The sequence below is a fragment of the Triticum dicoccoides genome, chromosome 7A, assembly GCF_002162155.2.
Source record: "Triticum dicoccoides isolate Atlit2015 ecotype Zavitan chromosome 7A, WEW_v2.0, whole genome shotgun sequence".
Classification (NCBI taxonomy): domain Eukaryota; kingdom Viridiplantae; phylum Streptophyta; class Magnoliopsida; order Poales; family Poaceae; genus Triticum; species Triticum dicoccoides.
In genome coordinates, this window is record NC_041392.1 from 546932801 (window position 1) to 547004889 (window position 72089).

Sequence of the window (72089 nt, forward strand, 5' to 3'; positions counted from 1 at the left end):
CTTTGAACTAGTGCGCCCACTGCGCTAGCCGCTGCGATGAAACAACTGTTGTGCTAGAATTGAAGCGCAACACTTTAAGAAACAAACAACAGCGGCAAAACATAGGAGAAAATTGTCAAATACAAACCCTAGTGAGTGATCGAACCACGGAGCTGATGCTAGTGAACTCGAACGCTCGCCACTGTAATTCCTCGGAATTTGTGTCTAAAACAGAAGCCCGGTGTATATATGCCACAACAGATTTAAACTTTTTTTAAATTTCATATGTAACTTTATTTTTGAAAAAAGTAAATATATTTTCAAACGCGAGCCTTTTAAAAATTGTGGAAAAATTATTGAAACCATGAAAATTATGTGAAAACACGAACATTTTTTGAAAAAGGGAACAAAACTGAAAAGAAGAATATTTTCTGAAAATTACGAACAACGTTTTTAAAAATGCAAACATTTTCTGAAAACCTGCGACAAAATTTGAAAAATGCGGACATTTTGGAAGTTATGATTTTTTTTTGTCAAAATAAGAGCATTTTTTGAAATTCCCGATTTTTTTATTTTCGATCAAAATTTGAAATCGTGAACATTTCTTGAATATGCGAATAAATTTGGAAAGCTGAAACACTATTCGAAATTCTAGATGTTTTTTTTTGAATTTCTGTACAAAAAAGAAAAATGCGAACATTTTTTAACTTACCCAAACACTTGCTGAATTTTAGAACAAATTTACAAACATTAACATTTTTCTAAATTTGGGAAAAGAATTTGTATCCAGCAACATTTGATGAAAATCCGGGTTTTTATGAGTTTGCAAACAAATTTTAAAAACATGAATATTTTTTTAATTTCTGAACAAAATTTTGAAAGTGGGAACATTTTCTGAATTTCCGGAACATTTGCTAAGTTTGTGAACAGAAAATAAAAAATGCGAATATTTTTAGAGTTATAAATTCTATTTTTTTTTTAAATTTCGAACTTCTTTTTTTTAAGAATCAAACAAACATTTGAAATTCTAAACTATTTGGGAATTTCCAAACAAAATTCCAAAACTGGAACATTATATGAAAAAAAGAACAAAATCCATTTTTTGAAATTTTTAAATTTTGAACATTTCTTTGAAAAAGTAAACTTGAGAAAATAAAAGAAAGAAAAAGAAAAAGGAAAAAATAACACGAAAAGGAGAGAAAAGAAAAAAGAGACAGGAAAAGGAAAAACAAAAACAAAAAAACAGAAAAACAGAAGAAAAAACAGTTTAGGAACGTTCTAGAAGGTTCCCAAAACTGGGGAAAACCGGCTGGAACCTTCCTACAGGTTCCCAAAACCGAGATTGGTGGCTTCTAATGGGCCTGCCTGTCTCGGTCGTTCGCTTCCGCCGCGTGTGCGACACCCGGACAATTTGACGCAGAATGCGTCACATAGGATTTTTCTTATGGAAGTTTCTGGCAAACCTATTGATGTCAGACCTGGGCTTTGTCTCAGAAGGGTCCTTTCTCATCTTGGTTGGTCCATGACAATAATTGGCCTACAAGTTCTAAGGCCCAACTTTAACATCCTCTCGCTGCAGTATGCCACTTTTCCGAAAAACCTTTCGATTTATTAATCATGTATTTCCTAAAAAAGTATTAATCATGCCAGTATAATGAACACCGGAAATAATAAAAATTATATCCAGATCGGTAGACCACGTAGTGATGACTACACGCACTGAAGCGAGCCAAAGGTGCGTCGCCGTCATCGTCCCTCCCTCATCGGAGCCGGCAAAATTTGTTTTAGTAGATAGTCAGGAAATCGTCGTGCTAAGGACCCATAGGACCAACACACTAGAACTGGAACCTCTGCCGGTTGAAGAGTAGAGTGGATCGGAAGGATCAAAGCTGAAGACACGCGAACGTAGACGAACGACGACCAGAACTGAGGAAATTCACCAAAGAACGATCCGCCGGAGACACACCACTCGCCCACCGACAATAGTAGACGCATCATTAGGATGGGGGCTAGACGGGGAGAACCTTATTCCATCTCTAGGGAGCCGCCGTCGTCTCGCCTTCCTGAGTAAGACACAAACCCTAACAAAACTCAAGCAAACATCTAAAAATGACGCCCTCCTGCTAGCAAGGGTCAGGATCCACAGCGGCCCCATGGTCGGAAGGCCACCAGAGACGAGGCGTACCGGAGGCGGCGCCAGCGGGAGGCAGAGGAACACTAACCTTTTTGGGAGAAGGCAGATGATCACAACATATGGACCTACTGTATGCTTTCATCCTTCTTTACCTTTCTTTTCAAGAAACAGCAAATCTAGATCGTCTCAAAATAATCCGACACTCTTTCTAAAAATAAAATAAAACCCAACACTCTTGTTGATGGCAGAAGAAGACAATATCATACATGCTCCCCTTCTCCACACACACATTTTTTAGGAACTCTGATAAGTGCCATACGTGTGACATGAACACATGACAATTCCGAAATTTTTTATGACAAATTTCGTGACGCGAGGATGCAAACTTTAGTTGTCAAGCATGACAATTTTCTTTTCAAATGGCAAGTTTCGGTCTTTTTTGAGGGTTTATTTTTTTTAGATGACAACTTTCGTTGTAAAAAACGTCATGGCTGGAGTGCTTTGTGTCACATGTGTGAAACCTATCATTTGGGTTTTCATATGCTTCCGTAGCAACTAGCAAGTCTTGATCATTCAGAAAAAATACCGGCAAGAAATTGCCAAATCAGTCTGAACGCATGCCATAATAACAGTACGAGTACTGTTCACTGCTTCTTTGTTTCCTGGAAGCTACACTTTCCCAGAATGGCACACCACGTCTTCTCCTGGTCATCATGGTTCAACCCGCTTGATCTGTGTCGCTAGCGAAAAAGTAAAAGTTTTCCTGCTAAATTCTTCTGAAGATCTCGCGAATAATCCACGTTCAGACTTCAGACGATCGACCGGTGCTAATTGTTTCAGGGTAGACTAGTGCAGAAGGACAAGAACGTACACGCGCAGGTTCATATCTTAATTATTTTGTATATATATAGATGTTTTTCGTCAACTCGTTTGAACAATGTATGCCTTGCTGGTCCAATCAAATAGCTGAAGTGGGAAAGTCAGACGTGGTTAATCAGACATGGAACGTTCCTCCCTTCTTTTTTACAGCGTGGAACATTCTACTTCTTTTTACAGCATGGAACATTCCTACGTGGTTCATAGGGTAGACATATTATCGTTGGGAGAAAATAGACTGTGTAAAAAGGACTATATTATGATTTCTTTGGAGTTTTCCGTGATGTTGATTTGATTTCCAAAGTTTTTCACAAAGGAAGAGAGAAATATGTTGGAAAATTTGGGCCGTCCGGTGATACGGATGTCTCCAGGTCATATTTGTATATATACTTTTTGGGGTAAAAAGGAGTTCTATTTCATAGTAACAGGTTACAATCTGCTCATACAATATTATCAATGAAGGGGGCAGATTGTCGCAACCAACAAGCGGTGCTAACGTGACGTGCAAGTATAATTAGCGAGAGAATGTGAAACCGTATTATGTGATCTTAGAATTTTCACAACTTTAAAGCATGTAGTTCTGACTTCCTTAACCAATTGACCAAAAGACGATTTGTCGAGTGAGGCATCCATCATAGTAGAGAGGGCCACCACCGAGTCCGATTGCACTAGGACTGAAAAGTTAGTCCATTCGATAGCCAGAGACATTTCCGATCCTAATAGCTTGAATTTCCGCTTCAAGAGTATTGTTGCAGAAAAACATAATTGGCATGACGCAAAAATGACTAAGCCCAAGTTACCATGCAAGATCAATGCCCGCCCCAGCGTTTTGCTGCGGAATATTTTACAAAAATAAAATTAGAATAGATGATAATAGTATGGCACCACATTCAAGTTCAGTTATTTATTGTTGAAAAATAAACAAAATTGATGTGGATTGTTTGTGTGTGGTAGAAAGTGGAAAGTTGAATGGTTGCATGGACGCTTGATGATTGAAGGGCGTGCATGTGGGAGAAGTGCATGGATGAACCCGGGTACATATGAACCCATTTTGGAAAACACATTTTGCAATGTCAAATTTTTTTGAAAAAGGTGCGCGCGGACATCTCCATATTCTATGTGTGTGCAGAAAGTTTCACAGAAAAATAACTTTTTTATAGCCTGTGCAAAAAAGACAATTTTTTCTACCGTGAAACGCTATTTAGAAGCAGTAAAATTTGTCTTTTTTACTGAGACAAAACAAAAATACTTTTTCACACAAAACTTTGTGCCTTGGACATACCTTTGCCAATATGTATGCATAATTTTTTTTACAATGTTTGAAGATTACAAAATGCGTAAAAAGTACATTTTTGAAAAGCAGGTGCAGATGCCCCTGTGTGCAGATCGTCCACACTCGTGCATGTGGTGGAAAGTTGATTGATAACATGTGATTGATGATGTGGATGGCTTGCATGTGCATTTAAAATGGGAGGTGGCATGTGTGGGACATATGTGATGAGGTGTATATGTTGCATGTTAAGATAAATAATATAGTGGGATGAACTTCTTTTTTTTAGGGTGGGATGAACTTCTTAGTTATAAAGGATATGTATGCCTGATATGTGGTGTACTGGTGTTGCCAAATTCAGTAATATTTGATGGATGGTAATATTTGTGCCTGATATTCTTTTCCGTAATATGTGGTGTTACCAAATATTTGTTAATATTAATTAAAGATTGGTCATGATTTATTTTTATAAACCGGTTTAGATAGTAGATTGGTAGGGTATCGAAGTATGAAAAAAATGGTGGAATGATGGGGCATAGGTGGGAGGTTGGACGAAGGGGTGGTGGGAGAAAATTGAGTGAAGGAATCTTAGGTTCTTTTTAAGCGGTATATAGATAAATGAAGAACCAACCATTTATTTGACATCGTTTTCCCGAAAACCTAAACCTCTGGCTGCAACTAGGGCGACTAGGGCTTTGAGGAGACCCGCCTTCTCGTGCCGTCTTTCACGCGGTTCCCCCGGACCCCGCAGGTACGATTTGTGTAGGTTTATGGTTTAGGGCCCTGGTGGCTTAGGTTTTAGCCGTTCGATATCATGGCTAGCTTGGGGAATGGCGATGACATCGCTGAATAATAAAGCTTTCTACCCTTCCTTGACATGGTGTTCTGCTCGTTGCTGGATGATGGATCTGGTTGCTAGTATATCCGAGTGGGGATGGTGTGGTGGCGGCGGCATCCCTATGGTGGACTTGTGTCCTCAAGCTCTGTCTTTGCGATGGCGTTTGCTCAAGCATCGATGTGGAGCTAGGGAGGTACTACAAGAGCGGATACACATAATGGCATGCATCGACAGCAACCAGAAGACAGTGGATCATGTGTTGGGTTCGTGGCTGGCAACTAGCAAGTATGGTTTATTACTCTAATATCGACAACGAGCAGGCGTGCAAAGATCTGGAGTTCGATGGTATGTCGGGGGTGTTGCCCCGGCAAAATTCTTTCAACGATAATGGCTTCGCCTTTGATAAGCTTCTTTGAAGGTCACAAAAGCTGCATATCAGTTTGTAGTCGCGTCAAGCTTGGGTGAAGAGGTGATCCATCACATTTTCCTGCGATGGTTGATGCGGTAGCGCCGGAGGCGGGTGAAAGGACTTGGCATTAATCTAAAAGGATTCTTCAGTCTTGATTGTAATTTTTTTTATTGGTTGATGGTCCTTTGTGCAAAGACTAGAGTTTTGTTGTTTTTATAGTTTTGTCATATCAACGTTTATGTGGCTTGTAACTTGATCTTTATTATATGAATGAGACATGTATTACCATGTAAAAAAGAACCAATCATTTTTTAGGCATGGATCTCATGTTATTTATCTCGGCCTCAAAATTTTCGCGTGGGCAATGAGTCTAAACATATCTTGCTTTGAAGTTTCAAAAATGAGCCTTAAAACACAAAAAAATGTAGATTTGGTTTCCACCCATTCCAATTCAAGTAGCGAAAATAGTGCCAAGCGTATTATGATGAAGTACTGTTCCAGTGTGAGTGGACTATGACGTGAACTCCCACCTAGAATAAAAAGAGTTACCTTTCACAACTATTGAAAGAGAAGTTGCATTGAATTTGTAACTAGGTGTTCATATATTTCACTGAAGGATGTCTGCGAGCATGCAACTCCCGACGCAAGCATCCATGTTGTGAGTGGTTCCTTGTCAGTATCAGGCAGGGTGGCATCTACTTCTATTCACACATTGGTTGTTGGGTCAACGACCTCGAGAACGTGGTGGATACTCTAGGTCGGGCACATCAGTGTGGAGTGATTGCAGTTAGATCTGTGCCATGACTTGGTCGCCCCGCCCCCCCATGGCTGTGGTGGCGGTCTTAGGCCCGACATGGGGGATTCTTTAGAATTACGAGATCATACTAATGAGGATTGTGAGAATCTTGAGCTCACTAATCAAAAGGATATTGTTAGATGGACCTTAACCAAATGTGAAATTTACTCTGTTAAATCATATTATAGACACCTAATTGAGGATGGGACTAAATTTCCTCACAATTTTCTTTGGAAAGTCAAAATACCTCCTCGGATTAAAGTCTTTATGTGGTTGGTGCTTAGAAAAGGTGTCTTAATTAAAGAGAACCTAACCAGGAGAGGCTCGACTAGTAGTAAACATCGTCCTTTTTGAGGCAAGGACGAATATGTTGATCCTCTTTTCATGCAATGCTCTACCTCTAGAATGCTTTGGAACACTTCGAAATCTGCTTTAATTTGTTGGATTTGCCTCATACTATACATGCTTTGTTTGATGTTTGGATAACTAAATTTAATAAACATGAGAAACATCTTATGGTGGTTGGGGTGTCTGCGTCTTCTGGACTGTCTAGAAATTGATCAACAATATATTTTTATAACAACAAGTTTTCTGATCCTTCCGTGCTTGTTAAAACGCGATAGCATACAACATCAACTCTTTAGTGGTTATTTATGTGCCTATAGAAATTGTATGAAAATCCTTCACTCCCACTTTAAATCTAATTTCCTCCTGGAGTTAAGGTTTTCCACATCAATTTCAACCATTGGGCCAAGAGCAGACCCTATCTCACAGGCTCCAAGACAGTGTCTAAAGGAGTCAGTTACCCATGTCATTACAAAGCCAGATTGTAAGAAGGTTGCCCTTAGCCTTATTGCTAGGATTCCAAAAATCCACTTCAATCACAACACCAGTGCTCATGAAATAAAAAAGCTTGAAACTATTCAGCTCCACCAATTTTGTTTTGTTGGGAAATCTCACAAGAAAAGCATTATTCCCATGAAAGTTGGCTCTCCATGCTCAGTTCCAATAAAGCATTGCATGGAACCCGTAGGATAATGTGGTCTCATTCAACTGTCCAGAGCTCACACTAATAATGGCCATTGGGTTGGCATGTTTTGAAGAAAGAAACTTCTTTGGTGTTCTGAACCAGCATACATCCTAGTTCCTTAGCCCCATATCCTACATACTTAGGTCTTGGGCTGCTTGAGAATAGTGATAGTCTCTCTTACAAACTATAGAGTGCACATGGGCTTTGCCATCCATGTTTTTTGGCACTTGCCACAAGTCAACTCTCTAGTTCTACTTTTTGTAAAAATGACTTTGTTAATCACATTGATGCAGAGGTTGGCGGCCTCAACCTCTTTTTTGTAAACAAACATTTCACCTAAAATAGAGTGATGGTTGAAAGATCCTCAAACATAGTGAGAATGGCCTTGCTATAGCATCCTCTTATGGGCTATTATAGGCAAATACATTCCAACAGAATACAATAAGGGTCTCTTTGGTTCACAGGATTCTAATAGGAGTAGAAAGAAACACACAAATATGATATGAGTGCATGTGCAAGGTAGATGGTTGAAAGACACATAATTTTTGTGAAGTTTAGTTTTGGTTCATGGGGATAGAGAAACACATCAATCCTAATAAACTATAATTTTGCAACTAAGTCCCCACAATAGATGGAAAAATACATGAATCCTAATAAACATCGTCAAACCAAAGTTAAACAACATGAAAAGGTATAGCTAAAATGGTATTATGTCTCTAAGAACATTAGACATGTACTTCATATATAGGAATTCTGAAAAGAGGTATATGAAGATTGTAATTTTCGGGGTTTCCTTTGAAATTAAGATCAAATACTTTTTTCCCTCCAATTCTTTGGACCATACAAATGAATAATGTCACAAAAGGGAAAGTACTTTGGACCATACAAATATTTTTCTCCTCTTTTTTCCCTCCAATTCTTTGGACCATACAAATATTTTTCTCCACTTTTTTGGAAGGCCCTTAAGATTTGTGTGTTATTCTTCTGCGTAATTTTTACCTTCTTTGTACATAGTTACATGGCGCACACACATCTACTGCACAACTTAGATCGTGAATTATCCAATAAAATTTATTATATGCAACAAAAATTATACCCTTGAAATCATTTTGAAGAAAGTTTCTGGGGGTATATCTTTATGGCAGATTGCCATTTTTCAGTTGTATGGCAGATTACTTTGTCTTATTTGTTTTATTGATAGTCAAAGTTAAACTGTGAAAAAATAATGATGATATGCAAATAGGGACGAGGATGAAAACAGAGTGGAAAAAGACGAAACTGGGTGCTATCACATGCGTTTTCATATTTTTATGGAAGCGGAAACGAATAGAGAAACTAAAAAATGAATATGAAAACAAACACTACTAGAAACAAGCGGATAGTGAATACGAAGCGGACACAACAATGGGAGTGGGTATTGATTGGAACTTGAAAATCCTTTGAACCATAGAGGAAAACACAATCAAACCAACAAACTTAATCAATTTTAGCATGGTAAGAAAATAATATGATTAAGTCAGTGACTTGGCATAGTATTATAGTAGTACCGGACAATTGCTCCTGGAGTCTAGTTGAGTACGTGCGTGATATTAAAAAATGGGCCTCACATGGGCCATTCTGCTCACTGAGCCATTGTGTGTTGTTTGATAGTTGGGCCATAAAGCGGTCATAGGTCCACATTAAACATCCACGGAAATGAAAAAATTTATTTTCAAGTATGTTTCGTCAAAAGACACTATTATGTTTTTTCCGTTCCGTATAAAAAAAATCGTTTGCATTTTTGTTTTGGAAAGTTTCATTTCTGCTTTCACATTTCGGCTCCATTTTCGTTTTCCCTCCGAAAATGCGGAAGTTTTTACTCTGTTGTCATATTTGGACCCAACTCAGAGAAAGGGGGAGTACTTTGACGTGAATGCGATTAAGTTCTCCTAGTATTATTATACCCTGATAAAGAAAGGTAAATGTTTCCAAATTAGGCAAGCCGTGCTTACAACCGTAGGATAAATCCTCCCATCCCACATGCCTTTGAAAGTTTGAACGAGTCCACGTGCATTTTGTACTTTTCAAACGACCCGACCCTCTCACCAACTCCCGGCTGCCAGCCTGCCACATCGACTCGATTCTCTCCAGCCTCCACATACATACGCGCGCGCGCCCGCCCTCATGGCAGCGGTAGTACGCGCCGGTCAGAGACAGAGCGCAACGGCCATGGACCTTGGAGCCGGCGGCCTCCTAAGATGAGAGGGACGGCCCCCGCACGGTGGTTTCGGTGCCTATGGACTCCGTCTTCGCGCTCGCGGCCGTGCCCCGGGCGCTCGTCCTGGAGCGCGCGGCGGCGCGCGTCCCCGGCTGCCTCTACCTCTGCCTCTGGGCGCCGGTGACCGCCCAGCTCCCGTCCAGGTTCGTACGCCGCGCTGCGGCGCCGTTGGTCTTCTCGAGTCTTTCTGTCCTTTGCTCTTTATGGCGTATTTTGCTGCGGTGCTCGCCAGCCATTTGTTCTGCTTGGACGCGTGGATCGGCGGCGGCGGTGCTCGCGCACGGGCGAGCTTCGAGGCGTACCGGGGAGCGCTCTGCGCCGTCGTAAGCGGGTACGCATTGCAATGCACAGCTCGGTCCTCAGCTTCTTCGAGACCCATTCTCTCTGACGATGGCTGGTCGAGCATGCAGGTGCGTGCCGGGGTGGGCGTACAGGGAGGGCCGCGCGTACGTGGAGCTGCCGGAGCCGGACCTGACGGCGTCGGCGTCGCTGCAGGTGCAGCAGCAGTTCTACCATGTCAGTCAGCGTCTACGAAAACTTCTCTTCCATCTTGCAGTTGCAGACCATCGATTGCGATAGTTCGGTCTGCGTTTGAACTTTGAAGCTGATGGCTGACCTTTTGCTCGTTTCTCTCTGTTTGTCCCTGCAGGAAGCCGGCACGAAGGTACGTACATCAACGGCGACGCCTCATTGTTTTTACGCATTGCGTCAATGGCGCATATATTCATTTGTACATGGGTTGATCTGGTGATCACGGCAGATGGCGGTGTTCATGGGCTGCGAGAGCGGCGAGATCGAGATCGGGCTGTCGACTACATCGGTGGCAGCGGCGGCGGTGGCGGACCACGTGCACCAGTCCTTCCTGGAGGACCTCCTCCAGCTGCCGCCGACAGGGCTGTCGTCCTCGTCCTCCCCCGTGCCGTCACTCTCCATCGGGAGCCCGGAGTACTCCTCTCTCATTCGCGCAATGGCGACGCCGGTAGCAGCGGCGGGCGAGCCATCCACGCGGCCACCGATGATGCAGGCGTCGCCGCTGGCCGGCTTGCTCGCGCCGATGGCCGAAGCCGACGATTATGCCTTAATGGCGCAGGCAATGCTCGCGGTCACCCCCTCCTCCGGTCCGCCGAGCACCTCCACGCTGCCGCCTCCGCCGTGTCCGCCCTGGCTGGCCAGCCACCGCTCGTCGCCGCGGCGGACGACGGCGTTCAAGCCGTATCGCGCGGCGCTCTCGCCAAGGGCGCGGCCGCGGCCAGGCGCGCCGGGGCAGAGGATGATGAAGGCGTGCATCTCCCTCCTGGCGAGCGTGCACACGGCAACGCGCAACCGGACGGAGCTCGCCACGGCGCGCCACGAGGGCAGCAGCGCGCCGTCCACCACCAGCCAGCTGCACCACGTGATCTCGGAGCGGCGCCGGCGCGAGCGGCTCAACGACAGCTTCCAGACACTCAGAGCTCTGCTCCCTCCCGGTTCCAAGGTACGACTCCAAAGTCCAAACCCAAGATCATCTCGCCATGGATGCACGATTCACAGCAGCATCTCATCGCGATCGTTCACTCCATTCGTTCTGCAGAAAGACAAGGCCAACGTCCTCGCGAGCACGACGGAGTACATGGCGAGGCTGGTATCCCAGGTGTCCCAGCTCAGAGAGAAGAACCTGCAGCTCGAAGCGCGGCTCGGCCTGAACCAGAGCCCAGGCTTTGACCCCTCGGGGAAAACGGTGGAGGTGGAGGTGACCACCGGGGCGTCGACGTCGACGTCGGCGACGCCAGGTCAGCAGTCGCGGGAGGTGAGCGTGCGGGTGACGGTGCGGGCGGAGTGCGACATGTCGGACTTGCTGACCCCGCTGCTCGCGCGGCTCAAGGACGCCGGGGGTTTCGCCGTGCTGTCCGTGGAGGCGAGACAACAGAGCAGCGCGCTTGCACGGGCCAGCCTCACATTGCGGATCGCGGTAAGAGCTCGTACGGTCGTACCGCTTCGTTTCCTCCGTATGGTCGCATGTGTTGCACTTTTTTTTAACACATAAGCGCTCGTATACACGCGCATACACTCACCCTTTAAACGCATACATGTACATCTTATCCTTATGAGCACCTTCGAAAGACTGAGCCGACATATTATCTTAAGATTTACAAAGTCATCGTAGGCACCTCGTCGTCGACGGGAACGTCTCCTTCCACTGAATGCGCATCGCCGAAAATCCTGAAATAAATCCAAGAATAAATACGCACACCAAGATTTGAACCCTGATGGACTGGGGATACCACAGTCCCTCTAACCATCCAACCACAGGTTCGCATGTGTTGCACTAGTGAGTAGGGTTCAACTAACATTTCGTTCCCAAATACTCCCTCCGGTCCATATTAATCGTCATTGATTTAGTAGAACGTTTTGGATTTTGCATAGCCTCTCGTGAGCAACTTTGACCTCCTCTCTTTTAACTATGTACATGGAATATTTTTTTTTAATATTTTAAAATTATTTTTCAAGACAAATATAGCGCTATACAGTTTTTGGGGTATACCATGTGAGTGACACGCTTCTTGGATGGGTGGTTTATGTTATAATCCACCAAATTTAATCCAACGTTAAAAAAATTATATTGTTAGATTCCTACTGGAAATAAGTCTTGGATGGTATAATTATTTGACACATGCTCCCTTCCTTCAGGATCAATTAAAAAATCTCCTCAACTAAGACAGATGGAGGGTGATGAAATGTATTTCGTAGTTTGCAAAAGTACTCAATTAGCGCACTCATTTTTCTTTACTAACGTATTAATTTATATTAACTACAACACATGCATGAGTGGCAGAGCAGGAATTTACATGCATTTGTGAGTTTTCATTTAGGGGGTGTTTGTTTCCAGAGACTTTTTTTGTGTAGGGACTAAAAAAAGTCTCTCTTAGAGACTTTTTTACCAAACGGGAGGGACTTTTAAGGGACTAAACTAGGCATTTGGGACTAAATGAAGAAGACTCTCAAGGAGAGTCTTTTTGGGACTTTTCCAACAATGCCCCTCCATACACCCATTGGCCCGCCACCCCATGGTGTTATTTAATTGTTATTTTTTTATATACTAGGGGCAACATGGTCATTTAATAACCTCTAAGAAAGGGACTAGGGACTTTTTAGTCTCTGAAAACAAATAGGGAGGGACTTTTTAGGGACTATGGACTTTTTAGTCGGGACTAGAAAAAGTCCTAGGACTAGAGAACCAAACACCACCTTAGGCTGGCCATAGTGGGAGTAACATAACCGGTAACATGCACTTGGGACTAGCAAACATGCTTATGTGACACACAATTAAAGAAGAAAGAAAGGTTTAGAGTAACATATGTTGATACCGTGTCATGTTAAATGTTATGCTACTTTGTGTCATGCATGACAATAAATATGATCATTTATGATACTACTTTATGATACTATGCATTATGAAGGTAGTATTATACACTAGTATCATATGCATGATACTAGTATATGATACTTCTCACTATGACTAGCCTTAATCCTTGCATGTAGCAATTTAATGTGCATCGAAATCCAAACATGTGATATAGAGCAATAAAAATAGGACTAACAAATTAGAAAAGCAAAAAAGAAACAAAAGAGATATAATCTTTCAAACGGAAAGGAAGGAGTACACCACATTTTATTACTCAAAATCCTTAGTCAAAGATAAATTTCAGAACACACACGGAGAAGTATTACTCCCATATTTTCCGGTTTATAAGGCCCACGCATATTTCTAGATCAACAATTCAACCTAGTATGTAATATGAATTGTATATTGCGAAAGTTACTTCGTTAGAAAACATAACATTTGAATATTTATAATGTTATATTTTTGTGATACGTAACTCATATTTTGTTGGTGAAATTATCAATCTAGGAAATTTTGTGGGCCTTACAAACCGAAAAGGAGATAGTACTAATATTTAATTTGGTGTGGGGTTGACTAGCTTTCATGCTCGACAGGAAGGGAAAATTAGCGTGATTGACCTCAGCTAGACCATTTTTACGGAAGATTCGAAGAATCTAGACTAGCCAGCGACTACGCTGATGAAAGCTGTGCTAGGTCAAAGTTAGTTTTCCTGAGAACCGGACACGCGTCAAACCAGCATTAAGTTAATCCGGCTGTTTGAATTGGTTTTACGTTTTAGCAGACATGACTCGCTTTTGACCAGTTAAACAATCATATATAGCTGAATATACTCCTGCCTGAATTACACACGTTTCCAAGCCTTCAAGGCTCCATTGCCATGTGGCCACGAATTATGACCAAGAAACTGGATATGTGACCAAGTAAAACCAAGCAAAGCAGCAGAGCCATCGCTCTTCCTTCAGGCATTCTCTTCAACCAGGTCTCACTTTTCACTGCCACAAGTAAAATACTTTCTTCAAACCGCGCTGCGAATTAGCCATGGTCTTGTTTTAGCCAGCTGCCATGCCTTCTTGATCCGGTTTAAGAAAAATGCAGACTTGATGCAATATCATCATCAAGGAAACATCTGCCGTAGTTAGTTTCTTAATTGATGTGTCTTTCCGACACTGACAATGACAGAGTATTATTTCCTCCGCCTCATAATATAAGACGGAGGGAGTAGATACGTACGATAGTGATCAAGGAGTTCCAGCGACCTGGCATGACTGGGTTAATTTAAACTGGACATAGACGCGGTCAGGGTACTTACCGATGAAGCTTATTAACCGGAGGCTGACGAACCTTTCAAATGTTGCTGCAGGAGGCTGGCGACGACGCCGTCGACGCGACACGGCTCGAGGAAGCTCTGGCGAAGGTCGTCGAGGACGCGGTGACGAAGACGCCGCCGCCGGTGCCACCCCCAAGGTCGCCGTAGGCAGGATGTTGGTATTGAGTATTGACCGTGTCAGGGAGCCCGAGAAGGAGGCAGGAAAATGACTGTGCTTGGTCGCAATGGCGGCCTCTCTTTTTTTTTCTTTCTCTCGTCTTTTACCCATGTAGCATTGTTGTTGAGTTTTGGTAGTGTCGGGTCAAGATTGAAGGCCTCCTATTTTAGTGTAACGTAGTCCTCGGCTTGCTGATAGTTAGTACAGTAGTTACTTGTCGTCTATGCAAGGCCTGATGTTGCAGTTTTGACATGAGATGAATCGGTTTTCCGAATTTTCCTTTTTGCTGGCACCAGAGTTGGTCAACTTCCTGCACAGTATATGAGTCGGCTCTAGGCACTGACGAATTTTGTTTGAAAGGAGTAGCCTGGCATCAAATTCGAGCACTGGATGATGAAGCTCGGTGGTTCAGTGCCAACTACCAAGATGGTCACCCCTAAAAAAACTACCAAGATGGTTTCCTGGCAGCTTCAACTATCTGTTTCTTTCCGCCGAGAGCTGTCATGATTCTAAAAGGGAAGGAACCAGAGTTCCAAGTAGCAGGAATTACAAAACAGATACCATCCAACAAACCGATGATGAAAGCCCCAAAAAATGGTCTTGTCAGGAAAGCCGGCATGACAAAAAAACATCATACTATATCTCTTCTTGATAACCTTCAAGATCTATACAGTGCAGATTCTTCAAGCAGTATTTATTGGCTTCCCACAAGAAAATAGTAACTGAAACCCGTATAGTATATAGTATAGTTTGACGATGGGGATCAACGGCGATCTCCGGGTGTTATCTCTCTTGTCATCATGGCGCTCTCAGCTTCCCTATTGCGTAATCTTCTTGGAAACAAAGGCCTTATGACAGTATGTACAAGGTGACAAGACTTTTTGTGATTTATAGTACATGCTAATATGACAGAACTGTAAACCTCTTCTTACACACTATACATCCAGTGGATGTGGATGTGCCCTTCAGTTTGAACGCTTGTGGGTGGCAGAGGCTCCTCTTTTAGTCTGGCTGGCTACCTAGCTGTATCAAGTCCTTCTGTGAGAGATTGGTAATCGAATCTGCGATTACACGTGCGCTCGACTTCATGTAGCCTCCTGAGAAGGGGTGGGTGGGGCATGAGCAAATCGGTATGTCATTCGCAGAAAGGAACAAAAAACACAGAGTGCAGGAGAAGCCGCTCACCTGATGTCATCATGACAAGTGGAATGTTCTGATCTTTTGCAAATCTGAACACCTTCTCATCTCTGATCACCACACCTTCAGGGCTTATCTAGAATTTGGGGAGAAAGCATGCAGCAGCAGTATAACAGTATAACACTAATTAGTGCAGGGAACACAAGCAAAACAAAGGCAATAATATGTTGTTTATAAGTATTTATTGTTTATTATACTTCTGCGCCCAATGATTTATTTTCCAGTTTACTGTTGTAGGCAGAAAATTCTAGCTTAGGAAGAGAATTATTGAAACATACCAAGTCATGTTGCAATTATGCGTTCATGGTTAAGTTCTGTAATCTTTAGGATAATATCATTAGAAAAATTATGCAGGTTGCACCTACATTCTGCACAGGGAGTTACTTATGGACCTGATCTTTGTCAAAATATTGAGTTGATCAGAGAAGTACCTTCAAGTTGCCCAATGGATCACCATCCAGGATGTCTGTCCCAGCATTATAAATAATAAGCTGGGGCTGGAATCTAGTTTGGGCGACCTGCAAACAACATGCTCCAAAAGGAATTCTAAATAGCGTTTGGTAAAAATAATTATATTTAAATTGCGGACAACAAGAATTAATAGTTAAAGGGAAAGTGCCAACTGCTTTGAACTCATCATATATTATTTTCCCATTTCAAACCTCCTTTTCAGTTGAAGATAGATGCAAATAACTTCATTCAATACCATCGATGCTTTTATATCACATTCTAAAATAGTATATTAAAAGTCACCTCTACATCCAGTTTAGTATAAGCTTCAGAACATAAATCATGTCATATACTCCCTCAATCCATAACAAACTGTAAGACGTTTTCTATGTCCTATGCAAAACCAAAAAACGTCTACATCTTGGTACAGAGGTAGTATAATATATGGCACCTAACATAACATCTTTCACCTATTTGTCCCTAAGAATTGCAGTGCATAGGACAACTCCATTTATAAATGCAAATATTAGCGAGCACCCCATCTATAATAGTGTGAAGGTACCTTCAAAGCCTTGTCAAGCTGATCCAAGTAATCATCTGTTTCTGTCCCACTCTGAAAATGCACAATGGTGCACTCAACTCATATTTGAATTAAATGAAGAAAAATATGATCAACAGCTTGCAAAGTCCAACTTACAACTAACTCAACTTTCTGATCAATATATCGCTTAGCAGCATGATCCTAAAATAAAGTCACATCAGTTCACATAGAACATAAGAAATATTACTAGTACTAAGTAAAACGGAATGATAATACACAATGACTGAAGTTAAGGCTGGTGACAATAACAACAGACTAATCTTCGAAGAGTGGGTGTCATAGATATCATAGCAACACTAAAAATTGATTTATGTACACAGCTGACTGCTGTTCTTTTAGTTCTGGTAAATGCCTATTTGTACCGAACTCTTCTCCTTTTCAATGAAATGAAACGCAAAATCTTTTTGCGTTTTCTCGAAAAAAGAACTGGATGGTATCTTCCAAAACATGATGTAGAATATGCATTTATGGGATAGGGAAGAAAACTTATGCTCAACACCAGGACACGGACAAAAATTCTTGATAAATAACCTCTACACCATAAGCAATCCTTAACCACATATTGCATAAGGGTAGTCAGAGCATAACCACCAGCAGCAAAAAATTGACGTTCCACAGGTGTGACAAGAATTCTAGATTGTGGTTCTTACAAACGGATAAATTCCAGCATTGTACATGTCCAAAATGTAAACCCTTCCTGCAAGTGAAAATCGGCATCACTGTGTCATCGTAGTGAAAACAAAAATGCATACGAGAACAAAATATATGACATACCATCATGAGCAAAATCCTTCTCATGACCATTTCCTTGGTGAGCATCCAGATCTATGATCATTACTCTGCAAGTATTTAAATGGGAATAGGTGCTTATGAAGCTAAAATAGTTAGTAAGCAATGTACATATTGGTTTGCATCCTTGCATTCACTGCCCACACATGTACTAGGTAACTAGCCAAGCAGCATAAGGTGCTTGCGAAGATGCGAACAAGCATAGCAAAATCCCTAGGGAATAAAGCAAGATTGGCATGACAGAGGATGCTTACCAACACAGATATTTGACAGAATATATTTACAGCTGTCAGGCAAGCACATATGTTATATAAGCCAAACAAATAGTTTGCAGAGATTAAAGGAACATAGTTTCTACAGCTACAGTCCAGCCAGTATAGGCTTCTCACCTTGAAATATCCAGACGGACAAACGCAAACTGAATGCAGAGCGTAATATCAGCGTATGCACAAAATCCACCCCCTTCCTCCGCCGAACAATGGTGAAACCCTCCACCGACATTAATCGCCCATCCTCTCTCAAGCGCAAGTTTAGCTGATAAAATGGACCCACCCACCTATGGAAGAAAGAACTAGCTTACAGAGTTTCCCTGGCAGTGGCACCCAAATTATGCACCTGGTACTTCTCAGTACAGACGGGAGCACCGAATCACGAGAGATCACCTGTTTCCGGAAGGGGTACAGTAGCCTTTGCTGTACGAGCCAATTAGGAATGAGCGTTAATGGAGGAACCTGAGATAAAACATCTCGTTTAGCAAACCGTGCCATCGTAATTTGCTACTCCCTCCGTTCATAAATATAAGACGTTCTAACTTTTTTTTTCTGAATCGAACGTATATAGACACGCTTTAGTGTGTTTGTTCACTCATTTCAGTACGTATGTAGTCTTGTGAACGGAGGGAGTATCAAACTATCAATCAGGCCACCAATTCAACTTCCCCTGAGAAACTAGTACCTCTACAATGGCTGCAACCCTGAAGCTGCTCTTGAGGCTGTTCAAGTATGCCTCCGTGTGAACCTGGCCAAGCAGAGCCATGGAACAAACTTAAAGGGTATCAGACAGTATGAACCAAGTGAAAACAGATTGTTTCCTACCACCAGCAGGTCTTCCCTGGAAGCCTCCAATGGCTCCACCACTCGGTTCTTCTCCAGGTGGCCTTCTTTGGTGAGGAACCTGCATATGCGGCCCCATTTGGAGGAATCGAACGGGTGCCTGCACATCACAGGACGCGCGTAAGCCATGGTCCGATGCACGTCTACGCAGCTAGGCAGACGGTGGAGGAGAGGCGGGAAGCAGAGCAGCTCACATCTTCTCGATGCCGAGGAAGGCGATGTCGTACGCCGTGGAGTAGACCACCGGAGCCTGCCAGGCAACCGCAGCCACGGATTAACGGGTGATCGGGGGTGAACGGAGGAGCGTCTCCCGGACGGACGACTGACCTTGGAGCCCGGCACGTCGAAGTAGAGCTTGCTGGAGATGATACGGTTGCGGCGGAGGGCGTCCGCCGGCGTGGCCCCCGGCACGGAGGCGCCGGCGGCGGCGGACGACGAGGACATCCCGGCCGCCGGCCTGGACGAGAGGGCTCGGGCGGGGATGGAGAGGGGGCGAATGGTCTCGCGGGCTCTGGGCTGGGAGTTGCGTTGTGTTGCCGCTTACCTCCCGCGGGGCAGAGGCGCCATGGCGATGGGGCTCGGGAGAATCAGAATCACTCGGTGGCGTGGCGGTGCTCTACTTTTTCTGAGAAAGTTCTTGTGAAGTTGGATATTTGCATTGCTAGCCCTCCTTCCCTTGCTTCACGGAATCTCTGGAGTTTGGAGCGCACGAATGCAATTTACGCGGAAGAACGGTGGCTGAATGTAAAATATCCACCGCCGCCGCCGAGGGGAAACTCGCTCTCGCTCCGCTGCCGCCGCTTCCATGGCGATCTCGAGGCCCCGAAGCCGCGGCGTCCCCCTCATCCCGCTGCTGCTCCTCATCCTCCTCGCGCCGTTAATCTACTCCGGTACGGCCCCGCGACGCCTTCCACCCCTCGATTCCAGCACACACACTGCGCGGTTCGCCCTGCTGACGATCCAATCTGGTGTCGCTTCTTGCAGTTTCCAGGCTGCGCTTGAGCTGGGCGCCGGAGAGGGAGCTGGGCATGCCGCCTCCCGCTCTGCCGAAGCGTCCCGACCGCCTCGTGCTCGGCCCTGCCGCCGGCCAGGGCCGCCCCGATCGCCTCCAGTGCCAAGGTTTCTCCTCTTAGTTTCGGTTGCTCGCATTGTGACTTGTGATTCTCATTTGCACTGTAAGCTCTAACTGCATTGTACCAGTTTGAAACAACTCCAAGGAGATTAGGAAACGAGAATCCCGTTATCAGTGCTTAAAGATTGTAACATGCTGTTCTGAATGTAAAATTGATCACGGTCTAGAATGTCCTGTGTATGCTTAATAGTGCCAGTTAATGCTGCAGGATACCACATAAGATTATTCATACTTCTGTAGCGTGAACGGAATCAGCATCTATTGTGTATCCACTGACTGCATTTTACCATTTTCTCCAGGACTTAAAGCTGTGAATAAGATAAGCTTGTCAAGTGAACCGGGAGAGCATGTTTCTTTTGTTACAGTATTCACAACCTATAGTTCTGACCCAGCTGGGGCTGGCAAACCGTCATCGGATGTTGTAACTGTTGGAAAGCATTTTTATAGCAAGGAGGAAAGGTCCATGGCCATTCTTAACACTTTCATCAGCTTCATACAGGTGGATCTTCCTTTTCCTCTTGTTTGTGCTGTCCACTAACTATGAAGATAATTGAATTTCTTATCATGTTGGGAATGATTCATAATCACTGTCAGCTAAGAGAATACTGAGAGTAGTTCAATGGTAGTAGAGAAAGAGAAGAAATTACAGCGAACACTGTAAATAGAACATTGATACCACTCTGACTCCCCTCTTCTTTTATGTAGTATGTTTGATTGCCTTCTGGCATATAAATTGAATCCTCAAAAAGTAGAAGGAACACATGATCTTCCTGCATTATCGATTGCAAGGATGTTTGCTTAACATCTGATCTTATTTATAGAACTATGTAGGTGTCAATGCCAAAAAGCAATGTGATAATATTGACTGATCCTAAATCCAAGTTGTCAATAAATCAAGGGAAGGCCTCAATACTGCCTATCGAGGGAAATTATTCTCGGGGCAACCTGATGCTTCAGAGGATCAAGTCCTACATTGTAAGTTTGTATGCTTCATGCAAACATCTTCCTGCATATGCTTTTTTCGGAAGTACTGGTTGCATGATTTGGAAATATTACTGCATGCAACCATCTGTATGTGTTAATTTTTTCAGAAGACTGATATATTTGTGTGTCTGGTCCATATGTAGGCCTTTCTAGAGCTAAAACTTGAGGAGGTTGACCGTGTGAACTGTGTTGTTTTCACTGACTCTGATATGGCAGTGGTTGAGGATCTTGGACATATCTTCACGAGCTATCCTCATTGGCACCTTGCTCTTACTTTTCGTAATAACAAAGGCCAACCCTTGAACTCTGGATTTGTAGCGGTGAGAGGGACCAGAGATGGCATCTCTAAGTAAGTGAACATCTATGTAACAGATCTTGGTATGAAAACTTGGCATTGAGTTAAATAATTCCTTCATTTGCTTTCAGGGCTATCGACTTCTTCAACGAGGTTCTTAAAGCATACAATCTAAAGTATATGAAGGCGTCCCGCATGCTTGGTGATCAGTTAGCACTGGCATGGGTTGTGAAGTCTTATCTACCATCAGCCTTTGGGAAGTTTTCTAGGCATGAAACATTTACTGGTGAAGTCAATGGAGCATCTGTTCTGTTTTTGCCTTGTGAAGTTTATAATTGGACTCCACCTGAGGGTGCTGGACAGTTTCATGGTATGCCCTTGGATGTTAAGGTACAGTATGTTTCCTACTCTTAAGAACTTATTCTATCCATGTTCTCCTCGTGATAAAATTTAGCTTTGTTTAACCACTAGTTGCACAGTTATATTACTAGTACACTGCTTTTCATTGTTGCCACTTGTCCAGTGTTCCGCTTGCTGATTTTGGGGCATGTTAATATATCCAGCATTTTTTTCATTAAATATATGATAACATGCCAAATCTGATATAATGTTCTTAGGTTGTCCATTTCAAAGGTTCAAGAAAGCGTTTGATGCTCGAGGCATGGGATTTCTACAATTCAACCTCTCAATTATCTGATATGTTGTGCCTAATCTTGAAGAGTGGCAGAACAAAATATGACTTCTGAACCTTTTGTTCCACACTGAAGTTACTTCTGGTACTTTTTCTCTCCTTATAGACATCACAAGCTGGTTCAGCATTTTGTGCTTTATTTTCCTTCATCTTAGTTCATTCAACACAATAAGGACTGGTTCAGTTGGAAGAGGTTTGAAGGGGATTTAGGAGGATGAAATCCCCTACAAGTCAAAATCCTCCTCAAATCCTTTCCAATCCTCTTTGAGAGAGGTTTAACCGAACAAGGTTTAGTAGTCTTTGTTTACATTTTATTTTATATATGAAAGAAAACACAAAAGGATTTAGTTCATATTCACGAAGCCCTAGATTTTTGGGGCAGGTTTCTCCTTTTGCTCCTCAGCCCCCTTGTTTGTCTAATGCTTTATGTACGGCTTATAACTTGTTTACAGGTTTCTACAAAGTGTGCTTTGCTCTGAAACAGCCTTGTCTTCTTTTCACAGTTGATCCTTGTTGAGCACCAGATAAGTATCTATTTGTCACAGGCTCCAACTCTGCAGTTCTGAGTGATTACAAGAATTCAAGCGCCACATAATGCAAATAGAGTCATGAGGAACTCAGGTTGCGCAGAAGGAAAACAGGGTGATCCAGACTGTTGAGGGTAGCTCGGCAGTACGAGAGATTGGTGGCAAGGCTCCCCGTGGAAGGTGGAGCATTCATACACGATATTGGTTAGGAGTAGCAGGGTGATCATGTAGGAACTCACCAGTTGTTTTGGTGATGGCTTTTAGTAGCTTTGTCACCCTAACCCTTCATCACTATTCATGCTGTAACAGTTTCTTGGTTGTGGCTGATGAGGCTACTGGAAAATTTTCACTTCCAGTACAGGTTGTTTTGACAAATGATGGTGCCTTTTTAAATGAGGAACGTCAGGCGGTACTCGATTCTCTTATCCTGTAGTTTTATGATGGCTTTTACCCAACGAAGCTAGTAATACATTTCCAAAGAATCTTTACCCAACGAAGCTAGTAATACATTTCCAAAGAATCTTTAACCAACGAAGCCAGTAATACATTTCCAAAGAATTTTTAACCAAGGAAGCCAGTAATACATTGTACTAAGAAAGAATAATATAATTGATTTAACCAAGGAATGTGATGACACACTGTAGCTTCGGTAAGATCATGCTAAGTCTCATGGTAGCAAGACCATACGAAGTTACCAACTCCTGATGTAATAACAGACACCACTACATATGATACGACCATGCTAACTCCTATACTGATGCTCATCACTGCATCCCTAGGTAGCTATGGTAAGATCATGCCATGTCCCGAGACTCGATGAAGGCGACGACGACGGTGGTGTCGTCCTTCTTCCCTCCGGTTTTATTCCGTCCGTGTTCCCGGGCGGCGACGCTGAAGGGCGTGTCCTGGGTACGCCTCGCCGCGGCGTAAGCCTGGCTGGCAATGATGTCGGCCATGTTTTTCGGCGTGAAGCTGAGCGCCTGGCCCGACTGCACGATCTTCTCCAGCATCGCGTCGAACACGTTGTCGAAGAGCCCGTCGGACGCGACCACCACCACGTCGCCTTCCTCCACGGCGATCTCGCCCACTGCCGCGTCGCTGACCTTGTTGCTGTCGTCGGAGTCGGAGCTGAGCTGGAACGGGCAGTTGAAGTAGCACTGCTGCGGCTGCGACCGGTGCAGGATCCGGCCGTCGCGGAACACGGCGAAGCCGCTGTCGCCGACGTACGCCCACCTGAGGGCCCTCCCGGCGAGCGACACGATGACGGCCGTGGACGCCGCCGGCGTGCCGGACGCGGTCGTCTGCTGGTACGCCTTCTCCAGCAGCGCGTAGGGGCAGATGCCGCCGGGCGGCGGCGCGGCGGAGGAGGACGCCACGACCTCCGACAGGGCGCTCGCCATGAGCCCGCGCGAGAACGCGGCGGCGTCCAGGCCCTCCAGGCGGCACCCCCCGACGCCGTCCGCCACGCCGATGACGCCGGCCACGGCGTGGAAGAAGTGCGCGTCCTCGTCGTGCTCCGGCAAGTAGCACGACGCGGCGCTCATCCTCAAGGCCGCGCCCGTGGGGGGATTGCTCCGCCGCGCGCGAGGCTGCAGCTGCCGCGCCAGGGAGGCGGCGTAACTCGCGACGTCCTCGCGGCCGGCGGCGGCGGAGGGCGGCAGGCTCCCGAGGCGGATGCCCACGGCGATCCGGAGGGCCGCGGGGGTCCGGCTGCTGATCTCGCTTAGGGTTTGGCGGATCTGCGGCGGCGCCTCCATTGGCCTCGCTGGAGTTCTCGATGGATAGGGCGCGCGAGTCCTTTGCTCCCTCGGGCGGTCGATGGATCGATCGAGTTCTTGGTCCTCCTGGCTTATTATACTACTCGCTCGCGATCGATCGCGCTAGGGTTCTTGGCTTCGCGAGCTCCCGCGTTTCTTCGCCGGCGCGCCAGCGCTTGCGGCTCCTCTTCGTATTCGAATTCGCGGGGCGGGAGTTGTTGGCTCTGCTTTGCCTTCGAGCTGACGCGCGTAGAAGCAGACCGTATAGGACTCGCTTCCGATACGGTACAGGAGTATCGTATACCGTAGGATGGGGTCACTGCAGCCTTTTTTTTTAGGATGTCGATATTGGTTGAACGTTCCCAGACCGAAATAGGAACGATTTCGGTTCGCGCCCTTTCCTGCAAATATAAAAACGGAGAAAAAAGCCAGTAGCGAAACATAATAAAAAGGCCATAATTTTGTTTTTCTTTGCTATGACAAATAAAAGCCATGTCTTTAAAAACCAGGAAATTTGCCATGGCAACTTAAACTAAAATTTGCAATGCGAATAAAAAGTATTTTTGCCATGACAAAAATGCAATCCTTTTGCCATGGAAATAAATTAAAAAATGCTATGGCTATGCAAGTATATTTAAGATGCTACATAGTAAAAAAAAATCATGTTCCGGAGATGTAAGTTTGCCATCATACTTAAATTAAAATTGTCATCCTCTTCACAATAAATTTGCCATCTCCTTCGAGAGCCTCCTCAAGGCAATCCCATATTTTCTTTGCGGTTTTAAGGAGAGCAATGGAGCCACTATAGTCTTCGGTCACAGCGATGCGCAACATGTTGTGTGCGGTTGCATTGAGTTGGTCATCAACCGCTTCTCTTGGAGTGAGATTCATTGGATCCTTGGGGTTGAATCCATTAACCACAATCCACCACGGTTGGGTTGAAGCACTGCGCATGTAAGACTCCATATCTATTTTTCACTTAGCAAACGCATTAGCTTTCAAAGGGGGCGGATGCCCAACAAGATTAATGCGAGGGTGTTGCAAAGGTTGAGGTGAGTAAAAATATTCCACGACATTGTACGTGGGAACTTGAGTATGAGCCGGAGATGCAAGAGGTTCTCTCGAGTCATCCGCATCATGAATGGCATTTGGATCAAATGAGTTTGATGCGGATGTCGAGGGCTTTAAGCAAGCATCAATTTCCTCCTTGACCGAGGACCAAACTTATTACAACATATATAGAGGCTTTGCGGTCTGCAAACATTGAAAGAATATCGGCCGCGGTCAAAGGGGCACCCGGGTTAATAGGAGCAGCGGGAGCAACGACCGGGGCACCAAGTGCCTCGGGCGTGGCGAGGGGTAGGTTTTGACCATCCTCCGCAATGGGTGCGCCACCTCCCTCATTCCCTAGATCGACCATATCGTCAAAGGTTGTAAAACCTTATATTAGAGCACGAGGCTCTGATACCAATTGAAAGGATCGATACGGTCGACTAGAGGGGGGTGAATAGGAGACTACAAATTTTAATCTTTCTTAATAATTTTAGGGCTTAGTGGATAAATAGGGTTCACTAGATATGCAACTAGGTGAATGCAACCTATATGACAAGTAAGCTCCAAGCTAAAAATGCTAGGCAACAATCTAAGTAGCAAGCCAACAAGCATACAAAGCAAAGTAAGGTGCGGGAAAGGATTAACCACAAGTGAGACGAGGACGCGGATTTTATCCAAAAGTTCACTCTTCCTTGGGGAAGAGCTACTCTCCGTTTGGAGCGGTGCTGGAGCCAAAGCTTGCGGAACGCCACTGAAGGCTCACGGTAATCTTCTTCGAGTCACCCCAACGGATGAGCCTCGGATCACTCGGGGTTGGTCTTGAAGGCGACCACCACACCTTTACAAACTTCTCTGGAGCACACCATAAGCAAGAAAGTTTCCGGAGGAACCTCTAACCGCCTAGGAGCCCAAGCTCCAAGAGTAACAAGTCAATGGTGGACAAATATTATGGGGAACACAATTTGGTTTGGTCAAAGTGTAGATCGGGTCTTGCTCTCCCAATCCCCAAAGTTTCAACAAGTTTGGGTGGAGGAATTGAGATTAATGAGCAAAATGGAGGTGTAGCAATGGTGGAGCTCAACAAGACATGACCTAGGGTGACACAGAACTAGCTCCAGTTCGTCAATGTAATGTAGGCATGTATTCCGAATATAGTCATACGTGCTTATGGAAAAGAACTTGCATGACATATTTTGTCCTACCCTCCCGTGGCAGCGAGGTCCTTACGGAAACTAAGGGATATTAAGGCCTCCTTTTAATAGAGAACCGGAACAAAGCATTAACACATAGTGAATACATGAACTCCTGAAACTACGGTCATCACCGGTAAGTATCCCGATTATTGTCACTTCGGGGTTAACGGATCATAACACATAATAGGTGACTATAGACTTGCAAGATAGGATCAAGAACACTCATATATTGATGAAAACATAATAGGTTCAGATCTGAAATCATGGCACTCGGGCCCTAGTGATAAGCATTAAGCATAGCAAAGTCATAGCAACATCAATCTCAGAACATAGTGGATACTAGGGATCAAACCCTAACAAAACTAACTCGATTACATGATAGATCTCATCCAACCCATCACCGTCCAGCAAGCCTACGATGGAATTACTCACGCACGGCGGTGAGCATCATGAAATTGGTGATGGAGGATGGTTGATGATGATGATGGCGACGGATTCCCCTCTCCGGAGCCCCAAACAGACTCCAGATCAGCCCTCCCGAGAGGTTTTAGGGCTTGGCGGCGGCTCCATATCGTAAAACGCAATGATTTCTTCTCTCTGATTTTTTCCTCCCCAAAACACAATATATAGAGTTGGAGTTGGAGTCGGAGAGGCAACAGGGGGCCCACAAGGTAGGGGGCGCGCCCCCACCCTCGTGGAGAGGTGGTGGCCCCCCTGGCCTTCATCTTTTGCAGGTATTTTTCATATTTTCTGAAAAGTTGCTCCGTGAAGTTTCAGGTCATTCCGAGAACGTTTGTTTCTGCACATAAATAACACCATGGTAATTCTGCTGAAAACAGCATCAGTCCGGGTTAGTTCCATTCAAATCATGCAAGTTAGAGTCCAAAACAAGGGCAAAAGTGTTTGGAAAAGTAGATACGACGGAGACGTATCAACTCCCCCAAGCTTAAACCTTTGCGTGTCCTTAAGCAATTCAGTTGACAAACTGAAAGTGATAAAGAAAAACTTTTACAAACTCGGTTTGCTCTTGTTGTTGTAAATATGTAAAGTCAACATTCAAGTTTTCAGCAAAGATTATAACTAACCACATTCACAATAACGCATAGGTCTCAAGTTTACTCATATCAATAGCATAGTCAACTAGCGAGCCATAATAATAAATCTCGGATGATAACACTTTCTCAAAACAATCATAATATGATATAACAAGATGGTATCTCGCTAGCCCTTTTTGAGACCGCAAAACATAAATGCAGAGCACCTTTAAAGACCAAGGACTGACTAGACATTATAATTCATGGTAAAATAGATCCAATCAAGTCATACTCAATGTAAACTAACAATAATGAATGCAAATGACAGCGGTGCTCTCCAACTGGTGTCTTTTAATAAGAGGATGATGACTCGGCATAAAAGTAAATAGATAGGCTCTTCGCAGAGGGAATCAGGGATTTGTAGAGGTGCCAGAGCTCGGTTTTGAAACAGAGGTGAATAATATTTTGAGCGGTATAATTTCATTGTCAACATAGAAACCAAGAGATGGCGATATCTTCCATGCTACACACATTATAGGCGGTTCTCAAACAGAATGGTAAAGTTTATACTCCCCCTTCCACCAACAAGCATCAATCCATGGCTTGCTTGAAACAACGAGTTCCTCCAACTAACAAGAGTCCCAGGGGGAGTTTTGTTTGCAATTATTTTGATTTAGTTTGCATAAAGTATGGGACTGGGCATCCTGGTGACCAGCCATTTATCTCGTGAGTGAGGAGCGGAGTCCACTCCTCTTGAGAATAACCCGCCTAACATGGAAGATACAGACAGCCCTGGTTGATACATGAGCTATTCGAGCATACAAAACAGGATATTTATTTGAAGGTTTAGAGTTTGGCACATACAAATTTACTTGGAACGGCAGGTAGATACCGTATATAGGTAGGTATAGTGGACTCATGTGGAATAACTTTGGGGTTTAAGGAGTTTGGATGCACAAGCAGTATTTCCGCTTAGTACAGGTGAAGGCTAGCAAAAGATTGGGAAGCGACCAGCTAGAGAGCGACAACAGTCATGAACATGCATTAAAATTAATCAACACCAAATGCAAGCATGAGTAGGATATAATCCACCATGAACATAAATATCGTGAAGGCTATGTTGATTTTGTTTCAATTACATGCGTGAACATGCGCCAAGTCAAGTCACTTAAATCATTCAGAGGAGCATACCACCCTATCATACCACATCACAACTATTTCAATAGCATGTTGGCACGCAAGGTAAACGATTATAACTCATAGCTAATCAAGCATGGCACAAGAAACTATGATCTCTAGTTGTCATTGCAAACATGTTTATTCATAATATGCTGAATCAGGAACGATGAACTAATCATATTTACAAAAACAAAAGAGGTTGAGTTCATACCAACTTTTCTCATCTCAGCCGGTCCATCATATATCATCATAATTGCCTTTCACTTGCACGATCAAATGATGTGAATAATAATAATAGTGCTCGTGCATTGGACTAAGCTGGAATCTGCAGGCATTCAATAAATAGGAGAAGACAAGGCAATATGGGCTCTTTGGTCAGATAAACAATAATGCATATAAGAGCCATTTCAATAATTTAATTATGGTCTTCTCCTATCGACCCCCAAAGGAAAGAAAAAAAATAAAACTATTTACACGGGAAAGCTCCCAACAAGCAAAAGAAGAACAGGAAATCTTTTTGGGTTTTCTTTTTAATTACTACTACAAGCATGGAAATTAAACTGGTTAAAAGTTACAACTAATTTTTTTTGTTTTTCTTAAGGTTTATTAAACACACACGAAGAAAGCATAAAAAGGAAAATAAACTAGCATGGCTGATACAATGAAAAAGTATAAGCACCGACATCTAGCAATGAGTGTGTGAACATAAATGTAATGTCGGTGGGAAATACATACTCCCCCAAGCTTAGGCTTTTGGCCTAAGTTGGTCTATGGCCACGGCTGGCCTGGCGGATATCCATAATAATAGTTGGGGTCGTACTGCGATGCAGCGGCTATCGCCTACTGAGCTGCAGCATGGCGACGAGCGGCCTCCGCTCTCCTCTCGTACTCATCTGCCTCCTCTCTGGTGATAGTATATCTTCCTCTTGCCTGATAATCAAAGAAGGCAGGAGCAGGGAGAGTAATACGGACAGCACGACGTCTGTCAAAGATTAGTCGATACTGGAGAGGTGATTCATTCCTCTCGACAAACTGGTGGTGAACCATAGCATTAAAATCTAGATAAGCCGGAGGTAATTCAATATCATCTTCGCATATGGCTACACCAAGAAAATTAGCTATGCGGGTTGCATAAATTCCACCAAAGAAATCACCATTAAATCTATTAAGATGCAACCTACGTGCAACAATGGCTCCCAAATTATAAGATTTATCTGCTAACACAGCACTCCTAAGAATACTGAGGTCAGGGACACACATGTGACATGCCTCATCTTTACCATTAATCCATATACCTATGAAGAGAGCAAAGTAATGTATAGCAGGAAAGTGAATGCTCCCTATGGTAGCTTGTGTAATATCTCTAGATTCTCCCACAATTATGCTAGCAAGAAAATCTCTAAATTCATATTTGCGAGGATCCCTTATACTACCCCATTGTGGAAGTTTGCATGCAATGGTAAAATCCTCTAAGTCCATAGTATAGGAATTATCATAAAGATCAAACAGGACAGTTGGAGAATTACGTGAAGTTGAGAATTCAAACCTCCTCACAAAGTTACTGGTGAGGTTGTGATACTGACTGCACTTCTCTTCCTCGAAGCTCACAAGATCGGCGTTACGCAAATATGCGTTAAATTCTTCTTTAATTCCCGCTCGATCCATAAAATTTTCAGAAGGCCACTCATAAGGACGCACTGGAGCGTCTCTTGGTGGCTCTTCATCAGCATCACGCATTGCAAGCCTGGGTCCTTGCTTCCTTGAGGAACCACCTTGGAACATTTTCCTAAGCAATTTTCTTCCTCTGAAAAATTCTGAATTTTTTTAGTAACTTCAAAATAAAAGTAAACCAAACTCAATAATATTGATAGCAACTACTCCTACAAGTGCCTAGGGCCTATATCATGCATCAAAACTACTTTTGACCATATAAATTTGACATGCAAGCTCAAGAACAGGGTCACCTAAGTAGCAAAAATTTGCAATGAATAAAGCACTAGAACAAAAACTAATTGGACTAATGGAGGAGTCACATACCAAGGAACAATCTCCCCAAGCAGTTTTGTGAGAGGTGCTTTGAGCAAGGAGATCGAAAATGGTAGCAAAACGAGCTTGGACTCGGGTTTGAGCTGGATATTCGTGTTTGGGGGAGGAAGAAGGAGTGTGTGGGTGAAAGGATAAGTGGAGGAGGGCCACCGTGGGCCCACGAGGCAGGGGGCGCGCCCTCCACCCTCGTGGGCAGGTGGTTGACCCCCTGCTGTGTTCTCAGTGCCAACTATTCTCAAATATTCTAGAAAAAATTATATTTAAATTTCAGGGCATTTGGAGAACTTTTATTTTTGGGGTATTTTTATATTGCACGGATAATCAGATAATAGACAAAAAAATATTTATTTTTATTTTATTTAATATAAATAACAGAAAGTAAAAGTGGGGTACAGAAGGTTGTGCTCTCTAATTTCATCCATCTCATGATCATCAAAAGGAATCCACTAACAAGGTTGATCAAGTCTTGTTAACGAACTCATTCCGAATAACATGGAACCGGAGAAATTTCAAATAACACTATGTTACTTCAACGGGGATATGCACATCCCCAATAATAAGAATGTCATATTTCTTCTTGACAGTAGGAAGAGGAAATTCAAAACCTCCAAATATAATCGATGGAATTTTTCCAATAGAGTTGATACTGCGAACTTGAGGTTGTTTCCTCGGAAAGTGTATCGTATGCTCATTACCATTAACATGAAAAGTGACATTGCCTTTAGTGCAATCAATGACAGCCCCTGCAGTATTCAAAAAGGGTCTTCCAAGAATAATAGACATACTATCGTCCTCGGGAATATCAAGAATAACAAAATCCGTTAAAATAGTAACGTTTGCAACTACAACGGGCACATCCTCACAAATACCGACAGGTATAGCAGTTGATTTAACAGCCATTTGCAAAGATATTTCAGTAGGTTTCAACGTATTCAAATCAAGTCTACGATATAAAGAGAGAGGCATAACACTAACACCGGCTCCAAGATCACATAAAGCAGTTTTAACATAGTTTCTTTTAATGGAGCATGGTATAGTGGGTACTCCTGGATCTCCAAGTTTCTTTGGTATTCCACCCTTAAAAGTATAATTAGCAAGCATGGTGGAAATTTCAGCTTTCGGTATCTTTCTTTTATTTGTGACAATTTCTTTCATATACTTAGCATAAGGATTCATTTTGAGCATATCAGTTAATCGCATACGCAAAAAGATAGGTCTAATCATTTCAGCAAAGCGCTCAAAATCCTCATCATCCTTTTTCTTGGATGGTTTGGGGGGGGGAGGCATGGGTTTCTGAACCCAAGGCTCTCTTTCTTTACCATGTTTCCTAGCAACAAAATCTTTCTTATCATAACATTGATTCTTTGATTGTGGGTTATCAAGATCAACAGCAAGTTCAATTTCTACATCATTATCATTACTAGGTTGAGCATCATCATGATCATTATCAGTAACATCATTACTAGTTTCAGGTTCATTACCAGATTGTGTTTCAGCATCAGAAATAGAAATATCATTTGGATTCTCAGGTGTTTCAACAATAGGATCACTAGAAGCATGCAAAGTCCTATCATTTTTCTTTTTCTTCCTTTTAGAAGGACTTGGTGCATCTATATTATTTCTTTGAGAATCTTGCTCAATTCTCTTAGGGTGGCCTTCATGATACAAAGGTTTCTGAGTCATTCTACCGGTTCTAGTAGCCACTCTAACAACATTATCATTATCTTTACTATTCAATTCATTGAGCAAATCATTTTGAGCTTTAAGTACTTGTTCATATAAGCATGTTTACTAATAAGTTTAAGTTCACCTTTGACATTAGCCATATAATCACCCAAGTGTTCAAGCATATTTGAATTGTATTTCAATTGTCTACCAAAATAAGCATTAAAGTCTTCTTGCTTAGCCATAAATTTATCAAACTCATCTAAGCATGGGCTAGCAAATTTAGTAAATGGGATTTCAGCTTTATAATATCTATAGAGAGAATTTACCTTTACTACCTGTGTCGGGTTATCAAGACCATGAGTTTCTTCAATAGGTAAAGGATTAAGATCATATGTTTCTTCAACAGGTGGTAAACTAAGACCATGTATTTCTTTAATAGGAGGTAAATTCTTAACATCTTCAGCTTTAATACCCTTTTCTTTCATAGATTTCTTTGCCTCTTGCATATCTTCAGGACTGAGAAATAGAATACCCCTCTTCTTCGGAGTTGGTTTAGGAATAGGCTCAGGAATTGGCTCTGGAGGTGTCCAATTATTTTCATTTGCCAACATATTATTCAATAGAATTTCAGCTTCATCCGGTGTTCTTTCCCTGAAAACAGAACCAGCACAACTATCCAGGTAATCTCTGGAGGTATCGGTTAGTCCATTATAAAAGATATCAAGTATTTCATTTTTCTTAAGAGGATGATCAGGCAAAGCATTAAGTAATTGGAGAAGCATCCCCCAAGCTTGTGGGATACTCTCTTCTTCAATTTGCACAAAATTATATATATCCCTTAAAGCAGCTTGTTTCTTATGAGCAGGGAAATATTTAGCAGAGAAGTAATAAATCATATCCTGGGGACTATGTACACAACCAGGATCAAGAGAATTAAACCATATCTTAGCATAACCCTTTAATGAGAACGGAAATATTTGAAGGATGTAAAAGTAACGAGTTCTCTCATCTTTAGTGAACAGGGTGGCTATATCATTCAATTTAGTAAGATGTGCCACAACAGTTTCAGATTCATAACCATGAAAAGGATCAAATTCAACCAAAGTAATTATATCAGGATCAACAGAGAATTCATAATCCTTATCAGTAACAAAGATAGGTGAAGTAGCAAAAGCAGGGCCAGGTTTCATTCTAGCATTTAGAGATTGCTTACTCCATTTAGCTAATAACCTTTTGAGTTCATTTCTATTTTTCCAAGCTAAAATAGCGAAAGAAGCTTCTTGATCAAAAACATAACCCTTAGGAATAACAAGTGATTCTTCGTCATCACTTTCATCAGTATCATCAGATTCAATATTTTCAATCTCTCTAGCCCTAGCAAGTTGTTCATCAAGAAATTTACCAAGTGGCACAGTAGTATCAGGCATAGAAGTAGTTTCATCATAAGTATCATGCATAGCAGAAGTGGCATCATCAATAACATGCGACATATCAGAACGAATAGCAGAAGCAGGTGTAGGTGTCGCAAGCTTACTCAAAACAGGAGGTGAATCAAGTGCAGAGCTAGATGGCAGTTCCTTACCTCCCCTCATAGTTGAGGGATAGATCTTGGTTTTTGGATCTCTCAAGTTCTTCATAATGATAAGCAGATATATATCCCAAGTGACTCAAAGAATAGAGCTATGCTCCCCGGCAACGGCGCCAGAAAATAGTCTTGATAACCCACAAGTATAGGGGATCGCAACGGTTTTCGAGGGTAGAGTATTCAACCCAAATTTATTGATTCGGCACAAGGGGAGCCAAAGAATATTCTCAAGTATTAGCAGCTGAGTTGTCAATTCAACCACACCTGGAAACTTAATATCTGCAGCAAAGTGTTTAATAGCAAAGTAATATGATAGTAGTGGTAACGGTAGCAAAAGGTAACAGGAGTAAAAGTAATGTTTTTGGTATTTTGTAGTGATGATAGTAATAGCAACAGAAAAGTAAATAAGCGAAGAACAATATATGGAAAGCTCGTAGGCAATGGATCGGTGATAGAGAATTATGCCAGATGCGGTTCACCATGTAACAGTCATAACCTAGGGTGACACAGAACTAGCTCCAGTTCGTTAATGTAATGTAGGCATGTATTCTGAATATAGTCATACGTCCTTATGGAAAAGAACTTGCATGACATATTTTGTCCTACCCTCCCGTAGCAGCGGGGTCCTTACGGAAACTAAGGGATATTAAGGCCTCCTTTTAATAGAGAACCGGAACAAAGCATTAACACATAGTGAATACATGAACTCCTCAAACTACGGTCATCACCAGTAAGTATCCCGATTATTGTCACTTCGGGGTTAACGGATCATAACACATAATAGTTGACTATAGACTTGCAAGATAGGATCAAGAACACTCATATATTGATGAAAACATAATAGGTTCAGATCTGGAATCATGGCACTCGGGCCCTAGTGACAAGCATTAAGCATAGCAAAGTCATAGCAACATCAATCTCAGAACATAGTGGATACTAGGGATCAAACCCTAACAGAACTAACTCGATTACATGATAGATCCCATCCAACCCATCACCGTCCAGCAAGCCTACGATGGAATTACTCACGCACGGCGGTGAGCATCATGAAATTGGTGATGGAGGATGGTTGATGATGACGATGGCAACGGATTCCCCTCTCCGGAGCCCCGAACGGACTCCAGATCAGCCCTCCAGAGAGGTTTTAGGGCTTGGCGGCGGCTCCGTATCGTAAAACGCGATCATTTCTTCTCTCTGATTTTTTCTCCCCGAAACACAATTTATAGAGTTGGAGTTGGAGTCGGAGAGGTAACAGGGGGCCCACGAGGTAGGGGGGCGCGCCCCCCATCCTCGTGGGAGGTGGTGGGCCCCCTGGCCTTCATCTTTTGCAGTTATTTTTCATATTTTCTGAAAAGTTGCTCCGTGAAGTTTCAGGTCATTCTGAGAACGTTTGTTTCTGCACATAAATAACACCATGGTAATTCTGCTAAAAATAGCGTGAGTCCGGGTTAGTTCCATTCAAATCATGCAAGTTAGAGTCCAAAACAAGGGCAAAAGTGTTTGGAAAAGTAGATACGATGGAGACGTATCAATGGGGTGTCCAAAAACTTATTGAAGAACCACCAGGACACCGCGACAAAGCACAACTCAAAGAGGAACAAAGAAGGAGGTGTAGGAGGGCTGGAGAATGAAAATAGGAGGCATTCCCACACGACATTTATTCCACAATGACCCCTCTTGATAGTGCGGTTTTTCCTACGACTCAAAGCGAACCAAACTAAAACCTTCAAGTCGTCGGTAAACCATGCCTTAACCTTTTTGAATTGGTGGGGGGGTCACACAAATCCAACGGAATCTTCATGCAACCAATATCCTGAGATAGACTTTAGCAACCGATATTAGTTCCTCTAATCATATTGTCATCACACCAAAATATACTTAAGTGCCACATGCACTTTCATGATGGCCTACTTAAAACCAGTCCACCTCCTAGGAATAATAAGGGTTTCGAGAGGGAGCGAGTCAGGTCTGAAAGCGATGCTACTGTTGCTTCATGTGTTGGCCTTGAAAATTTTAATACACTCAAGATACAATAGTATTTGTTGTCAAATTTTTGGCATATTTCAGGGTATGTTTGCTACATTTAATCCATTAAATGTTTTTCTAGGCATTTAGTGAATATAATATTAAATTGAACAATAAGTGCATAAAACAGTTGAAAATATTGTGTTCAAAAATCATATTTGTGTTCTTAAGTCCACGTTTAGGCCTTATCAAAGAATAAAATAGGAGTTCCAAAATTTAGAATGCTAGGACTCTGACCGAACATGGAGTTTATTGTTTTTTATTTAGAAAATGCAAAGAAAGTCTGGAAAACATAAAACCTGGCATGCTATCATTATATGATCCCTCGAGTTTGTGATAATAAATAGAGAAGTTTTAACAACAAAAATTGACGTGCACTGCTTAGAAACCGGACCATCTTCGAGAGGGAGTGAATCAGGTTTGAAGACGATGCGATAGCTGATTCATCTGTTGGCCTCGAAATTGGTTTTACACTCAATATACACCATTACATGGTCCATGTCCAAATTTAGCATCTTTCGGGATTTGTTTGCTATATTTAAGTCACTAGAGGCATTTCTAGGCATTTACTGAATATAATAAATTTTTGAACTAGAAGTGCATGGCATAATCATATATCTCCAACGTATTAATAATTTATGAAGTATTAATCTTGTTATATTTTCATTCTTCAATGTTTTACAATCATTTTATAGCAACTTTATATCATTTTTTGGGACTAACTTATTGACATAGTGCCAATGCCCAATGCCAGTTGCTTTTTGTGCTTGGTTTTTACATCCAGAAAATCTATACCAAATGGAGTCCAAAGAATTTTTATGGACCAGAAGACACAACTTGGGCCAAAGAAGCACCAGAGGGGTGCCCCGAGGGGGGCACAACCCACCTGGGCGCGCCCTGGCGGGCTGTGCCCATCTCGGTGGCCTCCCGCACTGCCTCTTCAGCCTATAAATTCCCAAATATTCCATAAACCCTAGGGGAGTCGATAGATCAGAAGTTTCTCCACCGCAAGCCTCTATAGCCACGAAAAAACAATCAAGACCCCATTCCGGCACCCCGCCAGAGGGAGAAATCATCACTGGAGTCCATCTTCATCATCCCTATGGCCACCATGATGAGGAGGGAGTAGTCTACTCTCAGGGCTGAGGGTTTGTACCACTAGATATGTGCTTAATCTCTCTCTCTCTCTCTCTCTCTCTCTCTCTCGTGTTCTTGAGATGTCACGATCTTGATGTATCGCGGGCTTTGTTAATATAGTTGGATCATATGGCGCTTTCCCCTCTCTAGTTGTGAATTAAGTTTCCCCTTTGAGATTTTGTTTTATCGGATTGAATACTTTATGGATTTGAGAGCACTTGATGTATGTCTTTCTCTGAATACCCGTGGTGACAATGGGGTATCATATTGATTCACTTGATATGTGTTTTGGCACTCAACTCGTGGATTCCCGACGTGACATTGGGGTAATCTATGCATAGGGATTGATGCATGTTCTCGTCTTTGTTTCTCTGGTAGAAATCTTGGGGCACTCTTTGAGGTTCTTTATGTTGGATTGAGTATTATGAATTTGAAATTGTTTGATGCATGTCGTATAATCAACTCACGGATACTCACGATGACATTGGAGTATCTAGGTGACATTAGAGTTGGTTGATGTGTATCATATGGTGTTATTTTAGTACGAACTCTTGGATAGATTGAACGAAAAGAATAACTTTGCGTTATTTTAGTACGAACTCTTGAATAGATCGCATGGAAAGAATAAATTTAAGGTGGTTTCATACCCTAGCTACAAACATTTTTTTCTTATGTTCTCCGCTAGATAAGAACTTTGGACTGATTATTCATCACACGTTGAGGGATGGTTATATGATCCAATTATATTAGCATTGTTGAGAGATTGCACTAGTGAAAGTACGGACCCTAGGACGCATTTTCAAGCATTGCAATACTGTTTGTGCTCACTTTTGTTACTTGCTACCTTGTTGTTTTTTATTGTTCCTACTACAAAAATCAATATCTACTATCATTACTACATTCATATCACCATCTCTTCGCCGAACTAGTGCGCCTATACAATTTACCATTGTATTTGGTGTGTTGGGGACACAAGAGACTCTTTGCTATTTGGTTGCAGGGTTGTTTGAGAGGGAGTATATTCCTCCTACGCCTCCCACGGATTGATAAACCTTAGGTCATCCACCTGAGGGAAATTTCCTACTATCCTACAAAACTCTGCGCTTGGAGGTCCAAGACGCGCCTACAAGAACAATTGTGTAGTAGACATCACATATTTTGTGTTGAAAAACCATATTTGTGTTTTTGAGTCCATGTTTCGGCCTTATCAAAGAAAGAAAAGGAATTTAAAACATGAGGGTACCAAGACATGACCTCGAACAAGCAGTTTGTTGGTGTTTTAATTTCAAAAAATGCAAAAAAAACCTGAAAAGCATGAAACTTCTCATGGTGCCATGGTATGAAAATTCACAGGTTTCCCCCCATGTAAGACTCCTAGCTAGGATGGTTTTGCCTTTCTCTTCTCCTCATTAGTTTTCTGCCTTAGGTTTCTGCTAGCACTGTGTTGGGGAACGTAGTATTTCAAAAAAATTCCTACGATCATGCAAGATCTATCTAGGAGATGCATAGCAACGAGAGGGGAGAGTGTGTCTACGTACCCTCGTAGACCGAAAGCGGAAGCGTTTATCAACGCGTTTGATGTAGTCGTACACCTTCATGATCCGTCCCGATCAAGTACTGAACATACGACACCTCCGCATTCAGCACATGTTCAGCTTGATGACGTCCTCGCCTTCTTGATCTAGAAAGAGGGGCGAACTAGTAGATGAGTTCCGGCAGCACGATGGCGTGGTGACCGTGTTGGTGAAGAACAATCTTCGCAGGGCTTCGCCTAAGCACTACGAAAACTATGACAGAGGATAAACTAGGGGGGACTGGGTTGCCGGCACATGGCTTGGTGTTTCTTGATGTGTCTTGGGTGCTAGCCCTACCACTCTATTTATATGTTGAGCCTTGGGGTCGAAACTTGGAGTAAAAGCCTACACAAAGTCGGTTTCACCCGAAAGGCAAGAGTCCTTCTCGGACTCCACGACCAGACGCCAGGGTTCCCGGCGTCTGGCCCCAGATGCCACGGACCCTGGCGTCTGGCCCCTGGACTCCATAAAACTTCCTTTTGCACTTTCCAAAAACCTTGTGGGCTTTCCTCTTTGGCCCAAATAAAGTGTTCTCATACCCAAACATTTCGGGAAACATCTGAAACCCCTTCCAGTGAATTCCGGAACCCTTCCGGAGACCAAACACTATTATCCCATATATCAATCTTTATATCCAGACCATTCCGGCGTTACTTGTCATGTTCGTGATCTCATCCGGGACTCCGAACAACATTCGGTCACCAACATACATAACTCATATAATACTATATCGTCAATGAACGCTAAGCGTGCGGACCCTACGAGTTCGAGAACTATGTAGACATGACCGAGACATATCTCTGGTCAATAACCAATAGCGGAACCTGGATGCCCATATTGGCTCCTACATATTCTACGAAGATCTTTATCGGTCAAACCGCATAACAACATACGTTGTTCCCTTTGTCATCGGTATGTTACTTGCCCGAGATTCGATCGCCGGTATCATCATACCTAGTTCAATCTCGTTACCGCCAAGTCTCTTTACTCGTTCTGTCATGCAACATCCCGCAACTAACTTATTAGTCACATTGCTTGCAAGGCTTATAGTGACGTGCATTACCAAGAGGGCCCAGAGATACCTCTCCGACAATTGGAGTGACAAATCCTAATCTCGATCTATGCCAACTCAACAAACACCATCGGAGACACCTGTAGAGTATCTTTATAATCAACAAGTTACGTTGTGACGTTTGATAGCACACTAAGTGTTCCTCCGGTATTCGGGAGTTGCATAATCTCTTAGTCATAGGAACATGTATAAGTTATGAAGAAAGCAATAACAATCAACTAATCGATCAAAGTGCTAAGCTAACGGATGTGTCAAGTCAATCACATCATTCTCTAATGATGTGATCCCGTTTATCAAATGACAACTCATGTCTATGGCTAGGAAACTTAACCATCTTTGATCAACAAGCTAGTCAAGTAGAGGCATACTAGTGACATTCTGTTTGTCTATGTATTCACACATGTACTAAGTTTCTAGTTAATACAATTCTAGCATGAATAATAAACATTTATAATGATATAAGGAAATATAAATAACAACTTTATTATTTCCTCTAGGGCATATTTCCTTCAGTCTCCCACTTGCACTAGAGTCAATAATCTAGATTACATTGTAATGATTCTAACACCCATGTAGTCTTGGTGCTGATCATGTTTATTCAACGGGTTTGCAACATTCAGATCTGTATGTATCTTGCAAATCTCTATGTCTCCCTCCTTGACTTGATCGCGGATGGAATTGAAGCGTCTCTTGATGTGCTTGGTTCTCTTGTGAAATCTAGATTCCTTTGCCAAGGCAATTGCACCAATATTGTCACAAAAGATTTTCATTGGACCTGATGCACTAGGTATGACACCTAGATCGGATATGAACTCCTTCATCTAGACTCCTTCATTTTCTGCTTCCGAAGCAGCTATGTATTCCGCTTCGCACGTAGATCCCGACACGACGCTTTGCTTAGAACTACACCAACTGAAAGCTCCACCATTCAATAAAATACATATCCGGTTTGTGACTTAGAGTCATCCGGATCAGTGTCAAAGCTTGCATCGACATAACCGTTTACGATGAGCTCTTTGTCACCTCCATAAATGAGAAACATATCCTTATTCCTTTTCAGGTATTTCAGGATGTTCTTGACCGCTGTCCAGTGATCCACTCCTGGATTACTTTGGTACCTCCCTATTAAACTTATAGCAAGGCACACATCAGGTCTGGTACATAACATTGCATACATGACAGAACCTATGGCCGAAGCATAGGGGATGACTTTCATTTTCTCTCTATCTTCTGCAGTGGTCGGGCATTGAGTCTGACTCAACTTCACACCTTGTAACACAGGCAAGAACCCTTTCTTTGCTTGATCCATTTTGAACTTCTTCAAAACTTTATCAAGGTATGTGCTTTGTGAAAGTCCAATTAAGCATCTTGATCTATCTCTATAGATCTTGATGCCAAATATATAAGCAGCTTCACCGAGGTCGTTCATTGAAAAATTCTTATTCAAGTATCCTTTTATGCTATTCAGAAATTCAGTATCATTTCCGATCAACATTATGTCATCCACATATAATATCAGAGATGCTACAGAGCTCCCACTCACTTTCTTGTAAATACAGGCTTCTCCAAAAGTCTGTATAAAACCATATGCTTTGATCATACTATCAAAGCATATATTCCAACTCCGAGATGCTTGCACCAGTCCATAAATGGATCGCTGGAGCTTGCATACTTTGTTAGCACCTTTAGGATCGACAAAACCTTCTGGTTGCATCATATACAACTCTTCTTTAAGAAATCCATTAAGGAATGCAGTTTTGACGTCCATTTGCCAGATTTCATAATCATAAAATGCGGCAGTTGCTAACATGATTCGAACAAACTTAAGGTCTCATCATAGTCAACTCCTTGAACTTGTCGAAAACCTTTCGCGACAAGTCGAGCTTTGTGGACAGTAACTTTACCATCAGCGTCAGTCTTCTGCTTGAAGATCCATTTATTCTTCTGCTTAATCTGTAGCCCTTGTTTCGAGTTGCAAATATTAGCGATAGAACCAGTATCAAATACCCAGGTGCTACTGCGAGCATTAGTAAGGTACACATCAATAACATGTATATCCGCTTCCAGTGACCAGTCCCTTTGCAGTAGAAGCACTCAGTCTCGGGCTTAGGTCCAGACTTCGGCTTCTTCACTTGAGCAGCAACTTGCTAGCCGTTCTTCTTGAAGTTCCCCTTCTTCCCTTTGCCCTTCTTCTTGAAACTGGTGGTCTTGTTGACCATCAACACTTGATGCTTCTTCTTGATCTCTACCTCCACAGCCTTTAGCATCGCGAAAAGCTCGGGAATTGTCTTATCCATCCCTTGCATATTATAGTTCATCACGAAGCGTTTGTAACTCCCAGCTGAGTCAAGTGATTGTGGTACCCAGACATTCTTACTATGTGCTCACTGACAGAACTATTCTCCTCCACTTTGCAGCTGTAGAACTTATTGGAGACTTCATATTTCTCAACCCGGGCATTTGCTTGAAATATTAACTTCAACTCCTGGAACATCTCATATGCTCCATGGCGTTCAAAACATCATTGAAGTCCTGGTTCTAAGCCGTAAAGCATGGCACACTGGACTATCGAGTAGTCATCAACTTTGCTCTGCCAGGTGTTCATAACATCTGGAGTTGCTCCTGCATCGGGTTTGGCACCTAGCGGTGCTTCCAGGACGTAACTCTTCTATGCAGCAATGAGGATAATCCTCAAGTTACGGACCTAGTCCGTGTAGTTCCTACCATCATCTTTCAACTTAGCTTTCTCTAGAAACGCATTAAAATTCAACGGAACAACAACACGGGCCATTAATCTACAACAGCATAGACATGCAAAATACTATCAGGTACTAAGTTCATGATAAATTAAAGTTCAATTAATCATATTACTTAAGAACTCCCACTTAAATAGACATCCCTCTAATCATCTAAGTGATCACGTGATCCATATCAACTAAACCATGTCCGATCATCACGTGAGATGGAGTAGTTTTCAATGGTGAACATCACTATGTTGATCATATATATATATGATTCACGCTCGACCTTTCGGTCTCAGTGTTTCGAGGCCATATCTGCATATGCTAGGCTCGTTAAGTTTAACCTGAGTATTCTGCTTGTGCAAAACTGGCTTGCACCCGTTGTATGTGAACGTAGAGCTTATCACACCCGATCATCACGTGGTGTCTCCGCACGACGAACTGTAGCAACGGTGCATACTCAGGGAGAACACTTATACCTTGAAATTTAGTGAGAGATCATCTTATAATGCTACCGCCGTACTAAGCAAAATAAGATGCATAAAGGATAAACATCACATGCAATGAATATAAGTGATATGATATGGCCATCATCATCTTGTGCCTTCGATCTCCATCCCCAAAGCACCGTCATGATCACCATCGTCACCGGCTTGACACCTTGATCTCCATCGTAGCATCGTTGTCGTCTCGCCAACTATTGCTTCCACGACTATCAGTACCGCTTAGTGATAAAGTAAAGCAATTACATGATGATTGCATTTCATACAATAAAGCGACAACCATATGGCTCCTACCAGTTGCCGATAACCGTGTTACAAAACATGATCATCTCACCAACAATTTATATAATCACGTCTTGACCATATCACATCACAACATGCCCTGCAAAAACAAGTTAGAGGTCCTATACTATGTTGTTGCAAGTTTTACGTGGCTGCTATGGGTTTAGCAAGAACCGTTCTTACCTACGCAACAAAAACCACAATGCGGTATAGTGTTTGCTTTTTGATCTTCAGAAAGAACCTTGTTCATTGAATCCGATTCAACTAAAGTTGGAGAGACTAACACCCGCCAGCCACCTATGTGCAAAGCACGTCGGTAGAACCAATCTCATGAACGCGGTCATGTAATGTCGGTCTGGGCCGCTTCATCCAACAATACCGCCGAATCAAGAAACAACTAGTGACGGCAAGCAATATGTATGTACCCACGCCCACAACTCCTTTGTGTTCTACTCATGCATATAACATCTACGCATAGACCTGGCTCTGATGCCACTATTGGGGAACGCAGTATTTCAAAAAAATTCCTACGATCACGCAAGATCTATCTAGGAGATGCATAGCAACGAGAGGGGAGAGTGTGTCTACGTACCCTCTTAGAGCGAAAGCGGAAGCGTTTATCAATGCGTTTGATGTAGTCGTACACCTTCACGATCCGTCTCGATCAAGTACTGAACATACGGCACCTCCGCGTTCAGCACATGTTCAGCTTGATGACGTCCTCACCTTCTTGATCCAGAAAGAGGGGCGAACTAGTAAATGAGTTCCGGCAGCACGACGGCATGGTGACCGTGTTGGTGAAGAACAATCTTCGCAGGGCTTCGCCTAAGCACTACGAAAACTATGACGGAGGATAAACTAGAGGGGGCGGGGTTGCCGGCACATGGCTTGGTGTTTCTTGATGTGTCTTGGGTGCTAGCCCTACCACTCTATTTATATGTTGAGCCTTAGGGTCGAAACTTGGAGTAAAAGCCTACACAAAGTCGGTTTCACCTGAAAGGCAAGAGTCCTTCTCGGACTCCACGACCAGACGCCAGGGTTCCCGGTGTCTGGCCCCAGACACCACGGACCCTGGCATCTGGCCCCTGGACTCCACAAAACTTCCTTTTGCGCTTTCCAAAAACCTTGTGGGCTTTCCCCTTTGGCCCAAATAAAGTGTTCTCATACCCAAACATTTCGGGAAACATCCGGAACCCCTTCCAGTGAATTTCGGAACCCTTCCGGAGACCAAACACTATTATCCCATATATCAATCTTTATATCCGGACCATTCCGGTGTTACTCGTCATGTTCGTGATCTCATCCGGGACTCCGAACAACATTCGGTCACCAACATACATAACTCATATAATACTATATCGTCAATGAACGCTAAGCGTGCGGACCCTACGGGTTCGAGAACTATGTAGACATGATCGAGACATCTCTCTGGTCAATAACCAATAGCGGAACCTGGATGCCCATATTGGCTCCTACATATTCTACGAAGATCTTTATCGGTCGAACCGCATAACAACATACCTTGTTCCCTTTGTCATCGGTATGTTACTTGCCCGAGATTCGATCGCCGGTATCATCATACCTAGTTCAATCTCGTTACCGCCAAGTCTCTTTACTCGTTCCGTCATGCAACATCCTGCAACTAACTTATTAGTCACATTGCTTGCAAGGCTTATAGTGATGTGCATTACCAAGAGGGCCCAGAGATACCTCTCCGACAATTGGAGTGACAAATTGTAATCTCGATCTATGACAACTCAACAAACACCATCGGAGACACCTGTACAGCATCTTTATAATCAACAAGTTATGTTGTGATGTTTGATAGCACACTAAGTGTTACTCCGGTATTCGGGAGTTGCATAATCTCATAGTCATAGGAACATGTATAAGTTATGAAGAAAGCAATAGCAATAAACTAAACGATCAAAGTGCTAAGCTAACGGATGGGTCAAGTCAATCACATCACCCTCTAATGATGTGATCCCGTTTATCAAATGCCAACTCATGTCTATGGCTAGGAAACTTAACCATCTTTGATCAACGAGCTAGTCAAGTAGAGGCATACTAGTGACACTCTGTTTGTCTATGTATTCATACATGTACTAAGTTTCCAGTTAATACAATTCTAGCATGAATAATAAACATTTATCATGATATAAGGAAATATAAATAACGACTTTATCATTGCCTCTAGGGCATATTTCCTTCACACTGCATGTTGTAGGTGGGTTGGCCCTTTGAGTTGTCAGAACCCATCTGCAAGTTCTTTTGTTGTTGTTGCGCCAGATGTCGATGTCAAAACCGGCGGATCTCGGGTAGGGGGTCCCGAACTGTGCATCTAAGGTAGATGGTAACAGGACGCAGGGGACACGATGTTTTACCCATGTTTGGGCCCTCTTGATGGAGGTAATACCCTACGTCCTGCTTGATTGATATTGATGAGTATGAGGATTACAAGAGTTGATCTACCACGTGATTGTTATGGCTAAAACCCTAGAAGTCTAGCCTGTATGACTGTGATTGCCTCTACGGACTAAACCCTTCGGTTTATATAGACACCGGAGGGGACTAGGATTGTACAAAGTCGGTTACAGAGAAAGGAATCTTCATATCCGAACGCCAGGCTTGCCATCCACGCCAAGGAGAGTCCTATCCGGACACGGGAGAGAGTCTTCTGTCTTATATCTTCATAGCCCATTAGTCCGGCCCATGTCACACAGGCCGGACGCTCGAGGACCCCTTAATCCAGGACTCCCGCAGTAGCCCCTGAACCAGGCTTCAATGACGATGTGTCCAGCACGCAGATTGTCTTCGGCACTGCAAGGCAGGTTCCTCCTCCGAATACTCCAAAACAGCCTTCGAATACAGAAAACGTGTTCGGCTCTGCAAAATGAGTACCGCACACGCACGCAGAGAGTATAATATTTTATGAGTCCAATCCATTGAAAACTTTCGTATCGTGACATCACGCCATAGCCCGGTCATTATTTCGAACCATTTTTTTTCTTTAGTCTCCTGCTCCATGTTTCAAGATGCGGTTTTATTGGCACGTCTTGTCGAAGCAGAGATCGTGTCCCCTTATTGCAGGATTCTCATCACGGGCGTGGGTAATCCAACCGCGCCGCCTGCACGACCCTTGGGGAATAGGCGAGTTTTAAGACGAGTGGGGAGGCGCTTGATATTCACTACCTTTATAAAGGGATAAGAGTTCACCTCTTTTACCCACACCTTCCTTCTCTCTGCCCATCCATTCTCGAGCTCCAGCGCCCAAGCTTCCATCCTTTCCACCTCAAAAAAGCACTCCAGCCATGTCCCGATCTAGAGCGCAAGGCAAGTGGATGGTTTCCTCTGTCAAGGAGAAGGACATCACCAAGCTCCGGGAGGCCGGGTACTTAGCCAAAGAAATCGCCCACCGGCTTCTAGCAACGGGGCAGCTCATCCCCACCCCAGAGCCCCATGAGAGGGTGGTATTCATCCCCACTTCATTAGCGGATTGGGATTCCCTCTCCACCCATTCGTCTGCGGACTCATGTTCTACTACGGGCTGGATTTCCATGATCTGCCCCCCAATTCCTTCCTCAACATCTCGACATTCATTGTCGTGTGCGAGGCCTTCATCCGCATCCCACCCCCCTTCGGATTGTGGCTAAAGATCTTCAATGTGAAGCCGAAGGTGGTGGGCGGTCAACACGCAGAGTGCAGAGGCGCCATGGTGAGCAAGCTTCCCAATGTCACATGGCCCGAAGGTACCTTCATGGAGACCGTCAAAGGGTGGCAACAGCAGTGATTCTACATCAGAGAGCCTCACGAAGCCACCTGGCCGCGGCTCCTGAATTCCAGTCCGGTGCCCCGATGCGGCTAACCTCCTGGCTAGAGAAGAGCCTGGACTGGTCTTCGTCGGATGAGTTGACAGCGTTTCAGACGCGCATCAGGAGTATGGTGGACAAGAACGTCAAGCTTTTCAATGTGATCCAGGTGATGCTTGCTCGCCGAATCCTTCTGTGCCAAAGCCGGACTTGCCATCTACGGGAGTTTGATCCGGCCAAGCACCAGACCTTGCAGCAGTTCTTCGACACTACGCACGAAGACATCTGGAAGGTGCTCTTCAAGGCCAACGAGACGTGGCCGGCGACGACCGAGGACTACGGGCACGACCTGGCAAATCCCGCTAGTGCGGTAGGTTTTCCGTATTTCAAGGTGTATCCTTTACTTGCATATTCAAGGAAGACGTCTAAGCTTCCCCATTCATTTTTTCAGGGCTGGACAAAGAAGGCGAAGCGGATCCAGTGTCCGGCTCCGCTGCCCGAAGACCTAGCAATCTCTCTTCTGACGAAGATGCTGGTTCCGACGCCCTACCAAGCGCCGGAGAAGAAGGCCAAGAAGAAGGCCAAGGAGACCATGAGTGGTCTCTGCCGTAAGGGCACTTCGGACGTGACGTCCGAAGACGCCGAGACCCACTCCTCCCACACCGATGACGATGAGGAGGAGGAGGAAAGCGATTCTCCCCCGGAGGGGGGAGGGAAGAAAAGGGCGTCCTCCACACATCTGGAGGCAGGGGCGTCCAAGAAGGGGAAGGCCTCCGCCGTGGACAACTCCGCGTGGGACATTAATAGCAGCTCTGAGTGGCGCCCCAGGGATAAGCTGTTTGGGAACGTAGTAATTTCAAAAAAAAATCCTATGCACACGCAAGATCATGGTGATGCATAGCAACGAGAGGGGAGAGTGTGTCCATGTACCCTTGTAGACCGAAAGCGGAAGCGTTAGCACAACGCGGTTGATGTAGTCGTATGTCTTCACGATCCGACCGATCAAGTACCGAACGCACGGTACCTCCGAGTTTTGCACACGTTCAACTCGATGACGTCCCTCGAACTCCGATCCAGCCGAGTGTTGAGGGAGAGTTTCATCAGCACGACGGCGTGGTGACGATGATGATGTTCTACCGATGCAGGGCTTCGCCTAAACACCGCTACGATATGATCGAGGTGGATTATGGTGGAGGGGGGCACCGCACATGGCTAAGAGATCAAGAGATCAATTGTTGTGTCTATGGGGTGCCCCCTCCTCCGTATATAAAGGGGGGAGGAGGAGAGGGCCGGCCAAGGTGGTGGCGCGCCCTAGGAGGGGGAAACCTACTCCAAGTAGGTTTGGCCCTCCCTTTCCTAATCCAAGAAGGAGAGGGAAGGAAGGAGTGGGAGAGGGGAAAGGCAAGGGGGGCGCCCCCCCTTTCCTTGTCCTATTAGGACTCAAAGGGAGGGGGCGCGCCTCTTGCCCTAGCCGGCCCCTCTCTCTCTCTCCACTAAGGCCCAACAAGGCCCATTAGTTCCCGGGGGGGGGGGGTTCGGTAACCTCTGGTACTCCGATAAATGTCCGAAACCTTTCGGAACCTTTCCAGTGTCCAAACATAGTCGTCCAATATATCGATCTTTACGTCTCAAACATTTCGAGACTCCTCGTCATGTCTGTGATCACATCTAGGACTCCGAACTACCTTCGGTACATCAAAACATATAAACTCATAATATAACCGTCATCTAACTTTACGCGTGCGGACCCTACGGGTTCGAGAACTATGTAGACATGACCGAGACACGTCTCCGGTCAATAACCAATAGCAGAACCTGGATGCTCATATTGGCTCCTACATGTTCTACGAAGATCTTTATGGGTCAAACCGCATAACAACATACGTTGTTCCCTTTGTCATCGGTATGTTACTTTCCCGAGATTCGATCGTCGGTATCTCAATACCTAGTTCAATCTCGTTACCGGCAAGTCTCTTTACTCGTTCTGTAATACATCATCCCACAACTAACTCATTAGTAATGTGCATTACCGAGTGGGCCTAGAGATACCTTTCCGACAATCGGAGTGACAAATCCTAATCTCGAAATACGCCAACCCAACAAGTACCTTTGGAGACACCCGTAGAGCACATTTATAATCACCCAGTTACGTTGTGACGTTTGGTAGCACACAAAGTGTTCCGCCGGTAAACGGGAGTTGCATAATCTCATAGTCATAGGAACATGTATAAGTCATGAAGAAAGCAATAGCAACAAACTAAATGATCAAGTGCTAAGCCAACGGAATGGGTCAAGTCAATCACATCATTCTCCTAATGATGTGACCGCGTTAATCAAATGACAACTCTTTGTCTATGGTCAGGAAACATAACCATCTTTGATCAACGAGCTAGTCAAGTAGAGGCATACTAGTGACATTCTGTTTGTCTATGTATTCACACATGTATCATGTTTCCGGTTAATACAATTCTAGCATGAATAATAAACATTTATCATGATATAAGGAAATAAATAATAACTTTATTATTGCCCCTAGGGCATACTTCCTTCAGTCTCCCACATGCACTAGAGTCAATAATCTAGATTACACAGTAATGATTCTAACACCCATGGAGCCTTAGTGCTGATCATGTTTTGCTCGTGGAAGAGGCTTAGTCAACGGGTCTACAACATTCAGATCCGTATGTATCTTGCAAATATCTATGTCTCCCACCTGGACTTGGTCCCGGATGGAGTTAAAGTGTCTCTTGATGTGCTTGGTTCTCTTGTGAAATCTGGATTCCTTTGCCAAAGCAATTGCACCAGTATTATCACAAAAGATTTTCATTGGACCCGATGCACTAGGTATGACACCTAGATCGGATATGAACTCCTTCATCCAGACTCCTTCATTTGCTGCTTCTGAAGCAACTATGTACTCCGCTTCACATGTAGATCCCGCTATGACGCTTTGTTTAGAACTTCACCAACTGACAGCTCCACCGTTTAATAAAAACATGTATCCGGTTTGCGATTTAGAATCGTTCGGATCAGTGTCAAAGCTTGCATCGACGTAACCATTTACGACGAGCTCTTTGTCACCTCCATAAACGAGAAACATATCCTTTGTCCTTTTCAGGTATTTCAGGATGTTCTTGACCGTTGTCCAGTGATCCACTCCTGGATTACTTTGGTACCTCCCTGCTAAACTAATAGCAAGGCACACATCAGGTCTGGTACACAGCATTGCATACATGATAGAGCCTATGGCTGAAGCATAGGGAACATCTTTCAGTTTCTCTCTATCTTCTGCAGAGGTCGGGCATTGAGTCTTACTCAACTTCACACCTTGTAACATAGGCAAGAACCCTTTCTTTGCTTGATCCATTTTGAACTTCTTCAAAACTTTGTCAAGGTTTGTGCTTTGTGAAAGTCCAATTAAGCGTCTCGATCTATCTCTATAGATCTTGATGCCCAATATATAAGCAGCTTCACCGAGGTCTTTCATTGAAAAACTTTTATTCAAATATCCTTTTATGCTATCCAGAAATTCTATATCATTTCCAAGAGTGAAGTCTATTTTAAACCTTGAAATTGTAGAGCTCGTCGCAAATGAACCCTAATCTCTAAATCCTTGAAGTCTATACCCTGTACTTATGAATCCCAGCCATTCCCAACCCTTAACCTGTTTGGTGCATAGGGAAAAACATGATCCCAGCCAGAATCAATTTTTTTCTACTCACTACACTGGTCCACATCGTGATGGCTGTTGCCCCGGTCTGGTCCTGCCGTCGCTACAGAAGCAGAGCATGAAAGTTGGTGACCTTCTGCGCACTACTAGGAAAAGGCCTACTAATGGCGCACCAGTTTTGCGTACTAATGGCGCACTACTGGTGCGCCATTAGTATCACGCCACTAGTATTTGTATATATACTAATGGCGCACCAGTGGTGCGCCATTAGTATGCCTAGAGGTGCGCCATTACTATATGACTTAGTAATGGCGCACCACATAGAAGTGCGCCATTAGTAATAAAAAAATTTCAATTTTTTTTAAAAAAAATCAATTTTTTTATTAATCTCGGGTCACTATGGCTTAATCTCGAGTCAATATGACTAATCTTAGGTCAAATTGCACTCTGTGGTCAAACTTCCCGGAAGGTCACCCATCCTGACACTACTCCAGCCCAAGCACACTTAACTTCATAGTTCTATCCAACCCCAGCACCACCTCACTTCACAGGCACTTGTTGATATATCTATCATATCAATCCTATTAAACCTTGCTGATGTCTAGGACTTTGTTCATGTTCATGAGTATGATGAAATTTTGAAAAAATATTTCAAACTTCCCGGTCATATTACGTATCATATTTTGAAAAATAATTCAATTTTTTTTTCAAAACCAATTTTTTTTCTGTTACTAGTGGCGCACCTAGCATACGGTGCGCCACTAGTAAGTTTGAAATTTTTTGAATTTTTTTCCCTCCGGATCTTAAAAGCCCCGTAACTTTTTTTCTGTTAGGTTTTTGGGGATTTTGAAAATGTTTAACGGGGTTCCTTCATATAAAAAACTTTTTAATCCGAGTTCGTATGCAAAAGTTATGCCCATTTTACAAATTTCAGAGAGATTTTGCAAATAAAGTCGAAATTCATATTTGTAAATTTTCCCAATAACTAGACCACATACCACATAGGAAACTTATTTTCTTTTATTTTTTGGACATTTCCATCATTTTCTTTTATTTTTTTTAAAACTGAAAAGGCGGTCCACGGGGGGGTGCATTCGGTACGTTTTGGGCCAAGTTAGTAATGGCGCACCGTGGGGGTGGTGCGCCATTACTAGTTAAACTAGTAATGGCGCACCACACCCACGGTGCGCCATTACTAGTTTTGAAAAACAAATTCTGCATTTAAAAAAAACTTAGTAATGGCGCACTGTCCACTGGTGCGCCATTACTAGTTTTGAAAAAATAAATAAAAAAATTGGAAAAAAATTTGAAAATAATTTACTAATGGCGCACCATGGATGTGGTGCGCCATTACTAGTCCACGGTGCGCCATTAATAGTTTAACTAGTAATGGCGCACCACTCCCACGGTGCGCCATTAGTATTTGGACACTAATGGTGCACCAACACATGGTGCGCCATTAGTATATACTAATGGCGCATCACATGTCCGGTGCGCCATTGGTGTCATTTCCATCTATAGCCCTTTTCCTAGTAGTGGCGTGCTAGCCAACTGGATCAGGAACGAGGCGCTGCAGCATGCGAGTCCGGCTATACCAACGGCGCCTAAGGGGGCGTGCTTGCGGGTGGTTGTGATAGCGGCAGAGATCAGGGACAGCAGGCTGCTGCCGTCGGTGGAGTGGATGGAGAGCGTCCCGGTCATCGTCTGCCCGCTGCACGGTGACGTGGTGGTCGGTGCAGATAGGTCGAGCACCATCAGGTGGCTGGTACTCAGCGGCGCGGTGTAGAGCGCCATGGACGCACGAGCACCACCCTTGGTGATCGTCGTGAGCAGAGGCTTGCCTGTAGAACCGGAGAGAGAAGTGAGGCAACGTGATTGTATTGCTCAAGCCAAAGGGCAATCTTACGTGGGGCATGCAGATGCAGACGTGCATGACGACGTGCTAACAAACTCCGAGAGGCTAGCTAGCTAACCAGCTAATGATCCTAGCTTACAAGAAAGGATAAGCACAAGTATAAAGCATTGCCTCTGGTCGTCGCCGTGGAGACGGCGAGCTGGAGAAAGACGAGGACTGGCTTGCATGGACAGCCACATTTTGGCTTGTGGTTTGTGTATTTTGTGTTGGAATCGATGATGTGAAGGAAGGCGTGCATTGATTTCTAGCTAGACATTGCATGCGTGCTACACACTCGTCCAGTTTCCACATGCGTTCTACTTTTTTGTGTTTACACATGCATACTCAGCTGTAGCATTGCAAACTATCCATGTAACATCCAAGATCCAGGACGTGCAGATCATATCAACGGCACCTCCTTCCGTGCGCTCCTGCATGTGGACGACGCACTGGCCCAGTTTGCGCAAGGACCGGCGTATGCTGCATTGCTGCTCGGATTGAATGGGCTCAGGCAAGAGAGAAAAAGAAGAGGAGAGATAGATGAAGATGACATGCAGGCCCAGGTTGTCATCGAGAGAAACCAGTGATCCCGGCCGGGATTATGCTTACAAACGGGTCTAGGATTGGTTTAGGGTTGAAAACGATCGGGATTGCAGAGGATAGGGTACAAATTTCAGGGATTTAAAGGTGAAGGTTCATTTTCGACGAGCTCTACAATCTTAAGGTTTAAATCGGACTTCACTCCATTTCCAATCAACAATATGTCATCCACATATAAAATTAGAAATGCTACAGAGTTCCCACTCACTTTCTTGTAAATACAGGCTTCTCCAAAAGTCTGTATAAAACCATATGCTTTGATCAAACTATCAAAATGTTTATTCCAACTCCGAGAGGCTTGCACAAGTCCATAAATGGATCGCTGGATCGACAAAACCTACCGGTTGCATCATATACAACTCTTCTTCCAGAAATCCATTCGGGAATGCAGTTTTGACATCCATTTGCCAAATTTCACAATCATAAAATGCGGCAATTGCTAACATGATTCGGACAGACTTTCGCATCGCTACGGGTGAGAAGGTCTCATCGTAGTCAATCCCTTGAACTTATCGAAAACCTTTTGCAACAAGTCGAGCTTTATAGACAGTAACATTACCATCAGCGTCAGTCTTCTTCTTGAAGATCCATTTATTCTCGATGGCTTGCCGATCAAAGGGCAAGTCAACCAAAGTCCATACTTTGTTCTCATACATGGATCCCATCTCAGATTTCATGGCTTCAAGCCATTTTGCGAAATCTGGGCTCACCATCGCTTCTTCATAGTTCGTAGGTTTGTCATGGTCTAGCAACATAACCTCTAGAACAGGATTACCATACCACTCTGGTGCGGATCTCACTCTGGTTTACCTACGAGGTTCAGTAACAACTTGATCTGAAGTTTCATGATCATCATCATTAACTTCCTCACTAATTGGTGTAGATGTCACACGAACCGTTTTCTGTGATGAACTACTTTCCAATAAGGGAGCAGGTACAGTTACCTCATCAAGTTCTACTTTCCTCCCACTCACTTCTCTCGAGAGAAACTCCTTCTCTAGAAAGATTCCAAATTTAGCAACAAAAGTCTTGCCTTCGGATCTGTGATAGAAGGTGTACCCAACAGTCTCTTTTGGGTATCCTCTGAAGACACATTTCTCCGATTTGGGTTCGAGCTTATCAGGTTGAAGCTTTTTCACATAAGCATCGCAGCCCCAAACTTTAAGAAATGACAACTTCGGTTTCTTTCCAAACCATAGTTCATAAGGCGTCGTCTCAACGGATTTTGATGGTGCCCTATTTAACGTGAATGCAGTTGTCTCTAGAGCATAACCCCAAAATGATAGCGATAAATCAGTAAGAGACATCATAGATCGCACCATATCTAGTAAAGTACGATTACGATGTTCGGACACACCATTACGATGTGGTGTTCCGGGTGGCGTAAGTTGCGAAACTATTCCGCATTGTTTCAAATGAAGACCAAACTCGTAACTCAAATATTCTCCTCCACGATCAGATCGTAGAAACTTTATTTTCTTGTTATGATGATTTTCAACTTCACTCTAAAATTCTTTGAACTTTTCAAATGTTTCAGACTTATGTTTCATTAAGTAGATATACCCATATCAGCTTAAATCATCTGTGAAGGTGAGAAAATAACGATACCCGCCGCGAGCCTCAATATTCATTGGACCACACACATCTGTATGTATGATTTCCAACAAATCTGTTGCTCGCTCCATAGTTCCGGAGAACGGCATTTTAGTCATCTTGCCCATGAGGCACGGTTCACAAGTACCAAGTGATTCATAATCAAGTGGTTCCAAAAGTCCATCAGTATGGAGTTTCTTCATGCGCTTTATACCGATATGACCTAAACGGTAGTGCCACAAATAAGTTGCACTATCATTATCAACTCTGCATCTTTTGGCTTCAATATTATGAATATGGGTATCACTACTATCGAGATTCAATAAAAATAGACCACTCTTCAAGGGTGCATGACCATAAAAGATATTACTCATATAAATAGAACAATCATCATTCTCTGATTTAAATGAATAACTGTCTCGCATCAAACAAGTTCCAGATATAATGTTCATGCTCAACGCTGGCACCAAATAACAATTATTTAGGTCTAAAACTAATCCCGAAGGTAGATGTAGAGGTAGCGTGTCGACTGCGATCACATCGACTTTGGAACCATTTCCCACGCGCATCGTCACCTCGTTGTTAGCCAATCTTCGCTTAATCTGTAGCCCCTGTTTCGAGTTGCAAATATTAGCAACAGAACCAGTATCAAATGCCTAGGTGCTACTGCGAGCATTAGTAAGGTACACATCAATAACATGTATATCACATATACCTTTGTTCACCTTGCCATCCTTCTTATCCGCTAAATACTTGGGGCAGTTCCGCTTCCAGTGACCAGTCTGTTTGCAGTACAAGCACTCAGTCTCAGGCTTAGGTCCAGACTTGGGTTTCTTCTCTTGAGCATGAACTTGTTTGTCGTTCTTCTTGAAGTTCCCCTTCTTCTTAACTTTGCCCTTTTTATTGAAACTGGTGGTCTTATTGACCATCAACACTTGATGCTCCTTCCTGATTTCTACCTCCACAGCCTTTAGCATCGCGAAGAGGTCGGGAATTGTCTTTTCATCCCTTGCATATTATAGTTCATCATGAAGCTTTTGTAGCTTGGTGGCAGTGATTGAAGAACTCTGTCAATGACACTATCAACAGGAAGATTAACTCCCAGTTGAGTCAAGTGATTATGATACCCAGACATTTTGAGTATATGTTCACTGACAAAACTATTCTCCTCCATCTTACAGCTATATAACTTATTGGAGACTTCATATCTCTCAATCCGGGCATTTGCTTGAAATATTAACTTCAATTCCTGGAACATTTCATATGCTCCATGACGTTCAAAACGTCGTTGAAGTCCCGGTTCTAAGTCGTAAAGCATGGCACACTAAACTATCGAGTAGTCATCAGCTTTACTCTGCCAAACGTTCTTAACATTGTTAGCAGCATCTGCAGCAGGCCTGGCACCCAGCGGTGCTTCCAGGATGTAATTCTTCTATGCATCAATGAGGATAATCCTCAAGTTACGGACCCAGTCCGTGTAATTGCTACCATCATCTTTCAACTTTGCTTTCTCAAGGAGCGCATTAAAATTCAACGGAACAACAGCACGAGCCATCTATCTACAATCAACATAGACAAGCAAGAAACTATCAGGTACTAAGTTCATGATAAATTTAAGTTCAATTAATCATATTACTTAAGAACTCCCACTTAGATAGACATCCCCCTAATCCTCTAAGTGATCACGTGATCCAAATCAACTAAACCATGTCCGATCATCACGTGAGATGGAGTAGTTTCAACGGTGAACATCACTATGTTGATCATATATACTATATGATTCACGCTCGACCTTTCGGTCTCAGTGTTCCGAGGCCATATCTGTTATATGCCAGGCTCGTCAAGTTTAACCTGAGTATTCTGTGTGTGCAACTGTTTTGCACCCGTTGTATTTGCACGTAGATCCTATCACACCCGATCATCATGTGGTGTCTCAGCACGAAGAACTTTCGCAACGGTGCATACTCAGGGAGAACATTTATATCTTGATAATTTAGTGAGAGATCATCTTATAATGCTACCATCAATCAAAGCAAGATAAGATGCATAAAAGATAAACATCACATGCAATCAATATAAGTGATATGATATGGCCATCATTTTCTTGTGCTTGTGATCTCCATCTCCGAAGCACCGTCATGATCACCATCGTCACCGACGCGACACCTTGATCTCCATCGTAGCATCGTTGTCGTCTCGCCAACTTATGCTTCTACGACTATCGCTACCACTTAGTGATAAAGTAAAGCATTACAGGGTGTTTGCATTGCATACAATAAAGCGACAACCATATGGCTCCTGCCAGTTGCCGATAACTCGGTTACAAAACATGATCATCTCATACAATAAAATTTAGCATCATGCCTTGACCATATCACATCACATCATGCCCTGCAAAAACAAGTTAGACGTCCTCTACTTTATTGTTGCAAGTTTTACGTGGCTGCTACGGGCTGAGCAAGAACTGTTCTTACCTATGCATCAAAACCACAACGATAGTTCGTCAAGTTAGTGTTGTTTTAACCTTCTCAAGGATCGGGCGTAGCCACACTCGGTTAAACTAAAGTTGGAGAAACTGACACCCGCCAGCCACCTGTGTGCAAAGCACGTCGGTAGAACCAGTCTCGCGTAAGCGTACGCGTAATGTCGGTCCGGGCCGCTTCATCCAACAATACCGCCGAACCAAAGTATGACATGCTGGTAAGCAGTATGACTTATATCACCCACAACTCACTTATGTTCTACTCGTGCATATAGCATCAACGCATAAAACCTGGCTCTGATACCACAGTTGGGGAACGTAGTAATTTCAAAAAAATTCCTACTCACACGCAAGATCATGGTGATGCATAGCAACGAGAGGGGAGAGTGTGTCCACGTACCCTCGTAGACCGAAAGGGGAAGCGTTAGTACAACGCGGTTGATGTAGTCGTACGTCTTCACGATCCGACCGATCAAGTACCAAACGCATGGCACCTCCGTGTTTTGCACACGTTCAACTCGATGACGTCCCTCGAACTCTGATCCAGCCGAGTGTTGAGGGAGAGTTTCGTCAGCACGACGGCGTGGTGAAGATGTTGATGTTCTACCGATGCAGGGCTTCACCTAAGCACCGCTACGATATGATCGAGGTGGATTATGGTGGAGGAGGGCACCGCACATGGCTAAGAGATCAAGAGATTAATTGTTGTGTCTATGGGGTGCCCCCCTCCTCCGTATATAAAGGGGGGAGGAGGAGAGGGCCGGCCAAGGTGGTGGCGCGCCCTAGGAGGGGGAAACCTACTGCAAGTAGGTTTGCCCCTCCCTTTCCTAATCCAAGAAGGAGGGGGAAGGAAGGAGTGGGAGAGGGGAAAGGCAAGGGGGGCGCCGCCCCCCCCCCTTCCTAGTCCTATTCGGACTCAAAGGGAGGGGGGTGCCTCTTGCCCTAGCAGGCCCCTCTCTCTCTCCACTAAGGCACATTAGTTCCCGGGGGGTTCCGGTAACCTCTGGTACTCCGATAAATCTCTGAAACCTTCCGGAACCTTTCCGGTGTCCAAACATAGTCGTCCAATATATCGATCTTTATGTCTCGAACATTTTGAGACTCCTCGTCATGTCCGTGATCACATCCGGGACTCCGAACTACCTTCAGTACATCAAAACATATAAACTCATAATATAACTGTCATCTAACTTTAAGCGTGCGGACCCTACAGCTTCGAGAACTATGTAGACATGACCGAGACACGTCTCCAGTCAATAACCAATAGCGGAACCTGGATGCTCATATTGGCTCCTACATATTCTACGAAGATCTTTGTCGGTCAAACCGCATAACAACATATGTTGTTCCCTTTGTCATCAGTATGTTACTTGTCCGAGATTCGATCGTCGGTATCTCAATACCTAGTTCAATCTCGTTACTGACAAGTATCTTTACTCGTTCCGTAATACATCATCCTGCAACTAACTCATTAGTTGCATTGCTTGCAAGGCTTATAGTGATGTGCATAACCGAGTGGGCCCAAAGATACCTTTCCGACAATCAGAGTGACAAATCCTAATCTCGAAATACGTCAACCCAACAAGTTTCTTTGGAGACACATGTAGATCACCTTTATAATCACCCAGTTACATTGTGACGTTTGGTAGCACACAAAGTGTTCCTCCGGTAAACGGGAGTTGCATAATCTCATAGTCATAGGAACATGTATAAGTCATGAAGAAAGCAATAGCAACAAACTAAAAAGATCAAGTGCTAAGCTAACGGAATGGGTCAAGTCAATCACATCATTCTCCTAATGATGTGACCCCGTTAATCAAACTAGATCATGGGCGGCGCGCGTTGCCGCTCCCATCTATTTTGACAATAAAATGGTAGGTATTTATGTAAATATATAGATGCAAGAAATATTGATATTAAAATTTGCATATATTGCACGTATTTGTTAGCAATGGAAGAGGTCTAGTTTGACTTATTCTGGTATCATGACAGCGCATGTTGCCACACCCGTCCATTTTTGTAGTAAATTGGTAGAAATTTATGTAATTATGTGGAGACACGCAGATGGATCTAAATAGGCGGTTTGTCACGAAGTTGCAATTCTTGCTTAACTCCAAGTATCACTTCTTTTAGCATGTGGTCAACGAATTCCAAACAACTCAATTTAGAGGAAGGTAGACTAGAGAAAAATGTTAGGATGAATGGGACCAGAATACATATATCCATGTAATGGAAACTTCTCTCAAGCTGGCCGTTGTTGCACCTGCCTATCTTGGCACACGCCATTTTCATTACCCCGTCCTGATGATAGCTGCAACATAAGCAATAATAATTGGACTATAATTTCTTGCAAATAATACATGGCTTGCACAGCCAGAACAGAAAACGTAAAATAATTTCAAAAGACTAAAAATGATATGCACAAACAAAGGCTTGTGGTGAACTCTTACCTATACTACTGTTATCATCGATCAATGTTTTTCAGTGGAATGCTTGAAGCACAACATGTGTTGCACAATCATTAGTGATGACACAGAATGGTGGTGGTTCTCTACAGTGCTATACATTCCTTAAAGGTCCGTCATGTGATGCATGCCATCTATTTTTCATGCCCCATAAATTAACCTGTTATTTTTAAATAAAGCAATCTCATCCACCAATTCCAGCTTCTATAGCTATCACTTCATCTATACTTCAGTTTTAGCTATGGGCAGGAATAGGTGAGCCCTAATGAAAGGAAGGTTCATCTATTGAAGAGAAGGTAGCAGATAGTTGTGAAATCTAGTAAAAATAATTTACCTACACTTTCAGAAATAAATACACAACCCTTCATCCTCTGCATCACATTTGGTGAGATAATTTGTTAAGTAACCCAAATAGTAAAGTCAATGGAGTGGAGACTTTTCAGTAAAATGAAGGCGGATTTACAGTTGTATATCTCATACGTTGGCGTTGGTCTATAAGCCCCTAGACACAGTTGATGAAGTAGAAGGACCTGTTCCCTCTGAACAGCAGCACACCTGCTAATTCGATGGAGTCTCGTATCTAAAATAACGTGATTAATCTCTAGCTTGGAGGTAGCCCTCACGGGTAGTTTCATCTGTAGTTATGTCACACAAGGGAAATAAAATTTGTTTGAAATTCAAGATAGAACTGAATCCCCTGGTTTACAAAAAATGTTAGATGCAATTTTGAATAACAGTATGACCAACTAAATAAGTTTTTCCCCTATTCATTATCAAAGAAGTGGTCGAGCACCATTTGAGCAACATAAATATTTATTTGGTAAAAAAAGATACCTCAGTTTGCTAATCGTTGCAGATTTTGCAATTGGTAAAAGTTGAAGTCTTGTCAAATCCCCTGCACAGTCAAAAAGTTCGTCTTATGGAGAATCTGCAGTGTATCTTGTCAAAAAGGTTCAGGATGGATGAAGGTCCAGAACAGAATAGAGATGAAATACATCAACCTAGAGAACCTGTTTGTGAGCAGAAAGAACAGTATAAACCTAATTCTCAATCTAGATAGAACTGGGGACAGAGGGGGTGTAGGATTAGGAAGGAAAAAGGATCGGATTGAATTAGAGACCTAAGAATCACCCATGGCTGCCGGACGATGGTTTGCGGAAATGAGGTGAGAGAAGGAGCAGCCCCATCGTGGGGACTATATGGGCGTGCGTGAATTAATGAAAAGCATGAAAAGGCATTCGTAACTGGCCTGCAATTATCATCAGGCGGCTGATCAATTACTATTGATGGGCTCTAATTAGATTGTCAATGAATCGACAGAGTTGAATCTACAGCCGGCTGTTCACCACCCAGGCCAGCAGCCACCATCCCGTAGCTTGACCGGCTAGGCAACCCAAGGAACCCATGCGGTCGCCCGGAGGGGCGCCCCATCTCGTTCGAACCGGAAGACGCCGTCGGTCGCATTTTGGTGCGTCCCCAAGGGCAGCCGCCATGAGAGAGTCGCGCCCTCTGCCATGCGAGGGTTGCTGCGTCCATGCAAACGAAAGGAGTGGGTAGAGGCCATTTTTCTTGGTTGTGCGCATACAGAGATAGAAGCCCATCAGGCCCAATTTAGGTCAGGGGTCCGAAATTGCCACCGGAGCAGTGGCTCGTTGACGGAAACTACTCGGTCGCAGCGAACTTAGCGAGCGGAGGTGGGATTAGAAGCAATCGGACGACCAAAAACACACAAATCTCAAAATCCAACGGCTGGGAGCGCTAATGGCCTGAGAGGACAGCAAAAGTGCTCAGTTATAATGTATCTAAATGACAACTCTTTGTCTATGGTCAGGAAACATAACCATCTTTGATCAACGAGCTAGTCAAGTAGAGGCATACTAGTGACATTCTGTTTGTCTATGTATTCACACATGTATCATGTTTTTGGTTAATACAATTCTAGCATCAATAATAAACATTTATCATGATATAAGGAAATAAATAATAACTTTATTATTGCCTCTAGGGCATATTTCCTTCATAAGCCCCTGGCCGAATCGTAAGTACTCGAAGACGCACACAAATATCCAGCTCCTTTACTTCATGATTTTAACATGTTGAATTATGCGATGCAGTCCGGCTCGTTCCAACCTCCAGCGATCCTCATCTTCGGGGAAATTGCTAGATCTGAAGGTAATAGACAGCGGGTCCCTTCCGGCGGCCTCTTCTCCCAAGGCCATGGATGATGTCGAGGTGCTATCCCGAAGGACCTGCCCAGGCTAGGGAGAGATGCAGGAGGCCGTCAGGGTGCCGCCGGACACATGGGGGAGCAATTCCCCATGAAGACTCGCGATGGGGGTTGTATCCAATCCGGCCCCTGCTACCTCTTTTAGCACTGCGTTGGTTTTCCCCGAAGAGGAAGGGATGATACAGCAAAGTAGCGTAAGTATTTCCCTCAGTTTTTGAGAACCAAGGTATCAATCCAGTAGGAGGCTACACGCGAGTCCCTCGCACCTGCACAAAACAAATAAATCCTCGCAACCAACACAAATAGGGGTTGTCAATCCCTATAGGGCCACTTACGAGAGTGAGATCTGATAGATACGATAAGATAATATTTTTGGTATTTTTATGATAAAAGATGCAAAGTAAAATAAAGGCAAAGTAAATAGCAAAGTCAATAACTAAGTAGTAGGAGATTGATATGATAAAGATAGACCCGGGGCCATAGGTTTCACTAGTGGCTTCTCTCGAGAGCATAAGTATTCTACGGTGGGTGAACAAATTACTGTTGAGCAATTGACAGAATTGAGCATAGTTATGAGAATATCTAGGTATGATCATGTATATAGGCATCACGTCCGAGACAAGTAGACCGACTCCTGCCTGCATCTACTACTATTACTCCACTCATCGACCGCTATCCAGCATGCATCTAGAGTATTAAGTTAAAAACAGAGTAACGCCTTAAGCAAGATGACATGATGTAGAGGGATAAACTCATGCAATATGAAGAAAACCCCATCTTGTTATCCTCGATGGCAACAATACAATACGTGCATTGATGCCCTTACTGTCACCGGGAAAGGACACCGCAAGATTGAACCCAAAGCTAAGCACTTCTCCCATTGCAAGAAAGATCAATCTAGTAGGCCAAACCAAACTGATAATTCAAAGAGACTTGCAAAGATAACCAATCATACATAAAAGAATTCAGAGAATATTCAAATAATATTCATAGATAGACTTGATCATAAACCCACAATTCATCGGTCTCAACAAACACACCGCAAAAAGAAGATTACATCGAATAGATCTCCAAAAGAGAGGGGGAGAACATTGTATTGAGATCCAAAAAGAGAGAAGAAGCCATCTAGCTAATAACTATGGATCCGTAGGTCTGAAGTAAACTACTCACACTTCATCGGAGAGGCTATGGTGTTGATGTAGAAGCCCTCTGTGATCGATGCCCCCTTCGGCGGAGCTCCGGAACAGGCCCCAAGATGGGATCTCGTGGATACAGAAAGTTGCGGCGGTGGAATTAGGGTTTTGGCTCTGTATCTGATCTTTTGGGGGTACGTGGATATATATACGAGGAAGAAGTACGTCGGTGGAGCAACAGGGGTCCCACGAGGGTGGGGGCGCGCCTGGTAGGGTAGGGCATGCCCCACTACCTCGTGGCCTCCTGTTACGTGCCTTGACGTAGGGTCCAAGTCTCCTGAGTTGTATTCGATGAGAAAATCATGTTCCCGAAGGTTTCATTCCGTTTGGACTCCGTTTGATATTCCTTTTCTTCGAAACCCTAAAACAGGCAAAAAATAGCAATTCTGGGCTGGGCCTCCGGTTAATAGGTTAGTCCCAAAAATAATATAAAAGTGGATAATAAAGCCCAATAATGTCCAAAATAGTAGATAATATAGCATGGAGCAATCAAAAATTATAGATACGTTGGAGACGTATCAAACATACCCAAGCTTAATTCCTACTCGTCCTCTTTCTAGGTGTTGCCATCTTTGGTAGGCAATCCATAAGTGGCTCTTATAATAGATTCATAAGGTAATTTAATTTTCTTTCTAGGAAAGTGTTCCATGCCTTTCCTTAATGGAAATTGGAATCTAATATTTCCTTCATTCATATCAATAATTGCACCGATCGTTCTAAGGAAAGGTCTACCAAGAATAATAGGACATGAAGGATTGCAATCTACGTCAAGAACGATAAAATCTACGGGCACATAATTCATATTTGCAAGAATAAGAACATCAGTAATTCTTCCCATAGGTTTCTTAATAGTGGATTCCACAAGGTGCCAGTTTAGAGAGCAATCATCAAAATCACGGAAACCTAACAAATCACACAAAGTCTTTGGAATCGTGGAAACACTAGCACCCAAATCACATAAAGCATATCATTCATGATCTTTAATTTTAATTTTAATAGTTGGTTCCCACTCATCATAAAGTTTTCTAGGGATAGAAACTTCCAATTCAAGTTTTTCTTCATAAGATTGCATCAAGGCATCAACGATATGTTTAGTAAACGCTTTATTTTGACTATACACGTGAGGAGAATTTAGCACGGATTGCAACAAGGAAATACAATCAATCAAAGAGCAATTTTCATAGTCAAATTCCTTGAAATCCATAATAGTGGGTTTAGCAACATCTAGGGTTTTAATTTCTTCAATCCCACTTTTATCAAATTTAGCATCAAGATCAAAAGATTCAGAATTCTCGGAACGCCTTCTAGGTAAAGGTGGATCATATTCAGTCCCATCATTATAAAGATTCATATTGCAAAACAAAGATTTAATAGGGGACACATGAATAACTTTTAGATCTTCATCATTATTTTCATAGGAACTAGAAGAACACGCTTTTATAAAGGCATCTTTCTTAGCACGCATCCTAGCGGTTCTTTCTTTGCACTCATCAATGGAAATTTTCATGGCTTTGAGAGACTCATTGATATCTTGCTTAGGTGGAATAGATCTAAGTTTCAAAGAATCAACATCAAGAGCAATTCTATCAATGTTCCTGGCCAAATCATCAATCTTAAGCAATTTTTCTTCAATCATAGCATTAAGATTCTTTTGCGAAGTAATAAATTCTTTAATATTACAATCAAAATCAGAGGGCATCTTATTATAATTTCCATAAGAATTGTTGTAGGAATTACCATAATTATTAGAGGGATTACTAGGATAAGGCCTAGGGTTGAAATTTCCTCTATACGCGTTATTACCAAAATTGTTCCTACCAACAAAATTCACATCCATAGATTCATTATTATTCTCAATCAAAGTAGACAAGGGCATATCATTAGGATCAGAAGAAACACTCTTATTAGCAAATAATTTCATAAGTTCATCCATCTTTCCACTCAAAACATTAATTTCTTCTATCACATGCACCTTTTTATTAGTAGATCTTTCGGTATGCCATTGAGAATAATTAACCATAATATTATCTAGGATTTTAGTAGCTTCTCCTAAAGTGATTTCCATAAAAGTGCCTACCGCAGCCAAATCTAAAAGATTTCTAGAAGCAAAATTCAATCCGGCATAAAAATTTTGTATAATCATCCACAAATTTAAACCATGAGTAGGGCAATTACGTATCATTAATTTCATTCTCTCCCAAGCTTGTGCAACATGTTCATGATCAAGTTGCTTAAAATTCATAATATCGTTTCTAAGAGAGATGATCTTAGCGGGAGGAAAATACTTATAGATAAAAGCATCTTGGCACTTGTTCCATGAATCAATACTATTTTTAGGCAAAGACGAAAACCAAGCTTTAGCACGATCTCTAAGCGAAAAATGAAATAGCTTCAATTTAACAATATCATTATCCACATCTTTCTTATTTTGCATGTCACACAAATCAATGAAGCTATTTAGATGGGTAGCGACATCTTCACTAGGAAGGCTGGAGAACAGATCTTTCATACCAAGATTCAGCAAAGCAGCATTAATTTCACAAGATTCAGCATCGGTAAGAGCAGCAATCGGAGTGCTAATAAAATCATTGTTGTCGGTATTGGTGAAGTCACACAATTTAGTATTATCTTGAACCATCATGACAAGCAAGCAAACTAACACACAAGCAAACAAAAAGCAAGTGGGCAAAAAGAGGCAAAAAGAGGGAGGATAGAGAGAGAGAGGGCAAATAAAACGGCAAGGGTGAAGTGGGGGAGAGGAAAACGAGAGGCAAATGGCAAATAATGTAATGCGGGAGATAAGGGTATGTGATGGGTACTTGGTATGTTGACTTTTGCGTAGACCTCCCCGGCAACGACGCCAGAAATCCTTCTTGCTACCTCTTTTAGCACTGCGTTGGTTTTCCCCGAAGAGGAAGGGATGATGCAGCAAAGTAGCGTAAGTATTTCCCTCAATTTTTGAGAACCAAGGTATCAATCCAGTAGGAGCCTACACGCGAGTCCCTCGCACCTGCACAAAACAAATAAATCCTTGCAACCAACGCAAATAGGGGTTTTCAATCCCTATAGGGCCACTTACGAGAGTGAGATCTGATAGATATGATAAGATAATATTTTTGGTATTTTTATGATAAAAGATGCAAAGTAAAATAAAGGCAAAGTAAATAGAAAAGTAAATAACTAAGTAGTAGGAGATTGATATGATAAAGATAGACCCGGGGGCCATAGGTTTCACTAGTGGCTTCTCTCGAGAGCATAAGTATTCTACGGTGGGTGAACAAATTACTAATGAGCAATTAACAGAATTGAGCATAGTTATGAGAATATCTAGGTATGATCATGTATATAGGCATCACGTCCGAGACAAGTAGACCGACTCCTGCCTGCATCTACTACTATTACTCCACTCATCGACCGCTATCCAGCATGCATCTAGAGTATTAACACTACAACAAAATTGACATACTGTGACGAAAATTCTCATGACGATGGTGGACAATGTCACCGATTACTGCAAATCGGTGACGATAAACGTCACTTAATTGCCTTGGCCTCTGAGCACACCTGACTACCAATTTCTCTGACAGTTTGGTATTTTCATGACGGACTTGCCAATGTCACCAAACACTACTAATGTGTGATGAATAATTTTTTTTGTCGTGTAACGTCTAGCAGTGTGACCCGCCATAGCTAGTTCACGGGTTATTGAGATGTAGGAGCCATGCATCAGTTTGGGTAGTGGTACTCGCCATAATTTTTTCAAATGCTATTAAGGGTTGTAACTATTTTGCTCTATCTAATATAAGTAGGTAGTGGCCATGGAAATACTTATATTTATTGTTTTTTGTAAACTGAAAACCTTGTTTTGTTCTCTCATTTTCCTGAGATGGTTATTTTGTTTTTTCTACTATAATGGTAGTGCATCGGCGAAAAGTTTAATTGGACATTTGTGATCTGATGTTGTTTATCTCAAAATAAAATGCAAACTGTGCGGGCAATGGAAAAAAATTAACACAATTATCTTGTTATTATTTATAGAATAAATAGGTAGTGAGCTAATGTTGGTTTGCTCTATCTCAAAAGTTAAAATGGAAAGACGAGAGTAGATGGAAAATCTTTTTTATCTTATCTACAAACAGGTAGTTGTTGGGCAAAAAACTTGAATGGGGTGCTTGCGAGGTGATGTTGTTTCGCTCTATCTAAAAAATTAAATGATTTATCTATATAGAGAACCATCCATCTCCGCAACAGATACAAACAATTTCTTTGTCGTCTGATCCCAATTGAAATGAAATCATCGGTTCCATCGTGGTCAGGATCAATACCGCAGGAACCCATGTGGGCGAGAAAAACATATTTATGGCCATTGCGTACAAGCTTCGGCATACTTACTTACAATTATAAAAAAACTACACGGAAAATACCACATCGTAATGTTTATATAAGATTTACTTTTTATAATAATCATTTGTTGTTTATTTCGAATTAAATGAATTACATGATATCAAAGTGGAAGCTAAATCCTGAAAATAAATCAGTTCTCCGCAAAAAGAACGCTTTTCCCTTCACCCAAATACTCTTTTCGCTCCATTTCTCTATTTTCCCCCTCATCCACCCTGTGTCCCCACTCGTCAAAGACCCACCCATAATTCCTCCTTCTATTTCACCCGCGAAGAGCCACCGCCCACGCTGCATATCTCTTATGCCCCGATTCAATTGGCTCTCTTTCCCCAAGATTACAGCCCCGATTGGAACGACTGGCGGCGACAGATCGGGGGAGGTCGCCCTACAAGCTGAGCTCGAATCCACGCAAACATCCCGCCCTGCGAGGATCCGGCCCTCTTCTCCCCCCAATTGCAGCGACCAGGGACGCCAGCTTGAAGGAGGCCGCCCCACCGCCGAGCTTGGATCCATCGCATCAACCCGCCCAGCGAGCACCCTGCTGTCTTTTCCCCAACGCCTGGCGACGTCTCTCGGTGATTTCCTCATCCTGCCACCCCTTGGCGTTCAATGGTTAGGGTTCATGCGTACTACTACTCATCCCACCCTTCTCTGCAATTAGTTATTTGCCATAGCCTGCGATGGTAAAAAGCCTGAACCTCCTGCTAGATAACTTTACTTATATCCTATTGATTGGTCTGTGTGCAAAACTACACTAGTGAGAACATGGTTTTGCATTTGTTATAGCCTGCTATTGTAAAAAGGGCTGAACCTGAATATATGCTACTGCAGTATAGTTACTGTTACTGAAAAGTTCAGTTAGGCATGAGATGCGTGGCCTTAGCTGGGAGATTTCTTTTGCCGCCATGTGCTTGTATGGCTACTCTTGCATTCAGAACAAAATTATATGTTAACCATCTGATGGTTGTACCCTGCTGTGATTATAAAACTAGATGCTCTCGGTCGATGTATGGTGTCATAATCAGACGAACATAAACGCATGAACTAAAGTATGCAACATATAAAAGGAGAACTAATTACAAGCAGGAAGCAGTGCATCCTTGTATCCCTGTATCTACATGTCGGAATAAACTAGCTTCCTGATGCAGCCACTTTATCTATGCTAAAATGCAAAACTGAATTTTATTTTTGTGGTTCTGATGCCCCATAAATAGTCCTTAAGTAGTGCTGTCAAAACTGAATAAAGACTGAGACAACACTTGATTTTGACTCGTTAAAGAGATGTTTAGCTCTGTATCAGTGTACTTTTCTCTCCAGTACTAGTTAAAAGAGAACTAAACCTAATATTTGCCATGCCTCTCCTAATTTGGCTACCCATGATGTTAAGCGTCTGAAGCCCACAAGCATTTTCAGTATGCCCAGAACTTTGATAAAAGCAGATACATTGTAAGCTTCAGTATTCTACTATATTCTCACATACTAACCTGGGTAAAATCAAGCTGCTCCTACTTTGCAAACATACAACACCATCCATCGAGCCTTAATTGTAAAAGAGTAGTAAACTTTCTGGTTTCTAAACTATGCCAGTAGCTACGGTAATAATATTTTTTTTCCTGTTTTTTGTTCTGAACATTTAGGTCTTGTTTTTCTTGGCTTGCTGGCTATTAATTGCTTTGCTTGTTAGATCCCAATGCGTGAGATCATCATTTATATACAATATTAGTGCATCATGTGCTTGCATCCTAACTTATCTACTTTGTTATATTCATGTAAGCTCCAGGAAGGGGCTTTGAGAGATGAAGAGGAAGCAACCCTTTCTAAGTCCAAAGCAATGGTAATATATCGTGTGGACTGGCATCTTAAATAATGTGTACATCAGTGTGGATTCACTGGCTTTAAGTATCACAAATAGTTGACTAAAGATTTATTCATGTTGTTCCTCCACTCTTTTAGACAATGCTATCTATGTTCACTGCCTGCCTTTTTGAACTAGTGTTGACATTGAATAAGTCACTATTGACCCACTGCATTCTTTTGCTTGACTTGTTTGACCCAGGTACCTAAAGGTTGTACCATGCCAAAAACGAAAACACAAAACTGAGAAGTTGTCGAGCATCACCAAAAGACTGGACCTAGGTCTTATGTTTCCACTTTCAGCAAAATTGTAAGAATTCCAAATACCTTACTTCTAGTCCTATGTCTATCGCATCTTGTCATTATATATGGAGCAGTAATGTTAGATTTTCATATATCTTGTAGAAAAAGGCAAGTACAATAATCAGAACCCAAGTCTTGAGTTTTTCAAAGAGACACATACGAACAGGAAGACTGACAGCATGAGCGAGCTGACACATCTACCCTATGTAAGATTTCTTCCTTTATTGTTTCTGACTTGAAATAGATTCTCATATTGATTCAGTGTATCCATCATATGAACTTTGCCTTACTTGAGCATCAATGGATTCCTTTATACAATAGAATGCGACTGGAAAGAAAAGGGAAACACAATCAGAAGGTGAGTAACCAGTGTGCGACTCAATGATTGTGGCTGAAGTTCTAAAGGAAGAAAGCACCCATAGCACCTTCCTTTCCAGCATGAGTTATGCATCAAGATCCGAGAGATTTGGGAGCTTTACTTCATCAGCACATATTTGAGTTCTAGAATAAAGAATTGAACAAAAGGATGGTGAGGCGAGAGATGCGAGGGACAGGTACTTATCTTGTTTCTCGTTGTGTTCTGGTTCTTTCTTTTTTCTTGCTTTTCTGCACATGCACAGAGCCCTCATGATAGTGAGAAAAATGAAAACACAAATATTTGTGAATAAGACATTTGTTTTCAGTTCTTGTAACGAACTAAGGAGTGCTTTATGTATGGTTTGATCCAAATCCAATAATCTGAAGTAACATAAAAAATAATAAATGCTTGTAATGAGAAATACATGGTTTGTTGCATGGTTTTTGTTGCTACAACACAAAGGCATGAGAACAAGGTTGTAATGTATGGTTTCTAATCCTGAAATCCAGTATAATTTCTTGATTTGTTTATGTGCTTGATTTTTAGCAGAATGATATAGGCTGGTTTAGTTTGATCTAAAAAACTGTTGTCCAAGCATAGTTGCTTCTTGCCTGGGTTGCTGACTTGATATCTTATTGGTGATGCTTGATGTTTCTCAAAATGATAAATGAAATTTATCTCTTGGTTGTGCATGTTTTTAACCATTATAAGTTATTTTTGGATTTACTGTTTCATTTGCCAATTCGAATGTTTGCCCTCACATATAATAATGTACCTCTCTATTTTACATTCATATTTTGATAGATTGTAAGCTTCTTAGTGGTACTCTTGTACCTTGTTATCTTGTCTATTTTCATCTCATCGGGATGCAACGTTGTTGTGTTTTGCCGATTTATTGGCACCGATAGGAGTTAGTGGCGAGACTTGAAGCACAAGCAAAGAGTATTTGAAGAGATGCGGAGGAAGCAACACGAAGAATTCGAATATGTAAAGAAGATCCGGCAAGAGAAGAATGAAGCCTGGAAAAAGAATTAACAAGAGACGAATAACCTGATTGGTTTTCTCTTAAGTGCTCAAGCAACTTAGCAGTCCCAATCCACACCTAATGGTGCATGAAGGCCATCCTTTTGCGATGGAAAGATAGTTGTTGCATCATATATTACAATCATCAGGATAGCACATGTGGTCTTTACTTATCTAAATATTGCTTTTTAACTTGTCTATTGTTGTCTCAAACTCGTGAGCTAGTGTTACTTTTTACTATCATTTATGTTGAGAGGACGGTTGAGCTGAGATGAAGTATATAATATTGTAAATTTATGATGTGATTTGGATCTTAACTTATTTATATAATGTGATATGAATTAAATACTTATTGTGATGTACATTTGAAATATAGTGGACTTGATAATTTGTCTTGATTTAAATTCAAAATAAATTAAATATATGTGGCGTCATCTTCATTAATAATGAAAGTAATGATGCTAGCAATGGGATAGTCTACTCGGGAATTAGACGTGTCATGAATTCAGTGACGTTGCTACATCACTGAATATGGTACAATACGGCATATTTTCTCGTAGCGTGTGACATTAGTTGGCTGTCACGGAAATAACAACTTGATGACGTTCTAGGGAACGTCACTGAAGGTCCCATCTTCAGTGACGTTATTTTGCACGCGCCGTCACTAGGAGTAATCTGTGATGAGGATTCCGTGATGATCCTCATGACGCCCATAAAACGTCACCTAGGGGTAATTTGTGACGTTATTAGCTATTCGATGACATTTTTTGTCTCGTCACAGTAGGCCCGATCTCTTGTAGTGTAAGTTAAAAACAGAGTAACGCCTTAACCAAGATGACATGATGTAGAGGGATAGACTCATGCAATATGAAGAAAACCCCATCTTGTTATCCTCGATGGCAACAATACAATACGTGCCTTGCTTCCTTTACTGTCACCGGGAAAGGACACCGAAAGATTGAACCCAAAGCTAAGCACTTCTCCCATTGCAAGAAAGATCAATCTAGTAGGCCAAACCAAACTGATAATTCGAAGAGACTTGCAAAGATAACCAATTATCATAAAAGAATTCAGAGAAGATTTTAATATTATTCATAGATAGACTTGATCATAAACCCACAAATCATCGGTCTCA

The 72089-nt window shown here is 42.7% G+C and overlaps 3 protein-coding genes across 5 annotated transcripts; 2 read left to right on the plus strand and 1 right to left on the minus strand.

Moving 5' to 3' along the window:
- The first annotated feature begins 9607 nt into the window (after positions 1-9607).
- Positions 9608-14637, plus strand: LOC119333603 (putative transcription factor bHLH041). The gene is made up of 7 exons (XM_037606448.1): positions 9608-9732; positions 9822-9920; positions 10000-10105; positions 10239-10253; positions 10350-11063; positions 11160-11537; positions 14332-14637. Exons 1-7 carry the CDS (start codon positions 9608-9610, stop codon positions 14443-14445), a joined length of 1551 nt encoding a protein of 516 aa, XP_037462345.1. The 3' UTR covers positions 14446-14637.
- A 426-nt stretch (positions 14638-15063) lies between these two features.
- On the minus strand, positions 15064-19206 carry LOC119328831 (histone deacetylase 2-like). Its single transcript, XM_037601825.1, has 13 exons — positions 18932-19206; positions 18799-18854; positions 18587-18704; positions 18447-18509; positions 18155-18223; positions 17882-18048; positions 17478-17542; positions 17354-17400; positions 16800-16844; positions 16665-16715; positions 16084-16170; positions 15641-15728; positions 15064-15552 (listed from the first exon to the last, which is right to left on the minus strand). The coding sequence occupies exons 1-13, from the start codon at positions 19046-19048 to the stop codon at positions 15458-15460; spliced, it is 1068 nt and encodes a 355-aa protein (XP_037457722.1). The 5' UTR covers positions 19049-19206; the 3' UTR covers positions 15064-15457.
- A 102-nt stretch (positions 19207-19308) lies between these two features.
- On the plus strand, positions 19309-22671 carry LOC119328830. 3 transcript variants are annotated; one of them, XM_037601823.1, is made up of 8 exons: positions 19309-19494; positions 19589-19723; positions 20036-20235; positions 20568-20711; positions 20864-21069; positions 21147-21405; positions 21633-21791; positions 22159-22671. In XM_037601823.1, exons 1-7 carry the CDS (start codon positions 19410-19412, stop codon positions 21759-21761), a joined length of 1158 nt encoding a protein of 385 aa, XP_037457720.1. In that variant the 5' UTR covers positions 19309-19409; the 3' UTR covers positions 21762-21791; positions 22159-22671. The 3 variants fall into 3 exon arrangements, with proteins under 3 accessions (XP_037457720.1, XP_037457721.1, XP_037457719.1); XM_037601824.1 differs by having other exon boundaries at positions 19310-19494; positions 22252-22671; XM_037601822.1 differs by having other exon boundaries at positions 19314-19494; positions 22210-22671.
- The last annotated feature ends 49418 nt before the right edge of the window (positions 22672-72089 follow it).

What these genes read in the sequence shown, in the direction of transcription:
- LOC119333603 (XM_037606448.1), top strand. Translation starts at nt 9,608, where the DNA reads ATGGACTCCGTCTTCGCGCTCGCGGCCGTGCCCCGGGCGCTCGTCCTG. An exon ending in ACCGCCCAGCTCCCGTCCAG is followed by an intron (nt 9,733 to 9,821) that starts GTTCGTACGCCG and finishes GGTGCTCGCCAG; the next exon opens with CCATTTGTTCTGCTTGGACG. An exon ending in TGCTCCCTCCCGGTTCCAAG is followed by an intron (nt 11,064 to 11,159) that starts GTACGACTCCAA and finishes TTCGTTCTGCAG; the next exon opens with AAAGACAAGGCCAACGTCCT.
- LOC119328831 (XM_037601825.1), bottom strand. Translation starts at nt 19,048, where the DNA reads ATGTCCTCGTCGTCCGCCGCCGCCGGCGCCTCCGTGCCGGGGGCCACG. An exon ending in ATGCTGGAATTTATCCGTTT is followed by an intron (nt 16,845 to 17,353) that starts GTAAGAACCACA and finishes ACTTTATTTTAG; the next exon opens with GATCATGCTGCTAAGCGATA. An exon ending in ATCAGAAAGTTGAGTTAGTT is followed by an intron (nt 16,716 to 16,799) that starts GTAAGTTGGACT and finishes GTGCATTTTCAG; the next exon opens with AGTGGGACAGAAACAGATGA.
- LOC119328830 (XM_037601823.1), top strand. Translation starts at nt 19,410, where the DNA reads ATGGCGATCTCGAGGCCCCGAAGCCGCGGCGTCCCCCTCATCCCGCTG. An exon ending in CGATCGCCTCCAGTGCCAAG is followed by an intron (nt 19,724 to 20,035) that starts GTTTCTCCTCTT and finishes CATTTTCTCCAG; the next exon opens with GACTTAAAGCTGTGAATAAG. An exon ending in ACCAGAGATGGCATCTCTAA is followed by an intron (nt 21,070 to 21,146) that starts GTAAGTGAACAT and finishes ATTTGCTTTCAG; the next exon opens with GGCTATCGACTTCTTCAACG.